General features: G+C 35.3%; 1 protein-coding gene and 1 long non-coding RNA gene across 8 annotated transcripts; one reads left to right on the top strand and one right to left on the bottom strand.

Annotated features, from left to right (window-relative positions):
• Positions 1–22,384: 22,384 nt before the first annotated feature.
• LOC121012871 (uncharacterized) lies at positions 22,385–27,315 on the bottom strand. The gene is made up of 2 exons (XR_005782369.1): positions 26,847–27,315; positions 22,385–23,422 (listed from the first exon to the last, which is right to left on the bottom strand). It is a non-coding gene; the product is annotated as an uncharacterized LOC121012871 (long non-coding RNA).
• POSTN (periostin) lies at positions 25,845–61,614 on the top strand. Of its 7 annotated transcripts, XM_040448264.1 has the most exons (23): positions 25,845–26,015; positions 27,322–27,420; positions 32,512–32,576; positions 34,337–34,494; positions 36,881–37,045; positions 37,946–38,092; positions 38,589–38,730; positions 39,860–40,072; positions 40,653–40,787; positions 41,966–42,114; positions 43,218–43,354; positions 44,532–44,662; positions 45,202–45,332; positions 45,439–45,541; positions 45,648–45,715; positions 46,435–46,480; positions 49,936–50,016; positions 53,229–53,318; positions 53,959–54,048; positions 54,778–54,855; positions 55,247–55,330; positions 59,623–59,664; positions 60,828–61,614. In XM_040448264.1, the coding sequence occupies exons 1-23, from the start codon at positions 25,897–25,899 to the stop codon at positions 60,863–60,865; spliced, it is 2,511 nt and encodes an 836-aa protein (XP_040304198.1). In that variant the 5' UTR covers positions 25,845–25,896; the 3' UTR covers positions 60,866–61,614. The 7 variants fall into 7 exon arrangements, with proteins under 7 accessions (XP_040304198.1, XP_040304199.1, XP_040304202.1 ...); XM_040448265.1 differs by lacking the exon at positions 49,936–50,016; XM_040448268.1 differs by lacking the exon at positions 53,229–53,318.
• Positions 61,615–72,089: the final 10,475 nt, after the last annotated feature.

Below are 72,089 nucleotides of genomic sequence, written 5' to 3'. Positions count from 1 at the left end.
GTGCAAGGGATGAGCAGAATCAAAGGAAATGACCAAACAACCTAAACAGTCATCACTAGAAAGATGGTGGAAATTCAGGAAATGTAAGAAAGGGAAGAATTTTCAGGAGAAAGTGGTTTACATTGTCAAGAGCTTCAAGAAGTCAAATCATAAAGATGGAATTTCTCTGGGAATAAGAATGGAGAACAGAGTGGGTTACAGCAAGTTCCCATGAGATTCCCTTGGTAGAGGAGCAATATTCTGAATGATGCATTAAAAATTGAAACAGATTTGGACTTCCAACTTCCTGCTCTCAAATTATATGGGAGCGAAGAATGAATTACATCCATAGGACGGGCTACCTGGGGAGGTGGTTTCCTTGGGTGAGCATCAAGGATTCAGGAAGGGAAAATTGATGAAAATTATTTTCAAAGTAGTGGGAGATTATTTAAAACTCATTTATTCAACACAAAATAAGTAAAAAGAATAATTGCCCCTGAATTTAAAATAAACGGGTTTCGAAAAGAAATCATGGGAGAGAATCAATGACTAGGGAGAATAACATTAAGGGTAGTTAACCATATAACAAAGATATAAAACAGGGTGGCTGTGCTGTGTTGCAAGATTTCCTAAAATAATTGATTTCCCAAGTTCCTGGTGGATCTGGAAAGGACGTGAAAGCATTACTTACTTTATTAACCTTTCTAGGATAAATCAGCCTCATCTTTGATTAATTGTGTTTCTAAGAGAAACTTAGCCCAGGTTAGCAGGTGTGTAATAGGTTCAGTTAGACATTAAGAGTCTAACCAGAAGTCCTAAATAGCAGTAGGTTTATTTATTTGTTGAATGAAGGCTTTCACTGAAATCAACATTTTTGAAAATTGAGAATTGTTGCTGAAAACCAGGAAAGAAAAAAGAGATTGGTTAAAATAATGATATAAAGTTCTTCGAAAGAGGTTAATAAATCCATTGCAATTTTTATAGGAGGTTAAATCAGTTACTTTCTAGCTTTCTATTTTTATGATGGTTTTCAAAAATCACTAGACTACCTAAATTGGTTCTTAGCCAGAAACTTGTTTATTCATTACATCTCTTTTGTTTTGTTTTTCTGCCTCTTCCTCTCTAAAATGCTATTCCATAAAGAAGGGGCTTTGTCCATGTTGTTCATGCTTATGTTTCTAGTTTTTGAGAACAGTGCTTGGGTATTAGGGCATACCTAATAAGTATTTTTGAATAGAGTTTTTAAATATTCCTTTACATTCCCAAGGTCATGTACCATCCCAAATTTCTCTCTCAATAAGTCAAAGAAGTAGGAATAGTAAAATGTATATAAACTCAATGGTTTTCTAAAATCACAAAGTTTACAGAAAATTTAACAAATGAAGGAAAGAAAGCTATTTTTTGAATATTTACTTACACGAGGGGACTTTCACATGTATTTTATTTGATGTAACTGATAAAGTGTGTAAATAAAAGCTTTATAGGTGAAGGAAAAAGAGAGAAAAGTTTAGTACGTTTCCGTGTGTCAACTGACAGGCTTGTGGAATAAGATGGATTTTACATGTACACCTCACTTCAAAGAGGGGAAAAAAGGCAGAGGGAAAAAAGGAAGATGGGGAGAGGGAAGGAAGGAAGAGAAAGAAGACAGAAGAAAAATTAGCATTTCTTGGGATAGACATTTTAGGTCAGACTTTCACAAGAATTAGATGTGATAAACTCCATTCCCATATCACTTAATATTGATGATCATAGAGTTTTCGCGATTTTTTTTCAAGTGATTCCTAGCTAACAGGTAGAAGAGTCAGGATTTGAACTAGGGTATTTTAAAGGCTCTTCTGATTATGTCACCATCTTTGACATCAAGAGAAAATAAAGGCAGAGTATATTCAGTTTATTTTGGAACTCAAACTGATTTTCAGAAAACTGTATTTGGGCTGGTTCTTACAGTCATGGTAAATGAGAGATACGGTATTCCTTCTTTTTCACAAATCCCCGTGCTTTGGTTAGCTGGGGCTACATTGTTTACATTTACATATTAATATTATACTAAAAACTAAAATGTGAAGGAATAATGATTAATAAGCTACTCCCCCTTACACATATAATCACTCACACAGGTCACTGTTTTCTCTGACATCAGAAAATCTGTCAGAGAACCACTGTACAAACACAAGAAGACCTTTTTCCCTTTGATTTCTGCTTCTATAACATATGCAGCTGGAGTCCCCATGGGAGTCTCGAACACAATCTGAAATTAGCCCCTCAAGCCCAGGAGTGAGCTACGCGATGAAAAATAGAGTGTGGTGTGACATAAGGTGCATTTTTCGCTTAAGATGCATTTGAATTGCTGCATTTTCAGTTAATAAAGGCAGAGCGATTTTAATGGGCTGTGCAGACTCTAACTTCTCACATCTGTTCCCTTTTCTGATGTTTCGTGCCATTTTGTGGATTGATGTCATCACCAACATAGTCATTGTAGACTCTGGTAAAAGCTTCTCTGATCTGATTATTGAGTAAGTGATGGCATATAATAGTAGGAGATGAAAAGTCACAAGCTATAGAAGTCAAAATCAGTTTTATGTGCAGACAAAAAGAGATACAGAAACAATCACATCAACATACACTCCAGACAGGTTCTATTGTCATAACATGATGTTTTCCAAAATTTACTGAATACACTTGTTATGAGACCAAAGGTAACAAATGCTGCTTTTGTTTGTAGTATTTTACCATATTTTTAAGATTTCTATGAAATTTTTTATACCCAGTCTTTGCCTGACTCTAAAATAAAATAAATATCACATTCTTCCTTCACCCTGTGTGGGATAACTTTAGCTGTTGAACAGAGTTGGCTATTGACCGGTCGGGAGAGAACAAATGAGGACACAAAGGTTCTGTGTCTATTCCTCTCTGTGCTTGTCCTATATCCTGTCATCTGCTGGATGATCAGTTCTCAAGATCAGTGAGATTTTGCTCATATTAGAATACTCTCTTGACCTGACTCAGCAGAGAAATAATAACAATTGTTTCAGTTTTAATTCTTTTTTTTTTTTTTAACTTTTCTTAATGTTTGTTTATTTTTGAGAGAGAAAAAGAGAGCATGAGCGGTGGAGGGGCAGAGAGAGAGGGGGCAGGAGATCCAAAGCAGGCTCTGTGCTGACAGCAGAGAACCCAATGCAGGGCTCAAACTCATAAACCATGAGGTCATGACCTGAGCCGCTAAAGTCAGACGCTTAACCCACTGAGCCACCCAGGCACCCCTTAATTCTAATTCTTCTAACATAGGTTATGGTAATAGCAATCTCTTTATTTTCAACCTTTCACTCACTGTCAAGAAGCAGGTGACATGTCTGAGGGAATCGTTTTGCAGAAGACACACAATGGGATGTGCCCAGGTCCCCAACGGTTTGCTTGTGAGTATGGCAGGGAGAATTGTGAACTGCAGTCAGAGAGAGTGGTACAAGGTGACTTCAAGCTGGGTCGGACCTTTGGACATATGTTTGGTGTGAGTTTGCACACTGACGCATGTATGTCTGTGTCAAAGGCAAGGAGTAACCACGGCCTGGCCCCCAGTTCACAGGAAACTGTTAAAGGTAGTTCTTCCCAGCAGAGAAAAGTTAGGCAGTGGCAACAAACTCAAGTGTTGGATAAGCTTACCGTTGTGAACTTAAGAGAATTTTCCATTCTCTCTGTTAATTAGTACCATGAAACTCCCTATGAGATATTAATACTAAGTATAATTAGAAAAACCACAAAATGTGATGCAGGCACTACAGATCTCTTAAAAATATTTACTCTAAATCTTTCCAAATAATATGTGCTATCATTTCCATTGTAGAGATGTGAAACTGAGGGTCATAAAGCTTAAAAAGCTGCCGACACCTCCCACAACCAGTAGAACTGTGCCAGAATTCAAATTCTTTCTGTTTCGTGTACTAGCTGCTTGAGTGTTACAGAAAAAAGTCACCTACTCTATACTATTAGAAAGAAACCGTCTACCACTTTTCTTTTCCATACTGCATGCTTTAAGCCTCTCAGTCTTGCTCTCCTCTGTCTGGGCTTGCTAATGGGAATCCAGGGTCTAACACTCAGAATGTCGCTAGTGAAAGGAATCCCAGAAATGTGTGAAGCAGCGGATTATCTTTGTTCCTGTGCGGCTGCAGTACAGACACACTGGTCCGAGTCATCACAGGACTTCAAAGAATCTTACCTAATAAGTGGTGAATCAATACCGCTCGTTTTTTTCTTTCATTTCCAGGATGGAGACTTTTGTGATTGTGTACCTATTAACTTTCTGTTTGTTTTCTGTTATGATAAAACTATCCTTGAGTGTGTAGTTTGTATACCATTCTCTGAATATCAGAAATTGTTGCTTTCACCCATATAGAAGTAACATATTGTTTCTAAAACTTTTGTCATCCTTTTTAAAAAAAATTTTTTAAGTTTATTTATTTATTTTGAGACACAGAGAGAGAGAGAGAGGGAGCAAGCGAGCACATGGGAGGGGCAGAGAGAAAGGGAGAGAGAGAGAATCCCAAGCAGGCCCCACACAATCAGCACTGAGCCTGATGCGGGGCTTGATTCCCACCAACCACGAGATCATGACCTAAGCCAAAACCAAGACTCGGGCATCTAACCAACTGAGCCACCTGGGCGCCCCTAAAAATTGACTATCTTACCTAGCACATTGTTGTATAGTAGTATTCTAATTTATATACTCTTAAAATGTGTAAATTTTATAAAAATTATCTGTCAAAACAGTAGAGAATCATTGAACCTTATATCTTGTACCAAAATGCATGAAGCTATAGATTTTTTTTAAATTCATTATTCAGAGGAATATTTAAGAGTTGTTATCTTATTTAAATTAACAATATACTGTAGCTACAGAATTTCAACTTGGAGGAACGCTTTAAAATCATTTACTCTAACACTCTAATTTTAACTGCGGTCTGATGAAGTGAAATTATACTCACAAGTTTACACAGCAAGTTAGAGATGGAAGCAACACTGAAATCCATATTCCCGAATTCCTAAGCCAGCATCTTAAATCTTATACTGAGTGGCATATAACACTGACTAAATGCTGTATTTTAGAGCTTCCTATATAAATCTCTCACACTGTATGAGATACAATTGGGGTCGCTCAGAACCTTTGTGAACTTACAGCAGGCTAATACCTCATAGCTAGAATTAAACTATGCTTAGAGACTAGGTTGTAGTATGATAGGCAAGTCCAATTCAGGAAGTTTATGAATGAGTTCTTATCCTGTAATAATTTGTAATATTTCATCTCCTTGTAAGAATTTTTTCTTCTGGGCAATACTAAGCACCAGCACTAAAAAGTTTACCACAATCTGGGGTCCATTTATCATAATTTGGTTGGTAGTAGCTCATTCTGACTAACCTAAATCAGTGTAAAAAAATCAAAAGACTTAGAATTACTCGAAATCCATCATTTAGGTCTTATTGCAACTTGTCTTCACCAAAAGCTAGTTGCCTTAGCAATAAGATGGAGTTAATCATAGCATTTGACTTACTAATAATAAGAATCAAATGAAGTCAAGTGTTGGAAAGTTCTTTGAGGTACAAAAGTGTAGTAAACAAGCATAGGCTGATGGCTGGCTACCTTGCCTGAACTCCATTTATAGATGCCACAAAAGCGAGAGAGAGGTTGAAAGATGCCAGAATCCTTGTCTGTCTCTCTCTCTCTCTCTCTCTCTCTCTCTCTCTCTCTCTCTCTCACACACACACACACACACACACACACACACACACACCCTGAGAAGAAAACATGTTTTTATGTTACTGAGGAGAGAATGTTAGCTTAGGGCATTATAAAAAGAGCATAGGTTAATGAAGAGATTTCTAGAGGTCTATACTAAGGGAATGGATATCTACAATGTTCCATAAGCATAATAGTAAATATTACACAGCAGTCAGAAGTAACAAACTAAATCTACATAAAACCACATGGAATGATTTTTAAAACACAGTACTCAGTAAAAACTATGCATCTCTGTAGCAAAATATGATGGTATAAATTTATAGTATGCACATAAAAAATAAAACATTGTACACTTTTTCCTACCACACACATATATTAACAATCATTGAGTTTCTATGGGAATAAGAGGAATGCCATGTGGGGAGAGTTTGGGGGAAAAAAAATAAAACAGAACAAGGAAGGAGGCTTAAACTTCCCTGCTCCGGTAATGTTTCATGAAAATCATGATCTTCAATCCACCAATTCCATGACGAAAAACAAAGGAGGAGTTAGAAAAGTAGGGACCACCATTTAACATTAGGCTCATTAGGCTGTGCCTCACCTGTCTTCACTGTTGGTACAGAAAAGTGTCCCTATGATAGTTCCAGAGCATCCATCCCAGAAACACATGTAATCTTTAAGAAGCGCAAACTGCCATTTTCTTTTATTGATAATCATATTCACACACAATTTCCACTCATGTCTTTACTGTCTGCTTAGATAATAAAGATACACTGAAGAGACTGTAAATGACTTCATTTTTGGTGTTTGCTCACTAACAGCTTTCAAGCCTCACCCCTCCCTTTTCTCCTCTTGACTCCCATCCAGACAAGCCAATAAGAGAGCCCACAACACTCTCTCCCTTGGTGCTGGTAGGAAATTCAAGCCAAGCAAACCCAGGATCTGGTATGAAACCACTCATTCTGGCCCCACAGCCTAACTCCAATAAAATCAAAGGCAGGTCTTCCTTCCAACTCTCCCAAACTACTTTTGAACCTTCTCCAGAGTCTACCCTGCTTCCCAGAGAAAGCCTTATTACATAAGTAATGCATTTCTTTATACCTTCCTGGTGGGTGTGTGGTATCACTAGTCTTGACATCCAGACCAAATTTGAGTAGTGCCTCAGGGCAGTCACAAATCCAAAGGAAAAATAAAATATACACAGGTACTAACTCATTCGCATAGTCATTCATATGATGATGTTGGTCTGAGGAACCAGCACAAAGTAAGTAAAAGAAAGTTGCTAAACAGAGATATACATTGGGGTGCCTGGGTGGCTCAGTCAGTTGAGCGACCAACTTCAGTTCAGGTCATGATCTCACAGTTTGTGACTTAGAGCCTCGCATCGGGCTCTGTTCTGACAGTTCAGAGCCTGGAGCCTGCTTCTGATTCTGTGTCTCCCTCTCTCTCTGCCCCCCATTCATGCTCTGTCTCTCTCTGTCCCAGAAATAAATAAACATTAAAAAAAAAGAGAGAGATGCATTGATTACCTTTGTTCTTCTACGTGAAATTACTATTAAGGCTGAAGGCAAAAACGAAAAGAAAAAAATTATAATTTTATCTCTATTTCATTTTGAATAAAATAAAAGTAGCACTTAATCAAAATAAGTCTTTTATAAGCCACAGGGAAGATATTACTATGGTAACGTGATCCCCAACAGAAATAGCAGCACTGATCTTGACATGCTCATAGGATTAGTCTTCTCTTGACATACCACATGGCATACAGGTAAGACCTGCAAAGACCTCAAGCTCAACACCTAAGCTACAATTTAATGCAATCTCATGAGGAGGTTATATAAAGCTTTACCCTCAATGTCACCATGCAAAATAATCAGAAACTCCTTTTTAGATTGTGTATTTCACATGTTGATAAGGGACACAAAGCATAGTTGCTTTTTCACACACACCAGGCAGGTGTCAGATACTCCTTACTTTCAAAGCACTGGCAACCATCCCTGTCTGCTGGCAGACAAAAATCAAAAAAATCAAAAACCAAACAGTGCAACAACAAAATTCCTTAAACCTGTCTAGACAAAATGCTCAAAAGGGATTTTTAAAAATCAATTTACATTTATTTACAGACAGATGTGGAGAGTTATTTCATATCATCCTGATACATTTGAATAATATTCCTATGTGTGTATATATATATATATATATATTTTCTCTTTAATTTGGATATGCTCTATTTTGAAGTCTTGTCAGTTTAGCATCTCAGTGTCACTGTGACCTAACCATACAACCCTCACAGTAAAAATTATTCAGCAAGTACTTTGCCTTTGCTCACTCAGCATGCCTTTTGTCTCTTCCTAGAAGAGAGCTGGGTTCTCTCTGTATCTCCCCAGAGTTGATTTCCTGAACAGACTGAGAAGCTACCTCTACATATGTTCCTTCCCCAGAGGTGTCTTAATCCTAAAACTCCAAATCTTCTTTCACCCACTTCACATTTTAAAAAGCACTTTTACACCCAGTTCACTCTGTCTTCAACAAAAAATTTACTCTGGGTATTTTCACTGCTGTTTCTGGTGCTATTGTTTCTTGAGGTTCATCACCATGCCTGTCAAGGCTGAACAGTAGGCATCCTGAGTGTGTTTGAGGGCCGCTCCTGACATAAATAATAGTGTTGGCAATTTTGAGTGATTCACACTTCTCAAATTTGAAGCGGCACAGAACTTACTCTATTTGGACATTTACTTAAAATCTTCCTCCTTCTTTAAAAATAACTAGTAAAGCATCACTGAGAGGTTCAAAGAACAGATATTAGCTGATTACTCAGCTAAGGAGATCGAGGAATAGGGATGTAAGAGACTTTCCCAATGTTCTCAGCTGATGACTGAGTGATCAAGGGTTCAATCCAGGCCATCTGACCTCCCAAAATATACAGCATGGTCTCTCTCTTTGCCTCAAGTCATTAAGTTTTAATTTCTTTACCCTAAGCCTTTTTATTTCTATTAATATTCAAATCTCCCTTTAAATGTTAACACTAATACAGAAGTTTCTGTGAAAGAATGATCCAATACAAAGGTTATAGAGAGGAAGGAAAGAAGAGAAATAAAGAGAAAATAACTTCTGTTAAGTGACAGATATGTACCAGCTTCATAAATTTACTTAGAATTTTTCCAAACTTTTCTTCTCAGAATCTGAGTTCAAACAGAAATATCATAGACTCATTTTTACCTTAAAAAATAAGTAACTGATGGGGGTAGGAGCCAAGATGGCGGAACAACATGGAAGTTTTTTGTGCGTCTCGCGTCCATGAAATACAGCCAGACCAACACTAAACCATCCTACACACCTAGAAAACTGATCGGAGGATTAACACAACAATCTGCACAACCTGAACCACAGAATTCAGCAGGTATGTGGCGCAGAGAGCTAAACTTAGGGAGCGAGAAGCCGCAAAAAGTAGGGAACCACTTTTGTGGGTGGAGGAAGGACGGAGACTGGGGAGGCGGAGAGAATATGGGAAAAGCACCCTTCCCCAAAAGCAGCTGGAGAGAAAGTGGAAAATTGGAAACAGCCGCAGGGACTAAACTAAAAAGGGAGAAAGGAGAAAGGAGAGGGTTTAAATTCCATTAAGACTGTAAACCAGGGGAGCGCAAAGGCTGCAACTCCGCAGCTCATACCTGGCGGTGCTCTGGGGGGAAGGGCGAATCCCCAGGAACAGAGTGGGGTCCAGGAGGTTCTCGGGCCACACAGGGAAAAGCAGTTCCACTGCTGGAAGGACATTTGGTAGAGACTGTCGAAGCCACCTGGTTGCAGCAGACCCCAGAAGTCAGCCACATTCACTGGTGCTGAGGCAAGGTCGTTGAGGGTGAAGCCTGGTGCCCATAATCCCTGAAACGCTGCTGCTACACTGTCTCGCGAACTTTTTCTGGGCGGGCTGGCACCTGGCCGCAGTCTCAGGGCACCGGCAGCAGCAGGGTCCAGTGGGCCTTCCTGGGTGCAGCCGACATTCGGTTATTGCTTGGTGAGACCCTCCCGCAGAGGGGCGGAACGGGTCAAAGCCGCAGTCCTTCAGAAGTAAGGGGCCAGAGAAAACAGCCACATCTGAGACAAAAGTTGGGAGAGAGGTATTGCCTGGGGCCTGGTCACGGAGCGTGAAAAAGCAGGGAGTGGACAAGAGTTGAAGACGGAGGACAGGTGCGCGATCGCTAATCCAGAAGAACACACTGGGTAGGTGGGAGCCGCCATTTTCATCTCGCCCGCGCATGCGCATATGAACCTAGGAGCACCCCAACACTCCACCCCAGTAGGCTAGCAGCGCCATCTAGTGGAGAGCACAGCTGTTACACTGAGCCCCACCCAACTGGGCCAACTTCACTCTCAAGAACACAAGTCTCACCACTGGCTTAATTTATGGACTAGAAAGAGCTACATAGACTGACTTCTAGGGGAAAACGAAGCAATTTCATTCCTACTTCAATCTGTTAGCAGGTTCATCTATTCAATTTTCTTTCTTTTTTTTCGTTTTTCTTTTTCTCTTTTACAATTCTTTTTCTTGAACACAGAAAGAGAGAAAATTCATTTTTATTTTTAATTTTTATTAAAAATATCTTTCTTTAATTTTTATTACTGTATTTTTTACTTTTGTGTAATTTTTTTCAAATTCTAATTTACTTCCATCATTTTATTTTAGTCTACTTCAGTGTATTCACATTTTCAAATTTTCAAACAATTTCCTTTTGTCTTCCTTTTTATTTTTTTCTCTTTTTCGTTTCTTTTCTTTTTCTTGAATGCAGAAAGAGAAAACACTTCATTTTTACTTTCAGTTTATTTTAAAAATATTTTTATTTAATTTTTACTACTATATTTTTTGCTTTTATGTAAATCTTTTTAAATTTTATTTTATTTCCATTATTTTATTTTAGTCTACTACAGTGTATTCACTTTTTCAAATTTTCAAACGATTTCTTTTTTTTTTCTCTTTTTTGTTTCTTTTCTTTTTTCTTAAATACATAAAATGAAAACTTCATATTTATATTTAATTTTTATTAAAAATAATTTTCTTTAATTTTTTCTACTATATTCTTTACTTTTGTGTATATTTTTTCAAATTCTATTTTACCCCCATCATCTCATTTTAGTCTACTTCAGTGTATTCATTTTGTCAAATTCTCAAACGATTTCCTCCCCCCCCTTTTTTTCTAATATGTCAAACCACTTTCAACACACAGACCAAAACACACCTAGGATCTAGCATCATCTATTTGTGTGTGTGTGTGTGTGTTTAATTTTTAATTTTAATATTTTTTTAATTTTAATTTTTTAATTTCAATTTTTCTACCTCATTAATTCCTTCTCTCCCTTCAAAATGACAAAATGGAGGAATTCACCCCAAAAGAAAGAACACGAAGAAATGACAGCCAGGGATTTAACCAACACAGATACAACAAGATGTCTGAAACAGAGTTTAGAATCATGATAATAAGAATAAAAGCTGGAGTCGAAAATAGATTAGAATCCTTTTCTGCACAGATAGAAGAAGTAAAAAATAGCCAGAATGAAATTAAAAATGCTATAACTGAGCTGCAATCACGGATGGATGCAGCGGCGACAAGGATGGACAAGGCAGAACAGAGAATCAGCGATATAGAGGACAAACTTATCGAGAATAATGAAGCAGAAAAAAAGAGGGAGATTAAGGCAAAAGAGCACAATTTAAGAATTAGAGAAATCAGTGACTCATGAAAGACGAACAAAATCAGAATCATAGGGATACCAAAAGAGGAAGAGAGAGAAAGAGGGGTAGAAAGGTTATGTGAGCAAATCATAGTGGAAAACTTTCCTAACCTGGGGAAAGACACAGACATCAAAATCCAGGAAGCACAAAGGACCCCCATTAGATTCAACAAAACCCGACCATCAACAAGGCATATCATAGTCAAATTCACAAAATACTCAGGCAAGGAGAGAATCATGAAAGCAGCAAGGGAAAAAAAAGTCCCTAACCTACAAGGGAAGACAGATCAGGTTTGCAGCAGACCTATCCACAGAAACTTGGCAGGCCACAAAGGAGTGGTAGGATATATTCAGTGTGCTGAATCAGGAAAATATGCACCCAAGAATTCTTTATCCAACAAGGCTGTCATTCAAAATAGAAGGAGAGATAAAAAGTCTTCCAGACAAACAAAAATTAAAGGAGTTTGTGACCACTAAACCACCCTGCAAGAAATTTTAAGGGGAAATTTCTGAGGGGAGAAAAGATGAAAATATAAATAAATAAATAAATAAATAAATAAATACATACATACATACATACATACATACATAAATAAATACCAAAAGCAACAAAGGATTAGAAAGGACCAGAGAATACCACCAGAAACTCCAACTCTACAAACATCATAATGGCAATAAATTCATCTTTCAGTACTCACTCTAAACGTCAATGGACTCAATGCTCCAATCAAAAGACATAGGGTAACAGAATGGATAAGAAAACAAGATCCATCTATATTCTGTTTACAAGAGACCCACTTTAGACCTCAAGACACCTTCAGATTGAAAGTAAGGGGATGGAGAACCACCTATCATGCTAATGGTCAACAAAAGAAAGCCAGAGTAGCCATACTTATATCAGACAATCTAGACTCTAAAATAAAGACTGTATCAAGAAATGTAGAAGGGCATTATATCATAATCAAGGGGTCTATCCACCAAGAAGACCTAACAATTGTAAACATTTATGCGCCAAATGTGGAAGCACCCAAATATATACATCAATTAATCACAAACATAAACTCATCGATAGTAATACCATAATAGTAGGAGACTTCAAAACCCCACCCACAGCAATGGACAGATCATCTAATCAAAAAATCAACAAGGAAACAATGGCTTTGAATGACACACTGGACCGGCTGGACTTAACAGATATATTCAGAACATTTCATCCTAAAGCAGCAGAATATACATTCTTCTCCAGTGCACATGGAACGTTCTCCAGAATAGACCAAATACCGGGACACAAATCAGCCCTAAGTAAGTACAAAAAGATCGAGATCATACCGTGCATATTTTCAGACCACAACGCTATGAAACTCGAAATCAACCACAAGAAAAAATTTGGAAAGGTAATAAATACTTGGAGACTAAAGAGAACATCCTACTAAAGAATGAATGGGCTAACCAAGCAGTTAAAGAGGAAATTAAAAAGTATATGGAAGTCATTTAAAATGATAACACCACAAACCCAAAACCTCTGGGACGCAGCAAAGGAGGTCATAAGAGGAAAGTATATAGCAATCCAGGCCTTCCTAAAGAAGGAAGAAAGATCTCAGATACACAAGCTAACCTTATGCCTTAAGGAGCTGGAAAAAGAAGAGTAAATAAAACCCCAGAACCAGCAGAAGACAGGAAATAACAAAGATTAGAGCAGAAATTAATGCTATCGAAACAAACAAACAAACAAACAAAAAAAAAACAGTAGAACACATCAATGAAACCAGAAGCTGGTTCTTTGAAAGAATTAACAAAATTGATAAACCACTAGCTAGTTTGATCAAAAAGAAAAAGGAAAGGACCCAAATAAATAAAATCAAGAAAGAAAGAGGAGAGATCACAACCAACACAACAGAAATAAAAACAATAAGAGAATATTATGAGCAATTGTATGCCAATAAAATGGGTAATCTGGAAGAAATGGACAAATTCCTGGAAACATATACACTGCCAAAACTGAAACAGGAAGAAATAGAAAATTTGAACAGACCCATAACCAGTAAAGAAATTGAATTAGTAATCAAAAATCTGCCAAAAAAACAAGAGTCCAGGGCCAGATGGCTTTCCAGAGGAATTCTACCAAACATTTAAGGAAGAGTTAACACATTTAAGGTGTTCCAAAAAATAGAAATGGAAGGAAAACTTCCAAACTCTTTCTATGAAGCCAGCATTACCTTGATTCCAAAACCAGACAGACCCCACTAAAAAGGAGAACTATAGGGGCGCCTAGGTGGCTCAGTCGGTTAAGCATCCGACTTCAGCTCAGGTCACGATCTCGCGGTCAGTGAGTTCGAGCCCCGCGTCGGGCTCTGGGCTGATGGCTCAGAGCCTGGAGCCTGATTCCGATTCTGTGTCTCCCTCTCTCTCTGCCCCTCCCCTGTTCATGCTCTGTCTCTCTCTGTCTCAAAAATAAATAAACTTTAAAAAAAAAAAGCTGCTGAGGATTCAACTCAGTTTAAAAAAAAAAAAAAAAGGAGAACTATAGACCAATTTCCCTGATGAACATGGATGCAAAAATCCTCAACAAGATATTGGCCAACTGTATCCAACAATACATTAAAGAAATTATTTACCACAACCAAGTGGGATTTATATCTGGGATGCATGGCAGGTTCAATATCCACAAAACAATTAATGTGATTCATCACATCAATAAAAGAAAGGACAAGAACCATATGATCCTCTCAATAGATGCAGAGAAAGCGTTTGACAAAATATACCATCCTTTCTTGATAAAAACCCTCAAGAAAGTAGGAATAGAAGGAGCATACCTCGCGATCATAAAAGCCATATATGAACGACCCAATGCTAATATCATCCTCAATGGGGAAAAACTGAGAGCTCTCCTCCTAAGGTCAGGAACAAGATGGGATGTCCACTTTTGCCACTGTTATTCAACATAGTATTGGAAGTCTTCGCCTCTGCAATCAGACAACACAAAGAAATAAAAGGCATTCAAACCAGCCAGGAGGAGGTCGAACTCTCTCTTCGCAGATGACATGATACTCTATATGGAAAACCCAAGAGATTCCACCAAAAAACTGCTAGAATGGATTCATGAATTCAGCAAAGTTGCAGGCTATAAAATCAATGCACAGAAATCAGTTGAATTCCTGTACACCAACAATGAAGCGATGGAAAGAGAAATCAAGGAATCGACCCTATTTACAGTTGCACAAAAAACCATAAAATACCTAGGAATAAATCTAACCAAAGAGGTGAAAAATCTATACACTGAAAACTATAGAAAGCTTATGAAAGAAATTGAAGAAGACACAAAGAAATGGAAAAAGATTCCATGCTCCTGGATAGGAAGAACAAATATTGTTAAAATGTCGATACTACCCAAAGCAATCTACATATTCAATGTAATCCCTATCAAAGTAACACCAGCATTCTTCATAGAGCTAGAACAAATAATTCTAAAATTTGTATGGAACCAGAAAAGACCCTGAATAGCCAAAGCAATCTTGAAAAAGAAAACCAAAGCAGGAGGCATCACAATCCCAGACTTCAAGCTATACTACAAAGTTGTAATCATCAAGACAGTATGGTACTGGCACAAGAACAGACACTCAGATCAATGGAACAGAATACAGAACCCAGAAATGGACCCAGAAACGTATGGCCAACTAATCTTTGACAAAGCAGGAAAGAATATCCAATGGAATAAAGACAGTCTGTCTCTTCAGCAAGTGGTGCTGGGGAAAACTGGACAGCGACATGCAGAAGAACGAACCTGGACCACCTTCTTACACCATACACAAAAATAAACTCAAAATGGATGAAAGACCTCAATGTAAGACAGGAAGCCTTCAAAATCCTCAAGGAGAAAGCAGGCAAAAACTTCTTTGATCTTGGCCGCAGCAACTTTTTACTCAACACGTCTCTGGAGGCAAGGGAAACAAAAGCAAAAATGAACTACTGGGACCTCATCAAAATAAAAAGCTTCTGCACAGCCAAGGAAACAATCAGCAAAACTAAAAGGCAACTGATGGAATGGGAGAAGATATTTGCAAATGACCTATCAGATAAAGGGTTAGTATCCAAAATCTACAAAGAACTTATCAAACTCAACACCCAAAAAACAAATAATCCAGTGAAGAAATGGGCAACAGACATGAATAGACACTTCTCCAAAGAAGACATCCAGATGGCCAACCAACACATGAAAAAATGCTCAACATCACTCATCAGCAGGGAAATACAAATCAAAACCACAATGAGATACCACCTTACACCTGTCAGAATGGCTAACATTAACAACTCAGGCAACAACAGATGTTGGCGAGGATGCGGAGAAAGAGGATCTCTTTTGCACTGTTGGTGGGAATGCAAGCTGGTGCAGCCACTCTGGAAAACAGTATGGAGTTTCCTTTAAAAACTAAAAATAGAACTACCCTACAACCCAGCAATTGCACTACTAGGCATGTATCCAAGGGATACAGATGTGCTGTTTCACAGAGACATATGCACCCCCATGTTTATAGCAGCACTATCACCAATAGCCAAAGTATGGAAAGAGCCCAAATGTCCATCGATGGATGAATGGATAAAGAAGATATATGTATGTATATATATATATATATATATATATATATATATATATATATATATATATATGTATACACACACACACACACACACACACACACACACACACAATGGAGTATTACTTGGCAATCAAAAAAAATGAAATCTTGCCATTTGCAACTACATGGATGGAACTAGAGGGTACTATGCTAAGCAAAATTAGTCAGAGAAAGACAAATATCATATGACTTCACTCATATGAGGACTTTAAGACACAAAACAGATGAACATAAGGGAAGAGAAGCAAAAATAGTGTAAAAACAGGGAGGGAGACAAAACATAAGAGACTCTTAAATATGGAGAACAAACAGAGGGTTACTGGAGGGGTTGTGGGAGGGGCTAAATGGGTAAGGGGCATTGAGGAATTTACTCCTGAAATCATTGTTGCACTATATGCTAACTAACTTGGATGAAAATTTAAAAAATAAATTAAAATAATAACAATAATAATATTAATAAATCGATGCTAATCACCACCCCTCCCCCCCCCAAAAAAAAACCGCTGTCATCTCTGTAAGGGCAAATCTGAACACAATAAGACAAGCATCCAAAATATTCAGACTTATCTTTTGTAAAGCTCAGAATAAAAATCAACAATACCCAAAACCACCTATAGATTTAATGCAATCTCAATCAAGATTCCAAGGGCATTTTTTACAGAAATAGAAAAAACAATCTTAAAATTTCTATGAAACCACAAAAGATCCCGAATACCCAAAGTAATCTTGTGAAAGAACAAAGCTGGAGGCATCATACTTTCTGATTTCAAAGTATATTACAAAACAAACAGTACAGTATTGGCATAAAAACAAACACATAGACTCACATGAATTGAAAGCCCAGAAATAAACCCACATATATATGGTCAACTAATATCTGACAAGGAAACCAAGAATACTAAGTGGGTAAAGGATAGTTTCTTCAATACATGATGTTGGGAAAACTGGATATTCACCTGCAAAATAAAATGAAACTGGATCCCTATGTTACAAAAATTAACTTGAAAAATTAATTCACAAAAATTAACTTGAAATGGATTAAAACACCTAACCATAAAACCGGACAAGTAAAAATCCCAGAAGAAAAAATGGGAAAAAAACACTGACAGTGGACAATTGAAAATTGAAATGGAAAAAAAATCTATCATTTTTAATAGCATCCAACAGCATAAAGTACTTTGTGAGGACTCATCTCAAAAAAAAAGAAAAAAAAAAAAAACAGCTTAATTATTTATGGTTAAAAAAGTTTGTAACCGGGAATAGAGGACTTTCGTTTATTTATTTTTTTTTTTTAATTTTTTTTTTTAACGTTTATTTTTGAGACAGAGAGAGACAGATCATGAACAGGGGAGGGGCAGAGAGAGAGGGAGACACAGAATCGGAAGCAGGCCCCAGGCTCTGAGCCATCAGCACAGAGCCCGACGCGGGGCTCGAACTCAAAGACCGCGAGATCGTGACCTGAGCTGAAGTCGGACGCTTAACAGACTGAGCCACCCAGGCGCCCCTAGAGGTCAGATGTTTAAATTTGCAATATGATGCTCATCCAGTTCAGAACTCTGTACCTGATTTTCAAAATATTTTCTAAATTTTCTCCCATTATTTACACCTCTTTCCTTTCAAAAAGCTCAATGCATTCCCTGCTTGATGGATAGGTGTTTTATATTGTATTTAAGGCAAACTGCAAAATCCCAAGAAGAATGTAATCCAGTAACACAAAAAGATGATGCACTAACAACATTGTGATTCTGTGATGATTTATGAAAAAAAAGTAACTATTAGATATATATTATATCCATATACCTTACCCAATTTAACCCCAAGTTAGAAGACTGTAGGCATTTCTGGGTTTATGAGGAGTCTCAAGAACCTAAATGCCATTCTCTCATGGCTACAAACATTTGGATCCTCCCGCATTTGAGGGGTGGATTCTATATGCTCTCCTTTTATATTTGGGCTCACTTGTAACAGCTTCAACCATTAGCAAACTTGGGAGAAGATCTGTATGTGTGCTTTGAGGCCAGCTCAGAAAAGCCCATGTGGGGGTGCCTGGGTGGCTCAGTCCGTTAAGTGTCTGACTTCAGCTCAGGTCATGATCTCACAGTTCATGAGTTCAAGCCCCACATAGGGCTCTCTGCTCTGCTGACAGCAGAGCCTGCTGACAGCCTGCTTTGGATCCTCTGTCTCCCTCTCTCTGCCCCTGCCCTGCTTGTGTGCATCCCCCCACCTCAAAACTAAACAGACATTTAAATAAAGGCTATGCATCTTCTGCTTTTTAAACGGATAGTTGAGCTGTCATGTACGAAGTCCAAGTACTCTGAGGCCACCATGTTGGTGAGACCACATGGAAATGCTCCCCTGATAGTCCCAGCTGAGCCAGGTCTTCCAGTTACCCTTCATCTTCCAGCTGAAGCCACAGACATCGTGGAGCACAATGGCTTATAAGCAATCCCCAGTGTGCGCTGTTAGAATCCCTGACCCACTGAAACCTAAGTGCAGCAAGTAGATTGCTATTTTATGCCACTAACTCTGGAGTGATGTGTCAGGCAGAAATAGATAACTAGAACACCCAGAGGAATGAACTGAGCTCCCTCCCTTCACCCGGGTTTTGTCAAAGCAGAATTATCCAAATCATGGGTCGACATGGGCAAATGATTTGCTTGCTTTTCTCAACCACCCTCTGGCTATTAATCTTGTTAAGAGTCAGGGCTGGGAGAAAAAAACGAGAGAAAGCTGCTGTATGGTAAAAATACGTGCCGATAGATGTTTAAATACAACTGAAAATTGGGCATAATATGTTCCAAAATTGAAGTTCCCCAAATCCTCTTTCAGACTGAAGAATTATTAATTTTCAAGCTCTCTGGCTTTACACTGTTTGGCTATTAAAATCTCTTGCTGTATTGGGACTACCAGCTTCCACCCTAAATAAGGGTTTTCCTGCCACATTTTCCTTGGTATGAATTCCAAACAGTGCAAATGCATATGACAATATCCATTGTAAACAGCATCTGTCATTGTTATTATGATTTTAACCAATCTCTGCATACTTGAGAGTTTAGCTGTTTAACTGAAAGATTTGCTAATGGCAAAAAATGTACAACTGTCTGTGTTTGTGTCTATGAAACTTAAAGGCAGACTTAAAGAATCAAAGATTTTTTTTCTCCTGTAAAGCCCAAAGCTTTCTTTCACTACTATAGGCTTTTTTTCCCCCCGAATAAGAACCATAGAATTAATCTCTACATCTACTTGAATAATTTTCCTTCCCAGAACTTTTTCTAATAATGTCACCTTCTTTCTTGTTGCTCATTATATACTGGGAAACTAATAATGTTGTTCATTATATACTGGGAAATCAAACCTCTGTGCAGGTCAGGCATATACACATAACTTGAGTCCTGAGATTTGTCTAATTCCATTTTTTCCACAAGTATGGGTATCACTGGGAAAAAGAATAAAAATATAAAGAACGTTGCATATTTGTTACCATAAAACAAATAGAGTTTTTTTCCATTTTTGTTCCCCCACAGCATCCCAGATCAGTTTGCGTATAAGAAAATTATAGTGAATAAAAACCTTCATCAGATCCACGCATTTAGAGAAGAATTGGCATTTTTGAGAAAATTGTATAAGGAAAGCAGGAAACTTCATGATATATGGGGAGAGTTAAGAAGAAAGCATCTCTGGGGCACCTGGGTGGCGTAGTCGGTTAAGCGTCAGACTTCAGCCAGGTCACGATCTCGCGGTCCGTGAGTTCGAGCCCCGCATCGGGCTCTGGGCTGATGGCTCAGAGCCTGGAGCCTGTTTCCGATTCTGTGTCTCCCTCTCTCTCTGCCCCTCCCCCGTTCATGCTCTGTCTCTCTCTGTCCCAAAAATAAATAAAACGTTGAAAAAAAATTTTTTTAAAAAAAAAAGAAGAAAGCATCTCTATCAGTAACAATACTGAGTTGCTGCAATTGGAAATTAATCATGTAAGATTAATATCTGGAAAAGCAGAGAAACAGTTTGCTTTAGAACACAATATATTCAGTGTCTTTGAGGACACCAGACACATTATGGTTAGAAAATGAGAAGTAAAATTTCTGTTCCCCCCGCCCCCCAGAAGAAGTACAAGAAGCTTTCCAGAAGTTGAGAGAGAGAGAATATATACCACGTATTACAAACACTGGAAATAGAAGATGAAGCGAATTTGAGGTCAATGTTGACATGGACAAATAAACAGAGGGGATATCAGCAGATGGCCATCTGAGTATGGGACCTGAAAATATTTCTATTTCAGAGAGAAGAGGCCCAAGAAGGTGATAAATGGGTGATTATTAATTATAAAGTGATCATAATTTGAATCATTCTTTAATCAGACTAAATATGCCAGATGGGCTGATGAAACTCTCCTACTACAAGCTCTGGCCATCTACAGATTTCTCCTGATTGCAGTAATTATGCACCCCTTCATCTTACAGTCTGATATGAAAGAATATTAGAAGTTATTTGTGAGCGGAAGACAGATGTGATGACTAGGGTCTTAGCAGTCTCTGAAACAAACTTGTCCAGATATAAATGAGAGAAAAGACGAAAGGCACAATGTTAACAGTATCAAGGATGCCAGAGATGAGAAAGAAAGGGTTTGTAAATGTGAAGGGAACCAGTGAGTAAAACAGACTATTATTTCCGATCATTTATGTGAAGTTGAAAAATCTGTCACAATTTCTTATTCTTGTCAATAGTCGATGTCAGTGTAGAACAACAATAAAAATCTCAGATAAAAAGTAAAGCAATTCATTGTTCAGTCACATAAAAAAAAAAAAGACTAGATTTTCAACTTAAAAATTTTTTTAACATTTATTTATTTTTGAGAGACAGAGAGAGACAGAGCATGAGTGGGGAAGGGGCAGAGAGAGAGAGAGAGGAAGACACAGAATTCAAAACAGGCTCCAGGCTCTGAGCTGTCAGCACAGAGCACAACATGAGGCCTGAACCCATGAACCGTGAAATCATGACCTGAGCCGAAGTCGGACACTTAACTGACTGAGCCACCCAAGCACCCTAGATTTTTCTTTTTCTTTCTTTCTTTTTTTTTTTTTTTTTTTTTAATTTACATCCAAGTTAGTTAGCATGTAGTGCAAGAATGATTCAGGAGTAAAATCCAGTGATTCATCCCCTACATGTAACACCCAGTGCTCATCCCAGCAAGTGTCTTCCTTAATGCCCCTTGCCTATTTAGCCCATCCCCCCACCCAAAACCCCTCCAGCAACCCTTAGTTTGCTCTCTGTATTTAAGAGTCTCTTATGTTTTGTCCCCCTAGATTTTTCACTTTTTAATCTAGATTTGGCATCATTAATGTGATTAATCTAAATCAGCTCTAAAATCTTTTATTTAAGAGATCATTATTAATCTTCAGTTACTTGGCATTTTGAAATGTACATAAAATGTTTAAGATTTTTTCATATCAATTTCATATAAATTATTCTTTAAATCAAAATGTAATAGTATCTGTGCTTCTAGAAACACATACTGTACTTTCTCCACTAGATGTCTCCAGAGAAATACAAGTAAACACTGTTAATAAGAAATACTGATAACAAGTACCCAGTTTAAAAATTTCAGAAGTGCTCAGTTCAATGAGGGATAACAGTTACATTAATTACTAAATTTTAAAGTGAGATCTGTTAATTGATAAGCTTTTAAAGGAAAACAGCATCTAAATTTAACTAAGAAAGAAGGCATACTACCCACATTTATCACAGAAAACCTTCTGTATGCTTCCAAAAGAATGAACATTAAAGAGACATCATTTACTTTGGGGCCAAATTAGTCATCTTTTTCTCTGAATATGATTTCATTACCTTAAATATGGTAAGCCAGACCATGCCTGGAAGATCTATGGAAGCAGAGGAGATTAATCCATTGGAAATATATTGGGAGTATGGCTTGGGAAGTTCCACTTACAGGCTTTACAGTGTGTCAGCCACAAGTATCTGTGCTTATACATTGCCATTCTGACTTACTTTAAGTCAGGCATTGACATTGAATTTTCTTTTAGCTATATTTTAGCTAATATTTAAAGCTAAGAAAAATTTAATTTTTGCTTAATTTGAATTTGTTTTTACTGTTGACTGTCTCTTACTCAAAGGCAACAAAGATCACTGGGTCTTTGTCAGAACTTCAGTTTATACGGCTGCAAACCCAGGTACCAAAAAAGGCTAAGACCTTCACTAACCAAGCATTTGGACACTGAGTCATGCTGCCCCCAAGAATGTGTGACATTAGCTTTAAGGCCTTATCATGTTTTATAATTATTATGAATAGGCCAGAGAGAAAGCAATGTGGTGCTCCAAGAAATGTTTTTAATATCCCACAGAACATATGTTAAAAAGCAGGAGTTTATACATAATTTGAGGCAAATAACTACTCTGGATGATTCCAAACCAAGGACATGTCTTCTAAAAAATCTACTCTAGGCTTGTTGAATCCATAGGCAATCTCAACCCTACAGTGTGTGGGCCATATTGGTTACATGCTAGCAAGAGTAGGCATACTATCACTATGATTTCACAGTCTCCAGAGGCTACAAGGCTTGCTGCAAAGATCCACTGGATAATTTGAAAACTGCCCATAAATTAGCAACCTGATAGCTAGAAACAAATGGCTCTATCTTTCAGACACATTATTTTTCTTTGGTTGCATAATAAGCCACTTCCTTTTCATTAATGACTTACATTTCCAGGTCAGACTTTACAACCCTGGAAATTAGATTCAATTGCCAAGATTTCAGCCCTCCTACAAACTACTAATAAAATTGCGTAGCCAACCCAGAGGCAGGATCCTTTCATGAAGCAAAAGAATAAGGGCCCTGTGTGGAGAGAAAGAATGAGAGAGACATTGACCCTGCTGAACGCTCAGACAAGAGAGATTTTTCTCTTTTCCACACCTTAGACTATCTTTTCTCCCATTCTCTGAAACTGTTTTCCTTCCCTCAGCCTACCCAGCACTGTCAGATAGGGACTACGGTTCAATTTGTCTACCAGAAGCTAGGATCCTGGCTAACACAGTTGCTTGACTTTCTACTACTCCATAATATCATATAGTGTCACACTCCCAAGCTGAGCTTGGCTTTTTCAGTTGCAGTACTCTCATGTTTTTATATTTACACTAAGGTTTTCCTTCTTTTGGAACCCTCTCCACCCTCTAAATTTACATGTAGTTTATGTGCAGTCTGGCCCTCATTTTCAAGATTGTCCTTGATGGTATTACTTATCCGGAGTGTAAATATTTGCTGAGGGGTAGCATTTGTTGACTTCCATGGGACTTATGCAAGTTCCCGTATGATGCCCAGGATGGATTAAGACTCTGTTACTTGAAACTCTGAAAAGAAAGATTTAAGAAACTTTTTAGTGTATGAGCATATATCACATGTTTTATAAAAAGTAAACCTGTGTCTCCAGTCAGAAAGGTGCAGTCCTTTTTTGAAATATGAATGCAATTCTTTGTCCATTTAGACCACAGAAGGAATCCAGGTGAATGGAAGCCATTTATTCCAATGGATAAAACTAGGAATGAATAAAAAAATGGTAACAAGGAACAAGTAGGTCAAAACTGTTCTTAAAAATTATCAATATTTTTTCAATGTACCACAGGCACTACTAAGAAAGGAGGTAACGTGACAGGAAATTTTTTATTTTGCCTGCACCCCGTACTCATAATCAAGTCTGTCATCATTCTGGACTGTGTTTAAAGAGCTCTTTTACCCCTGATACGTACTATCCAAGTCTATAACCCTTTCTCCCAATACCTCACTCCTTCCTCTCCAATCGAACCCCATTGGATTTAAGCGGATTTCAGCTTCATTACAGAAAAGCTTGTAAATGGTTACAGCTGTCTAAGAGGAAAAGGGTTGCATTGACAGCAGCGAGCATCCCAGTAAAGAATGAATGACTACTTATAATGGTGATGTTGGAGAGATTTGTTTACAAGTTTGACTTACCCTTCTATAATTCCAAAATTCCATTATTATGCCTTAGAAGATGAGTAATCTACATTATAATGTCGAACCAGTCTAGAATTGAAGATTTTTATATAACTGTGTTACCAACAATATTCCAGCAGCTAATTTACTGGCATTAAGAAGACCTTATTTCCATAAAACAGTCTTCCGATCCTACTCAATAAATAATTACTGACCACATACCAATTTACACAACAAGAGAATAATAGAAACCTATTATATAAAGCAAACCAGTAACATAGAGATGAAGTTAAAATAATTTCACTCAGAGAAATATAAATGTTAGATTAATTTTCTTCCCACAAGGGGCCAGGGACAGAATTTAATTTATATTTTGATGCCCTCTTTTCTCCAGGTCTCCTTTTGAATTGCTGTTTCATTTTCTATACCTTCATACCAAGATTTTCAAACAGGTCTCTGCATCGTATTTCAGAATGTATTGTCTAATTGTATGCTTTCTTAGTAAACTAGCAGCCAGTTACAGAATTATTTTAGTGCCTCAAAGCAAAATTCTATAGCAAGCTTAATGTAACTCTCCTGATACCTGGAATCCTCTCAGGCCCAACCAACCTCCCCCAAAAGCCCTTCCAATGGGAAAACATGGTTAGTACAAAATTTCTCCATATTGCCTGTGGGAAACAATACTGATGTGCTATCACAGAGGGAAAATTTTGCAACAAGACGTACTGGAATTACACTTTTACTTTAGGAGAGTGTGAAACTTACTTATTCAAGGAGTCTTATTGTAGGTTATCATTTCAGCTTATTGCTGACATCTGACATTCAGGTTTCTTTTATCCAGGGTTCTGAACATTTGACGTATCATGTGTGGAGGGATGAGAACGCACATTCTCTTGGATAGGAATCGCATCGTGTAACATTAAGAGACTTCAGTTACTCTCGGTAAAATCAGAAGAATAATTCTGGCAATACGTTTGTTTCTTATATGTGTTTAATCTATTACAGCTAGATTAGTAATATTTGTTTCCAACAGGGGTTGCTTTCATCCAGTGGCTATCAGATGCGCGACCTAGACAAGTTCATCATCGTGTGAAGTATGTAACGAAGAAACAATAAAGCACAAATGTTTTTCTTTTCTGCTTCGTTTCAAGAGTTAGGAAAACAAAGCCAGAAGTAGATTTATGTTAACTCGATCTATTCCTTGATCTATTAAAAAATAAGCGAACTGGGAGGTATCTCGCAGTTTAGTAGGATTGCAAGGAAAATGTAGTCTCTTCTCCGTGTTTCGTCAGCAATCAGAATTCTTATTTCATATTTTGTACAAGTTTTAAATCTATCCAACATCTGTTTTTGATCAACAGCCATTACTGCCTTAAAATTATCAAACTTACATCTACATTTGTTCCTGGTGAAAAATAATAACCTTTCAGTTCTGATGTGAACTAAATGTGATAAGATCAAACAATGATCTCATTGAGCACAGGGACATATACTCTGAAAGGGATGAATGGCAGAATATTCCTTAAAACCCAGACAAAAGCATTTTCCATAAACCCCTCCAATTTACAAAAGAATAAAACTGAAATATGAACATGCAAGGAGTCAGCTATTAAGGGGAAATATAAGTTATTTAAAAATAAAAATAGATATCTTCTTCAGAATGAGAAGTAAAAGATGCTTGATGTGTTCAGTAAACATAACAAAAGTGCATTTTAGCTGCCAAATTGAAGTTGCTGATGTTTTTTGGAGAGAGCTCAGATTCCCAGGTTATACAGTGCTCCCTCCCACAACTCTGACATGTATATAAACTCTGAGCTCTCCAAAGCCCACTGCCAGTTCTCTTCGTGGACTAACTGTAACGGAGAGACTAAAGATGATTCCTTTCTTACCCATATTTTCTCTACTCTTGCTGGTTGTTGTTAACTCTGCAAATGCCAATGGCCATTATGACAAGATCTTGGCTCATAGCCGAATCAGGGGCCGGGATCAGGGGTAAGTCAGTAGTTCAGTTTTATAATTTTTTTTTCTTAGCTTGTTTTATGTGTAAGTATACATAAAGTTCCTTATATATGCCTCAGGTTTTTTTTTTTTCTATTTACTAAAAAGAAACAATAAAAATGAGTATTCTGTGATTTATAAATGGGTTTTCAACTTTAAAAATTTCTGTCAAGGTAATTTTTATGTAATTGCTTTTTATGAAGCATTACATAATTTTAATCTAATTGACAACATTTAACGGGACATTTATTTATTATTTTATTTATTTGTATTTTTATTTCCTTCCAAAAACCTGAAATGAGGTTTCCAAAATTAAAAATATATATGGTTAGGGTTCTCATTAAGTAAGTTATCTTTGAAATATCTCACATAATGTTAAGGAAATTTTCATTTAAATTATGTATGAAAATAAAATAATGAGTAATAGAACTAGTTCTTTGAATATTTTAAAGCATTTAAGAATGCTTTTAAATTCTGCATTCTGTAAAATTTGCAAAAGTAACATATTTCTTGGAATCAATCCAACTACAACTTAGCATTTTTAAAGTTACCAGGCATAATTTAGTAACTTAACCAACCATTTATAATTTTTTTTTGAAAAGGATCTTGGCACTCTTCTAATGTCTCAGAGAGATTTTCACAATGCTCAAATGTTCCTTTGCTTTACAGTGCAAATAAAACTTCCATCTCTTTAAGAGAGAAAAACACTTAAAATTCTGGCACAGGATGTTCTGATCTATTTCCACTCAAAGACATAGATTTTCCTTTGTGCAGCCATATTATTCAAGTTAATTTTAATACTTATTTACTTCTGTGATTACTCACCTAGAAAATGACAGAATGCGGTGTTTTTTGACATAGGAAAACTTGTCTCTTTGCTTTCTGATTCCTCACTGTTCCAGAGTCCATTGTTCCAGATTAGAATCCCAAATGAGCACATGTTGGATTTAGGAAGGGTCAGTAGATTATCTTACTACTAGAAATAATAAGACACTCATGACAACAAAACTAAGTTGAACTTAATGCTGCTTGAATATTCCTACTAAATTAACTTTTGAAATGCTGGTGTTCTCCTCTCAAGGATGTATAATTTCCTCTCTCTTTTTTCTCTCCCATAGAATTTAGTTTTTCTAATGATTCAGTATGATTGAATCAAGAAGTAGATTTTTGCAAGACTAGAATCACATCTTTGAAAATTGAGTCCACATGTTAACTTTTTTTCTGAATCATCTGACCTGAAGGTATGAAACACTGGTTGTCATTAAGACACTAACTCTCGTTCCTTCCCTCTGTCTTCCAGCCCAAATGTCTGTGCCCTTCAACAGATTTTAGGCACCAAAAAGAAATACTTCAGCACTTGTAGGAACTGGTACCAAGGTGCCATCTGTGGAAAGAAAACGTAAGTCTCATCTTTTCCTTAATGTCCCAGTCCCCAAAGCAACACTACGCCTTTCCTTGGACACATGCACCATTTTTCTTGAAAATATTCTCCCAAATTGAAAGCTTTAAAAACAAATATATATATATCATAAAGGTGAATAAAGGAATTCTCCCTGGATTTCTCCCTCTGCTAGTGCACCTCTCATGAGCCTTGAATCTATGTGTCACAGAGGTCCAAAAGAGGTCGATGGCAACCACATTGCCATGTAATTTGGTATGGAATCAGTGGGAGACTATGGCATTTCTACCCTGGTTTGGCCCTCTTTTTTAGGCAAGACACTTAACCTCTATGCCTCACTTTATAAAAACGGTTTCCTCAGTTTCCTCATTTTATATATAAAAAAAAAAAGTGGGCCAGAAAAACAAACTGATCTAAAATATCAGGATTTTTGAAGCACTAATTAATGTTTCCCTACAATCACTTGGAAATTATCTGAATTACTCCAGTTTACCTAAAAGTTTTCATCAACACTTGAAGTTGGAAAGAACTTAAGTTTCGTCTCTTCATTTAATCCAATTATTCCATCCCAAACTGCCAGATCCCCAGAGGTCCACAAAGGTGATAAAGCCCATCATTGTATTTACTATTTCCATAGCCAAAAAGACAATCAGACAATCACTCTTTGCTTAGAAGAAAATATTTTTGATTACTTGATAAACATGCATAGTGGTTTAATCTATCAATAAAGCTTGGTAGGAAAATACAATCCTGAGCATATATACAAGTTGAGAGTCACTCGAGTGGTCTGATTCTTCATTTTAAAAGGAAGGAGCTGAGTCATAGAAAGAGCAAGTTGCTGTATCACAAAGATTAGTGATACCATTCCCGATCAAGAGAAGAGTGCTTCCTATTAACTTGGACTCCACTCTTGATGAAGGATGCCTTGAGAATTAAATATCTGAATGAGAACCTGCTTAGTAGATCATCATTAAACTTTAGGTGGAATGTTGGGGGATTGTTAAAAACTTCTTCCTAACTTAATAGTATTGGTACAAATACTAAATATGGCATCACTTAACTTCTTGGAGCCTTTGTTTCTTTAATTGTGAATGTCGATTTTATACTTACAGAGTTTCTGGGGGTGGGGGGGTGGGTAGAATGATTTGATGATTGTGAAATCACTAAGTAACTCACAATATCGATTGTCCTTAAGTGTAAAGTACTTTAACAAATGGATATATGTGGGTGGGAAAAGGGGTTGTAACCAGATCCCTACCTAAAATACATAAGATTATCTTTATTTCCAGATAAAAATCACATATTCAATGTATATAACCTTAGCTGGACTCTACTTCCCCATGGTAACTAAGTCTAGGACACCACAGGAGTTTGCTGCCTCTTCCTATTCATTTGCTTAATAGAGTTCCTTACTGATTTGATAGAGTTACTTTTTGGCCCGGATCTAATTCCTACTTGTTTGCAGACATCTGCTAGATTTGTGAGTCATTCACACAATTACAATGCAAGTCAGTGATTGCAATGATCTTGGCCATAATGCAGGCTGGGCCCCAGCTGGGAACTCCAAAACTCTGGATTCTCCTTCCTTTGTTCACATTCTTGGTTACCATGAGGCATATTTGGAATGCACACCAACTACATAAGAAAGGACCTGCTGTCTGAAATATTCAGGGGATATCTTTACTGCATTCTTCCTGAAAGTTAGGAAAGTATGATGTAATCTCACTTTAACCATCTAAACATGGTTAGAGATGCCAAGGCTTGTGCAAAGGTCATGACAACATTCTTTCTTGCTCTCCATTAAAAAAAAAAAAAAGAAAATCCTGTTTCGAAGCCTGGCTTTTTATCAGAAACGTAACAGTGTCTCCTTTGTTATACTATATTAGCTTTTTTCCCCCAAGTAGCTTCATTTTCACAACCACATTTACATTTGTGCTCTGAAATAAATATAAATGCTAGCTGCTAGTTTCAAATAATCAAATAAATCAATAACATTGACAAGAGGAATGCCTGTTTTGCCATCTGCTTGCAGCTGCTAAAATTTTCAGAGGCATCTTTAGGACTCTTTGTATCAGTTGACAGAAATGCTTGTCTTCTCATTGAACAGTTGCTTTGCAGATTTGACGGAAATAATTGGGCAGGTCTAATGATAAACATGAATTTCCTAAGTTTAAGATATTTTCCAAAATATATATTGGCTGAATAATATAGTGTTTTGTAGTCTTCCTTTCAGCTTCCATTTTCATGAGATTTTTAGATACTATTCAGAAAATGAGGATAGATTTTCCACTTTCAGAGATGTGCACAGTTATGATTCTTTTTTACTCTTGTTTCATTCTACCAACCATGTGAGAGATTTAAGTTTTGTATAGAATAAATGATCTCCTGAAAAAACCCACTTTTTTGTTTTTAAAATATCAACTCACATAACCATATTGTTCAACTATCAGTTTAAATTGCAACTGATTATTTTGGAATTTTGTTCCATCTGGTGAACTGTCTATGGTAAGGCTAATCTTTGGTTCATATTAGCAAGTGTTATAGAAATTTTTGTTACTTTAACAATTTCCTCTTCTATTCACTATTTTACGTCAAGTCCTGTACTATCAATATTGGACCAATAAATATGTGTCTCAGTTTTTAAATCATGTATAATATATGCTAAAGCTAACGTGGAAACATTCTGAATCAGTCCTTTGGCATCCAAGTATTCAAATTTATTTATATGGGGATGTTAGTGAATAAATTCTTTCAGAGGCCATGCTAGGAATTGCCTAAGGTTCCCATACAGTTTCCATATGTTTCTAATACCAACTATTCTTGAAATTATTTTGAAATTGAAGAACAATTTGAAATTGGCATTCCCCACTTAAATTTGTCCATGTCTTATCTGTCAACTATCTTTAAGTTAGTATTCCATGCCAGAAACATTTCTTTCATTCGTGTTTCATATTTTACTGCATATATGGGTATGAATAAATAATGTTACATTGTACTATTTATTTATTTATTTATTTTAATTTTTTTCAACGTTTATTTATTTTTGGGACAGAGAGAGACAGAGCATGAACGGGGGAGGGGCAGAGAGAGTGGGAGACACAGAATCAGAAACAGGCTCCAGGCTCTGAGCCATCAGCCCAGAGCCCGACGCGGGGCTCGAACTCACGGACCGCGAGATCGTGACCTGGCTGAAGTCTGACGCTTAACCTACTGAGCCACCCAGGCGCCCCTGTACTTTTTAAATTGACATCAAGAAAATAGAGAAATAGGATTCTTTTTTTTTTATTATTATTATTTTTAACATTTATTTATTTTTGGGACAGAGAGAGACAGAGCATGAACGGGGGAGGGGCCGAGAGAGAGGGAGACACAGAATCTGAAACAGGCTCCAGGCTCTGAGCCATCAGCCCAGAGCCCGATGCGGGGCTCGAACTCACTGACCGCGAGATCGTGACCTGAGCTGAAGTCTGACGCTTAACCTACTGAGCCACCCAGGCACCCCTGAGAAATAGGATTCTAAGATGACAAACAGGGCCGCAAATCATGGATAATCACTTAATGGACCTGGCTTCAATTTGAAAAGCTTATTTACTTTTTAAGCTATATAAGATAATTTCTTATATCATTAATATTCTCCTTTTTTCTTTTATTGTAATTTCTATCATTCTAAGAAAATATGACCTTTCTCTTAAATATATTCTTTCATTTACTCATACTTCTTGAGTACAATTATCACAACTAGAAAAAAGCCAAAATAAAATATCTGAACTAGTTAATGCATGCTTAATTACTAAATTGCAAGATAACCAGCTTATAAGTAATTATTTTAAATTGCATGACATGGAATTTATCAATTAAAAATTACAAAATGGTCTATATCTCCTCTTCAGTGATAATATTCCCCCATTTCCAATTTTTGTTTTGTGCATTCACCTTCATATTTCTATTGAGAGGAAACAGAGAATTATGTAAAATTTTAATTAAAAATATTACTGGGTGCCTGGGTGGCTCAGTCAGTTGAGTGTCTGACTTTGGCTCAGTTCATAATCTCACGGTTCGTGAGTTCGAGCCCCATGTTCGCTCGGTGCTCACAGCTCACAGCTCACAGAGCCTGGAGCCTGCTTCCGATTCTCTCTCTCTCTCTCTGCTCCTCCCCCACTCGTGCTCTGTTTCTCACTCTCTCTCAAAAATAATAATAAATAAAAATATTTTTAAAAATATATTACTTATGCTAGAATCTGAAGAACACCAGAAAATGTCAAATGGAATTTGATAAAATGAAGATCAGGATAATATTTTTAATAAAGTAAAAAAATAAAAGAAATTAGATAGATGATTTCAGGTTACTATTTTCCCACAAAATATAGTAATTTATACAAAATTGATTTGGATACATCTTTGCTGAATTTTCTGGTTTGTTGCCTTAATTATGCCTTATATAATTTAATAGACTTTGTTAACTATGAACAGAATAGCATTTTCTTGAATATTGTATTGTCTTTGAAAACAATACAATACATTGGACTAAATAAATTAAGGACTGTATTTAGTACGATCAAACTAATTACTGGCAATTCAAATGTAAAATAGCATTATTTTAGTTAGCAGTAGAATAGCTTTCATTGATTGAAAGGGGTTAATATATTTCCTGATGTTTCTAGTTTCTAATAACCTTATGCTAATAAACATTTCTGACCATTTATAGTTTACGAAATGATTCCCAACGCATCATTTTATTCGAGACTCACAACTAGCTTGTGAGTAGGTGTCAGGGATACTATATCCATGTTAAATAGTTGGAGAAACTGACACTTGAATTTGTTAAATTACTTGCTCAAAGTCACACATCCACCAAGTATAGAACTGGGAACCATAAACCCCATTTTTCTGCCTCAAGATCCTGGAACTTTTCTATAATGCCATGACGTTGTATAGAGAAATCAAAGTAATGTAAACAACTTGATATCAGGAAATAAACAATTCTACAGTCTCAAAAATCATCACAGTAAGTGGTATGTTTCTGCTAAGATTATAACAAAATGAATTCTATGTAGTTCCCCATTTTAATATTAATTTTCTTCTGACCTACAGGACAGTGTTATATGAATGTTGCCCTGGTTATATGAGAATGGAAGGAATGAAAGGCTGCCCAGCAGGTAAAATTTCAATTACTGAAATAAATGAGGAGCTTGTCTTGTGTGAAGAACGAGATTTGAGGTAGCTTAGCCTGTAGAGAACCCAATTTTGTGTATGAGTGCATGTGCGTGTGTGTGTATGTGTGTGCATTTAGCACCATAATAAATCCAAGATAAACCACCAATATCTTTGTGTTAATCATGAATTTGTCATGGTGATAAAGTATTAAAACCTACTGCTCATGCATTGAATGTTAGACCAAACAATAGGAGCTTGGTCGTAACTTCAAATTAGTTCAATTTTCCTTCAAGAATGAAAATCCTCTCTACAAAATCCTTGTCTTTAAATTTGTTTACTAACATGGAGTGGACTAGTTGGAAAGGCATAATCTCTAATTGAACAGCTCTGATCTTATAACATCCCTCATATTGAAAGCTGGTTTCCTATAACTGCCAACTGGAGAAAAAAGTTCATCTATTTTCTCTTTGAAACAACTTTGAAAAAACGTTCATATATTTAATACCAATCATCACATACTTCCTCCACTATCCTCCTTTCCCCAACAGACTCTTCTCTTCTCTGGGCTAAGCATCCCCAGTTCTTCTAATATAACATAAACTTTGGAGCTGTCACCATCATGGACACCAACACATAAAAAGCCTCTAGTCCAGTCATCTTTTTTCTGAATCTGATCCCAGACTGGTGTCTGCAATCTATGTGGGTCCCAGCATCTGAGAGAATATCATCAAGACAAATTCTTCACTTTTGGGGGCCCCTGAACTTTGGTTACTCTCATTGGTAACCACATGCTATCATCAGCTCCTAATGAATTTATGATCAGTTAAAGATTGATTACAGTTCTTTCTATCGAGTTGGGTATTTCTCTAGGATTTGTTTTTCAACTTCAAGTCTGGCCTGACTATGAATACTATCAAGTCAGCTCTTTTTCTAGGATTTATATTTTCAGCTTGTGCGTAAAGATATACATGGAACTCTGTTACATTTAACTTGTTAATCTTGACTCATTTTCCTCATCCTTTTGGGGTCTTTTAAATTCTGATTTTATAATTTGATTATTAATTGTGTCACCCAGTCTTGATATATTCACAAATGTAATAACCACTTCTCCTATGGTATTATTCAAATAAGATAGGGTCAAAAAATGAATAAATAGGCTGTACCAACTTTCAGGTTGATATTCATATATTAATATTTCTTCTGAAGTTCAGGAAAAATACTCTGGAAGTGTTAGATACTTCCATCTATTTCCTTCCTGAAATTATGCTGAAAAGAAACAGGTCTACGTATTTCTTTTAGAAATCCAAATCTGTAAAAGTTAATAACCCAATACCTAACAATATTATACCATTTAAGAGCCTTAAGCCAACATAAAAGAAAATATTACCTTTGGCCATTCTTTTAGTGAGAAGTGAAGAGCATATTCTTCTGTTCAGTGAATCAGAAATATTTATTGATACTTATAATTGAACTATTATTGACATAAGAGGAGTCAAACCTACATAGAGTGTTATACCAAGATGATAATTTAAAATTCATTTTCCCTCAACATGAAAGATATATGAAATAATAGTTTTCAGTGGTGTTTTATCATCTAGCATTCCAGTGACAATCTTTGTATAAAACTGATCATTCATGCAGAGAATTTTATTGCTAAAATTTTCAGTTAAATGTATTGAGGAACTTAGTATAAAGTTCAAATGATTGTGAAATAATATTCTTGAAATATTATTCTAAGACCTTGATTTCTTGATTATTTCAGTTATGCCTATTGACCATGTTTACGGCACTCTGGGCATCGTGGGAGCCACCACAACACAACGCTATTCTGATGTCTCAAGACTGAGGGAAGAGATTGAAGGAAAGGGATCATTTACTTATTTTGCACCGAGTAATGAGGCTTGGGACAACTTGGATTCTGTAATTCACTATTTTTATTAATATAATTATTTTTATTGTAGTTATTGCATTTGAATGGATTTATTAACTTGGAAATTAATAGAAATTTTATATCTTTTTATAATGGATACATGAGGATACATAATAGGATGAGTTACTAAATGTAAGGAGTAAAGTATTTTAATACATCCATAAGTGGAATAACTTACCCAGTAGGTTCATAGACGAATTAAGAAAGGGAAAACCAAGAGTGGACTGAACTGGTGTTTGTCATTATTCTATTTTACTCCTATCCTCTTTCTTTTTTGATGGGAAGAGATTTATTGAGTTTTAGATGACATATCGAATAGAACAGTAAGTTAAGAAGCCTAGTGGAATTTAAAATTTATTATAAAGGCATATTCTAGAGATGCAATTAATTACTTTTAATTATATGTAAATATATATGGCTGCTCAGACATTGACATATGTATATATGTGTAGGAATATTTAAATGAAATATTGTAAATAATGCATTTGATTTTCACATTTTTTGTGCATAATCTGCTTTATAATACACTAAATTTCTAATCTGTAAAATTAGTATGGAAATATATTTCTACTTTCTATTTGATATGAAGTTGAATTGATAATTACCACTAGAGTCAAATATTTAGTAAAACTTAGGCAGATTCCTCTAGATATTATCTTGCTACATTAACTGTATGTTTAATTGCTTGCGATATGGAACTCTCTCTTCTGGTTGTCTTTGACCTCATCTCTTAACCACCTTTCTGGTTCTTTTTGCTGACTCCTCTTCTTCCTTCCTTAAGAATGGGTCTTATTAAAGTCTCTACTAGGAATTAGACTCTGTTCTTTATATATACTTCTGATGACTTCAACTATGACTTTAGCCTCTATAACCATGAAATCTGTTTCTGTAGTTGCTCTCCTTGGAAACCCAGGAGAGTATTTCTAATGTCCATTTTAATATCTCCCCTTAGATACACTGCTGCATCTTTAAACACAAAGGTATCTAAGAGAATGCTATTTTCTTTCTTCACATAAACATTTGCTTTTCTTCTGGCTTCCCCCAGTCTCCCCCCCCCCCCCATAATTGGGAGTATCAATCTTAGTATTCAGGCTTGAAAATTGTTAGTCATCTTATTTCTGTTCTAATTCTTACAAACTATTATTAGTTACCTATATCTCAAGTTTCATCCTCCTAATTGATACCTCCTTTATGCTATGCATTATCACTATATTAACCTTCCTAAAGCCCAGTTTAAACATTATATTCCAATGCCACAAAATCTTCGGTGGCCCTTTGTTGCCAGTTTAGTTTATACTTTAGTCAGGCATTAAAGTCTTCCACATTATTGTCCCACATACTTTTCTAAAATTCTTTCTTAATATTATCTAAGAAAGATAAAAGTATGTGCTAACCAAACTGGACAACATCTGCTCTCCCAACTTTTACCCTGTGTCAGCAACTGGACTTAGAATGATCACCACCATTCTTACCCTGTCTACCCTTCAAGATCTATTACCAAGCCTTGAATAGCTGCTCTTCCTCATTTGACCCCTAGCAGCATTTTTTTCTCCTTCTATTCTTTATATTACTATGTTTATTTTTTTTTTAACATTTATTTATTTTCAAGAGACAGAGGGAGACAGAGTGTGAGTGGGGGAGGGGCAGAGAGAGAGGGAGACACAGAATCGTAAGCGGGCTCCAGGCTCTGAGCTGTCAGCGCAGAGCCCAATGTGGGGCTCGAACCCACTAACCATGAGATCATGACCTGAGCTGAAGTCAGACGCTTAACCAACTGAGGCAGGCGCCCCTTACTGTGTTTATTTTTAACTGCCCCTATATCATAAGTACCTTAAAGATAGAGACTTTCCCATAGAGCCATATACAGTATCATGTAATATAGGATATACATATGTTACACATATATAGGATATATATTGGATTAAAAAAAAAGGTACAGTATGGTTGAATTCTTGAATTTGATATGAAATAAACATAACATCCTCATTAAAATTTAAATGTTGTACAAAAATATAACGCCATTTTTGTTTTGTTTTGTTTACCATTTAAAATATTTCAAATGTCTGATAATTTCATATTGCCCTAAGCCTTTAATTTACATCAAGTTTGTCTCCCCATCAATATCTTTATTTAAAAAAATTTTTTGTCACTACAAATGTCCAAGCACTCTATCAGATTCAGGAGCCTTAACTCAGTACCTGAATTTACAAAATTACTTAATCAATTGAAATAATATAATTTTAATTATGTTGATTTGATTTGATCATCTGGGAAATGCAATAAGAAAGTAACAAGAGAGTAAGAAATAGTGTGATTATAAGTATTTTAATGATGAACCTCAATAAAATAAACTTCTACTATTTCAATTTTTCCTAGGATATCCGTAGAGGTTTGGAGAGCAATGTAAATGTTGAATTATTGAATGCTTTACATAGCCACATGGTTAATAACAGAATGTTGACCAAGGACTTAAAAAATGGCATGATTATTCCCTCAATGTATAACAATTTGGGACTTTTCATTAACCATTATCCTAATGGGGTAAGTTTCCTTAATAAAAAGTACATTTCTGAGTAATAGCACCCTTAATTTTTTCTATACCTTTTTATAATGTTCACAGAAACAGTAAAATGTTAGTGACTGTAAGTACTATATTATGCCTTTTCCCCACATTTATAGCATGTAAATTTCTAATTCAGTGGCTGATTTCTACTAGAGAGTGATTGTGAGGAAGAAATTAAATTCACAGTTGACTGATAGCAGACTTAGATGTTCTTAATAAAGGAGATTTTACTAGTTGATGTGTTTTAAAAATAACAACCTAAGAAAAAATAGTAAATAAGAGTTTACAAAGAATAATCACAGAATAAGTATTCCTTTATTCATCCTCTACCTACTGTACTGATTTATGTTCTTGTGTATTTAGAGAAGAGTCTTTGTGGGAAACTTCCAGCAGAGTCATAGGGCTCTTTCAACAAATTTCCAGGGATGAAAAGGGTCAACAGTGAGGCAATAATTAGGAAATTGCTGCAATAGAACTGATTATATTTGTTCAGTAATTATTTCTTTCTCTCAGAACTTATTTTAGGACCGATAGACTTTTTTTAATGTAACTCATTGATCTGCATTTGAAATAGTTTATGACTCTGCCTATAAAGGGAAGAGAAGGAAAAAAAGCAATAACTCAAATGAAAAAAAATGCTTTTTTTGCCTTAGTTTCTAGATTTGTTGAGTGTAACTGGATAGGGTTTTCAACTGGTCCTATTTCCTGTTAGTTTCTTTTTTAGAACAATATATGTCTTCATCCTCAACATTTACATTTAGAATGTTGGTTCCTTCATGTTACATTTACTAGCAGAAATGAAAAATAATGGCCTTGCAGTCTCAGTGGTCAATGGATGGCTCTGATTTCTGCACTTGGATTTTCCCAAATAATTATAGGTTGTCACTGTTAACTGCGCTCGAATCATCCATGGGAACCAGATTGCAACAAATGGTGTTGTACATGTCATTGATCGTGTCCTTACGCAAATTGGTACCTCAATTCAAGACTTCATTGAAGCAGAAGATGAACTCTCATCTTTTAGAGTAAGTATAAGAAATAACAGCAGATTGCCTTGGACCATTGAAACATCTTTCTCTCTCAGCGTCTAACCATAAAGTGCTATTTTAAAACTCTGGCAGAAATATAACAAATGTATTTCTTGAAATGAAAAGACTTTTATTTTACACGGAAGAAATCATCTCCTATGACATCATCATATTTATTTGGACACGACAGATAAAGAATGGTTAGTTATGTGCCCATAGTGTATTTGGTGTATTTAGTATGTGTCCATCTCAGTTACATGTACTGCTGGATATTGCTACAGTCAAACAAGCATGGGCAGAATTCCCATTATTACAAAAAAAGTTGGAAGGGACATAGTTGGTTGTGTCAAAAAATGTTTTAAAAATCTAGCAAGAACAAACTTCTATAGTTTTCTATAGAATCAGCTCCCTGCATCAGCCTAGGTGAAGTGTGTTGTCATTTGCCTTTGGATTTGCAGTGTGCAAGCCTCTAAAAAGCATGTTTGTGTTTCAGGCAGCTGCTATCACATCTGATATTCTGGAGGCCCTTGGAAGAGATGGTCACTTCACTCTCTTTGCTCCCACCAATGAGGCTTTTGAGAAGCTTCCACGAGGTGTCCTAGAAAGGATCATGGGAGACAAAGTGGCTTCTGAAGGTACTAAAAATGTCCTCTTTGAGAACCCTCCCAGAATTCCAAGAAGAAAAGAGAAAAAAAAAAAAAAAAAAAAAAAGATTGAGGCATGCCAAGATTATCAGCTTTTATAAGCAAAGGCAAAGAAAAACTTTTGTTCATAAGGTGGACTCTAAAAATCTTAAAAGAAAACAAAGCCCTTGAAAGAGTAGGCAGAGTAATTAAATAATGAATTTAAAAGATAAGAATATCCTAAATATCACATTCCTTTTGTACTGCTTTCAAGTAAATAAATAGCAGGCATTAAAAAGGATTTAGCCATTGTTGAAAATAAATATTAGATCATCAAATTTTAATATCATATATGTATTATGCGATGCTTTTCATTTTAAATTTATGCTAAAAGATATCATTGAGTTGAGAAAACTTCATGGTTCTCTTTGGCCATTACTTATTTGATACACAGAATTTGCCTTCTTTCTAATCTCCCTTTCTATTTTCAAATAGATTTTACATTGTGAGTAGTACATTTAACTTAGCCTCTCCCAAAATATATTTTGACTGATTTAAAATGAAAAACTTGGATGATGCAGGTATGGATAGAATACAGTTGAGGCATTAAAATTCCTTCAGGTATCTTCCAAGAAATCACCTTCATTTTGTCTACTCTCCAGATGTTTTCTTTAGGGAATGATTTGTCTTACCCTACTAATCTCCCGCTACTAATGTCTTTACAAATTATATGTAGACATTCTGTTATGAGTGGCTAAGGCAAGAGGTTGCTTGGGCACTTAGGAACAGTTATCGCAAATAAATACAGGCCTTTTGAAAGGAGCAACTCTTCTTTTTGTCACATCAGAAATTACTTTCTTATGACAGTGAAAAGTTTCTCTAACACATTTTCTAGTGCTACACAAATCATTTCACGCAACTGACCTCTTCTTCCTACTGAGCTGAGCTATTTCTATTGTATAGTTAATGGAAGAAGCTTTCCTAGAACATAAACAGAATTTAAAAATCTTCAGCCAATACTTAGGTCTTATATGTATTTTATTTTTTAGGAATAATTAGTTCCACAGTGAAACACATCTCTTAAGGGTTAAGTGCAGTTTCTCTTGATCTAAAAACTTGCTGTTTTTAATTTATTCTCCAGCCCTCATGAAGTACCACCTTTTGAACACCCTCCAGTGTTCTGAGGCAATTATGGGAGGAGCAGTCTTTGAGACTCTGGAAGGAAACACCATTGAGATAGGATGTGACGGTGACAGTATAACAGTAAATGGAATCAAAATGGTGAACAAAAAAGATATCGTGACAAATAATGGTGTTATCCATTTGATTGATCAGGTCCTAATTCCTGATTCTGGTGAGCAACAGTTTCATATTCTTCTACCTACTACTGTTTACCAATTATGATGCCTCAAGAATAAGTCTATGAAAAATGAATGTGTAGTATAAGGAATGGTATGTGAAGCACAGATACAAAATAGTGAACTGAGTACTAAAATAGGTAGCTTGTTAATCACAGGCATTCCATGCATGGAACATCAGCTTTCCAGAGTTTCTAACACTTAATAATTTATCAAGGGTCTCAAAGTACCATGGTTTTTCCTGAAAACAGAGGGAAAGATATAACCAAATGGTCAGCTTTGGATAAATGAAAGAACTATGGCATTCGCAACAGCAGAGAGAGGAGGAAGATGAGGAATAGAGAATTAAAGACAATGAAGAGTAAGAAGCCAGAAAGATATTTTCTTTTTGAAATTTTCTGTATCAACCCCAAAAAAGGGAATCTGGAACTATTACTAGGGAAGGGCAGACCATCTTATCACATTGTGATTGCAGTAAATAGCTTATAGAAAACAGCCAAGAATTGATTTACTGACTTCAGAATGATGATAATAACAATGATGACGTTGTTGGGATGGTGATGGTTTCCTTTACAGCTAAACAAGTTATTGAGCTGGCTGGAAATCAGCAAACCACTTTCACAGACCTTGTGGCCCAACTAGGCTTGGCATCTGCTTTGCGGCCAGATGGAGAATATACTTTGCTGGCCCCTGTGAATAATGCGTTTTCAGGTATGTACTGGATACTGTCATTCCTACTCTCCCACCACCTCCCACCAACCTTCACGCACCGTTTTCCTTCACCATGATTGTCTGCATTAAGGAATAATAGACATTCTACAAGGTGCTGATTATTACTTTATTGACTACACATCATTAGCACTACGTCGTCTCTGTTAAAATGTCCTTCATTTCAAAACGTTTCATTAGAATAGATAATAGCCTACAGGGAGTGAAAGTTTTTGATAAAGGATGTTCAGTTATTCTATGACTCTAATCATGTTTCCAGCACACATAAGGTATGTATTAATAGACCTTAAGAAAAATAAATCTGATTTGTTTATTTAACACCAACATAATATTTAAGAAAAAAATAAGTATATTTTCCATCTCAAAATATGATGTGAGGTGTCAAATTATAAATAAATAAAAGCAAGAGACTATTTATTATCACTTTCATATTATGATGTAAACTATTATTATAAGTATTTTATCTAAGAGCTGCTAATCAAGGATGGTGTTTAGATTAATGCAACCTGCCACTTTTTCCAGAAAAGTGATTTCATAAAGATGTATTTAAATAATAAGGCAAAATTGAGTAGTTAAAAAACAAGCATTATTTTTAAAATATTTTTTGAAATGCTAAATTGTGGTACATAGTGTTATTAACAAAAAATTCAAATTCCTAGAAATACTATTATTCCTCTTTGTAATAACTATATCCACATGTGTTGACATTAACCCACATTTAAGAGAGTGTATGTATTTTGATTTTCTCTTCAGAGGTAAATATAAATTTATAAATGATTCATCCATAGTCTTTCATGTGATTAATGTATATCAAATTCTCAGAAAAAATCTTGGCCAATATTAGAGCTTACCTTTCGCCAATGACCACACAACACTATGTAGCCCTTACAGAGGTGGAGTCCATCGTTTGGACTCCTCCGAATGATGTTATCAAATCAACGTTATCATCAAATGATATTCATTTGATGGAATATCTCACAGAGTTCCTAACTGGTGCATAGAATTCATAGCCTTGAGCAGTTAGTTGACTCATATACGTTTTAAGCGCAGAATCCACAATATGGATAGTATTAGGGATTTCCCATTTTCATGATTTTCTCTTACTAGGAGGAATTTTAATGCTTTCTAATTAATCCTTGTCCTCGTGAATTTATTTATAGATGATACTCTGAGCATGGATCAGCGGCTTCTTAAATTAATTCTGCAGAATCACATACTGAAAGTAAAAGTTGGGCTTAATGAGCTTTACAATGGACAAAAACTTGAAACCATTGGAGGCAAACAGCTCAGAGTCTTTGTCTATCGAACAGTAAGTAAATCAGGAAAATATAAGACATCCACATTGGCCTAAATGTCAAATGACATGTCCTTGTCTAAGAATGGTGTTATAATGAATGTTTCTAGAACTTTATTAATGTGGTTTTATAATAGTAAATATTCAGAGGAGGATCAGGGAACTGAGTAATGTATGAAAAGACTGTGAAGAAAGGACACAAAAAGTGCAATGTAATAATAAATCAGATAATTTGAGTTTGTTTCATTACAAATAACTTTATGTTCTAAGGCATTTATTATTTCAATTCTAGAAATCACTAAAAGTTCTCTAAAGCAAGCTTTTGATTTATGAAGTCTTGTGCAGTTTACAAGGTAACTTTTTATAGACACATAAAGATCTCTGATGTCTATAAAATGGCTCTGACATATTTTTTCTGAGGGAAAATTTCTAGAAAGTATTACTAATGAAGATTACAATTCAACTAGAAGTGCTGTTCAATTTCTGTCCAGGTAACAAATGCATCTACAGCTCAAAGGTTTCATAGGAAGTCAAGCATTACCTGATAGGGCGCACAGCAGCTGCTCACTATGGCTCCACAATTCCATGACACATATTTTACAGGCTGCAGAAAATGGGCTGCATATACATATATTTGTTCAAAAACACTACAAAATAAATTGATAGGGACTCGCAGTCAGGAAAATATAATAAATATTTGTGAAGATCACAAAAGGCACTGAAGTCAGGAATAAAGAAGGTCCTAAAGAGTTAAAGGGCAAAAGTTTCTTAAAGGGGGTGTGGAAGAATGGTTAGAACCTGGAGAAGAATGATGAAAGATGTAGGCATGGAATTCTATGGAATTTTTTTGACTTCCTGATGAAACTATTTCCTGGTGAATTTTTGTTATTTCCTGATGATGATACACAGAGTAGCCTAGCTAGTAACTGACCGAATAAGAAGTGTGAGATCAGATTGTGCCAGGCCATAAAAACAGAACTGAGATGCTGTTTCTTCCAGTCACAGAGGTCAGAAGACCTCTTAGAAGAGTCATTCCAGAAACTCAACTATGCAACTACTTCCACTTAGGACATCTCGATTAAGGAAATGTACAGCTGTGTCTTTCTTTTTTTTGCTAGGCTGTCTGCATTGAAAATTCATGCATGGTGAGAGGAAGCAAACAAGGAAGAAATGGTGCCATTCACATATTCCGAGAGATCATCAAACCAGCAGAGAAATCCCTCCATGAAAAACTAAAACAAGATAAACGCTTTAGGTAAGCCTATTAATTTCATTTACACACACAAACACACACACACACGAGAGAGAGAGAGAGAGAGCAAGAATTATTAACATAGTTTTGTTTCATAGTATTCCAAAAGGCATTCAGTATTCAATAATACTGAACGTAGAATTTACAGTAAGAAGTCCATGCAAATGTTTTCAAAACTGAAATATGTTAACACTATTTTACTTCCTAGTTCACCATAATATGATTTGGTGAGTGAAACAATTTAATAGATTGACTTATTCCTTGCAAATTTTTTTTGTATTTAAGTTTTTAAATTTTTTTTTAATTTTTTTTAACGTTTATTTATTTTTGAGACAGAGAGACAGAGCATGAACGGGGGAGGGTCAGAGAGAGGGAGACACAGAATCTGAAACAGGCTCCAGGCTCTGAGCTGTCAGCCCAGAGCCCGATGCGGGGCTCGAACTCACAGACCGCAAGATCATGACCTGAGCCAAAGTTGTCCGCTTAACCAACTGAGCCACCCAGGCGCCCCAAGTTTTTAAATGTTAAAATCATTAATAATTATTAATAATTAAAATAATAAATATTTCATTAATAAGTATTTTATTAATAAACATTAAATATTTAATTTTTAAAAATGATATTATATACTAGCCAAGACTAGTTTGTAGAATTTTAAATGAAAACTACATGCTTTTTTGTTATAAAGTGTGACCTTATTAAGTTTCATAGGATAAAAACCACGTTTAGGAAATTAAACAAAAATTTTTTTAATGTTTATTGATTTTTGAGAGAGAGAGAGGGAGAGAGAAAGAGAACATGAATAGGGGAGGGGGAGAGAGAGAGGGAGACACAGAACTCGAAGCAGATTCCAGGCTCTGCACTGTCAGCACAGAGCCTGACATGGGGCTCAAACCCACGAACTGTGAGATCATGACCTGAACCAAAGTTGGACACTTAACTGACTGAGCCACTCAGGCACTCCCCGAGTTTAGGAAATTTTAAAAACCATATGTATATTTAAATAATTTCCCCCTGATTAAACTTTCTTAACAGGTGAACTGCATCTGAACTATGAAAATGTATGAACACTTTCTCATGCTTTCCAGAATATATGGATGCTATTTTATTCCATGCATTGTGGGTGAGCATACCTAAATCTAAATCTAACAGAATAAATATACATATCTTTCCTGCTTAGCATTTTCCTCAGCCTACTTGAAGCCGCAGACCTGAAAGAGCTCCTGACACAACCTGGAGATTGGACCTTATTTGTCCCAACCAATGATGCCTTTAAGGGAATGACAAATGAAGAAAAAGAAATTCTGATTCGTGAGTAAAAGTGGATACCAGATATTTGTCCTTTGTGTTCAGGATCTCATTTCTTCCTCAAGCATTTCTGCACAGAAGTCAGCCTCAAAAATGTCCCCACTTTAATATTCATGCCTAGCATTAGTTTCCTTTAATTCCACATGGAATAGACGGAAAGTCACTCATTAATGTTCTTAATTACATTGGTAATTACATTACATTAGCAGTTGTTTGCCGTCATGTTGTTGACCTAGATGTTCACTTATGCTGTTTCTATTCGAGTCCACACAACTAGGTGACAAGGAGAGAAACAATTACAATTCCAAAAATAATTTGATTTTTTTCCTCCCAGTAAGTTGGCTAATATTTTGATTGAACAGACTGAAGTGACTGTTTTGACATGGCATTCGTTGATAGCAACTTGAAGGAACAATGAAATGATGAGAAATCACAGTGTGGAAAAACTAAAGACAAAGAAATATTTTTATCCTTAGTTTTTCTAGTATCAAATTATCAAAAAATATGACACGTTATAAATAAATATATATTTTTCCCTCCAGGAGACAAAAATGCCCTTCAAAACATCATCCTTTATCACCTGACACCAGGAGTTTTCATTGGAAAGGGATTCGAACCTGGTGTTACTAACATTCTGAAGACCACACAAGGAAGCAAAATCTATCTGAAAGGAGTGAGTTCTCTAGAATGAATTTATGATAGCATTCACTTATTGTTCAATTATCTTCATGTTAATTTTTCATTAAATTTCTCACTGATGTTATCCCCTGTTTTGATAGGTAAATGATACACTTCTGGTGAATGAAGTGAAATCAAAAGAATCTGACATCATGACAACGAATGGTGTCATTCATGTTGTAGATAAACTCCTCTACCCAGCAGGTTGGTAATTACTGAACTCACTAGTGGGCTACATCTTTTTCAATAGAAGCGTATATTTGTATTTCAAATGCTCTTATCAATATTAATTTAATATTCCTCTTCATAGACACACCTGTTGGAAATGATCAGCTACTGGAAATCCTTAATAAACTGATCAAATACATCCAGATTAAGGTACAGAGCATTATTGGATTTGTTCCTAAACAGATATTGCAGGTTTTACATAAAAGACTAGAAATGTATACATGAGTAGCTTAGATGTACCCTGGACTTGGACCGCTCTTTGTTGATTATGTGCCACTGGCTCACCCGTGAGTAAATGAGATAATTTCTTTATGGTTTTATTCTACAAATATCTCTGAAACCTACTTGGGCTCAAGCACTGTATTAACTATAATGGGAAATGTTAAGCTGAATCAGAGATGTCCCTTTATTTAAAAAATACAGTCCAGTTGGAAAGAAAAGAAATGCAGATAAAAAATACTATAATCTTTCTATCACCAAATGCCTTTGCTACAGAATATAAGGGAAAGAGAAAGTATGTACTTGTAAAAAAATTATCACTAATCACAATAAAGGCAAAAAAGTATTTCCCCCTTTATCCTTATAAAGTCAAAGTATCAGAAAACATATGAAATATTATTTAATAAACATTTAACTTTGGATTAACTATTCCATAATTTTTAAGACTCTTGAGTAACACCTTCAATAATTTTTACGCCATCTGACCCAATAGCAGGAAATTGTAAAATGGTTTATATGAAGACTTCATTTCTATTAAATGTAATGATACCTTCACTATTTTCACTTTAGTAAGAATTAAAGTGGTGCCATAATTTTGTTAATAAAACTACTAATTTCATGTTACTAAATACAAGTGTATTTATTTTCAGTTTGTTCGTGGTAGCACCTTCAAAGAAATCCCCATGACTGTCTACAGTAAGTACATAATGAATATTTGTCATATACAAGTGACAAGATGTAAAAAAAGAAAACACAATATTTACTTTGTACTTGGAAATTATTGATAATCTGGTATTTAGAATTCCAAACAATGGCAAATTTCATCCCACTTGACACAGGCTTAAGGTCTGGATGAGACCTCTCAGCCAGAGCCATTACCATTCAGCCTCTATGGACCACTTTCCCATTCATCTGAAAAACAAGAATGATAGGATATGGGAATAGCAGTAAAATATAATTGCTAGCATGGAAAAAAAAAAAAGACATACAAACATACGAAGAGGAGAGACAGCCAAAAGGCATTCCAGAGCTATCTGAAAATTCAGATGTATGGACACAGAAGTAACACTGCTGAAGGATTTGTAGTTCATTCCACCCTCAAGCCATCAGCTTTCTAAGGGCACGGTGGGAGGGGTGTGCCAAAGAATCCTAATGTTTATGAATTGGCAGTTCAAAAACTCTCCCCATCCAAAAGTGGATGGGGAGAAATCCAAATCCAAAAATTGGTCTTTGCCAGGCAATAAACCTAAGTTCCTAGATTCCAAGGTTCTTTTATCCCTGACTTTACCAGATTATCAAAATTAAACCTCTACTACTTAACAATGGTAAAGGGCATTTCATTCTCATAACTGTGACGTGTAGTATTCTTTTTCCAATGTGCTTTTTTCGTCATTTGTCTTTTTTCTTTCCTTTGTTGTAGCTTTCAGAGCAGAAATTCTTTTCATTTTGTTTTGACTCTACAATTAAACACTCAAAATGCACCAGTAGTTAAAGGATTACTTCAATTCCCACATTTACCCTGGCTAGAAAATAACTCCATTTTATACTGTGATCATTCTGTTATTTAATAAAAAAAATTCCTTAAGATTTACACTAGATATGGAAAAGAATAAAGAAAATGTAAGGAGCAAAACAAAATGTCTGCTGATTTCAATGATGTAATAATAACACATGCAAATCCAGTATCAGGCCAGCTCAGCACTGTTTGAAAGATGGAGCTGGAATAGCTATGATTCAACCTGGTATAAATTCCAGTATGGAAGTATACAATCTTGTATATATTTTATAACAAATTACAGAATCATTATGGGCTCTATTCATCAGAAATGTTATGTCATCTTTCTCACTAAAGATGTATAACTATACTACATTTCTTTACCTTTCCTACTTTATCCATTAAAGGTCCACTACTTTCTACATGTGCCAATGCAATATTTTGCTTAGAGTGAGCCACAATCTTACAATTCCTTTATTTTCCTCTCTTAAAATTGGATCCTCACTCACAGAAAATACGTTACGATTTATGAAAATATGTAAGTCAAATACACCTTGTCTACCTACTCAAAGCTCTTGAAACTGCTCAGAGATTTGCATTCTGATGCCAGATGTTTCTTTAACTCCTCCCCACATGGGAATGCTGCTATTTAGAAGTGTCCCTCAAATAGAGGTGGAGAATAATTAAAACTAAGATTCCATTTTTATGTTCCTTTATTGACTTGTCTCTAAAATTTCTTTAATTTCCTTGCTATATATTATTCTTATCCCCAAAATATCATAGTTTTCAATTGTATGGGGAAAAAATTCTCTTTAGTATATGTTGCCAAATACATAACATTTGAGGTACAGCAGAATAAAATCAGTATTTGATCCTCAGCCCAGGACTTGTCAAAACTATTTAAGTCTTCAGTCAAGCAAGATTGAAACAAAGCTACCAACCTATAGCAACATCCCATACTTTGAGTCCCACTTGAAAATTTATGCTAAAAGTAATTAACCCATTTTGATAGTAGCAGCAGAGACCTCTGTGGATTTAGTTTTCATGGAAAGGTTTCCTGTGGCAAGACCACTTGTGGGATCAGTAATTAGATGCATAGATTTGATATATTTTAGAGCTTCATAATTTAAGATTTCAAGATATAAAATTTGATATGACTGAAACATAGTCACAATTAAGGTCTGGAACTCATAGGAATTTTTAAAAGCTGACACAGCTAAACATTTCAGAAACCAAAGGTGAGAATGTGACAGAAACCCAAATTGTGCTAACATCTCATCTCTAATGTGTCAACACAATCTGTTATAATTGCAGTTACCTTTAGTGTGGCCCACTATCTAATGGAGCCGTCATTAAAAAAAAAAAAAAAAAAAAAAAAAAAATTTAATGTTTATTTATTTTTAAAATTTATTTTTAATGTTTATGTATTTTTGAGAGACAGAGAATGAGCAGGGGAGGAACAGAGAGAGAGGGAGACACAGAATCCAAAGCAGGCTCCAGGCTCTGAGCTGTCAGCACAGAGCCGGACACGGGGCTCAAACTCACCAGCTGTGAGATCATGACCTGAGCCGAAGTCAGCTGTTCAACTGACTGAGCCACCCAGGTGCCCCTAATGTTTATTTATTTTTGAGAGAAAGAGAGAGACAGACAGAGAGTGAGTTGGGGTGGAGGGGGGTAGAGAGAGAGGGAGACACAGAATCTGAAGTAGGTTCCAGGCTCTGAGCTGTCAGCACAGAGCCCGACACAGGACTTGAACCCACAAGCTGTGAGATCATGACCTGAGCTGAAGTCAGAAGCTTAACTGACTGAGTCACCCAGGCACCCCTAATGGAGCCATCTTTTAAGGTTTCCAAGTAGAAATGACAAAAGCCAGTAGCTCTGGTTGTATGGCTCCAGAGGCACATTTCCAGTTAATCTGTACCAAAAAAAAAAAAAAGGCAACCAAATAGTTTGCTGCTATTTTAAATATATTTTGCATATTATTTTCTGAGTTGGATGGATGGCACATTTCAAATACATACTTCTAAGTTTTAAAAAAATGATGATGATATTAAGGCTGAAAACTAAACATTTTAGCCTATAATTTAAATACTGATCATATCATATTTGTTGCATAGAGCTCATATTTGGCTGGTTGAAATTTATTTTTACTTTTAATTATTTTGAACTATTTTTTCATATTTTCCTCTCTATATCACTGTTATCAAATGCATGAAAAATATTTTGTCTTTGTCTTTCATTTTTTCTTATGAGAAAAAAAAACCAACAATGCAATTGAAGATATTATGAATCGCATGAAATTAATCATGTTTATTTGTCTTCTGTTGCTATGCAGCCAATATTTTCAAGAAGTACTAAAGAAGGTAAAGAGCTTTAGTGTTGCAGTTCAAAATTACAGGTCTCTAGATAGAATTCCTCACTTAGTGTGTATATATTTCACTGGAACAAATCCATGTGTCTGGACTTCAGAGTACACCATCTGGACATGAGAAGACGATAGATAATGTACCGTGAATATTTACTGGACCTGACTGCCTGAACACATTACCACCCCTTATACCTCAGTACCCAGCAAAGATTAAAAGAGAGGGAGGACAATTTTATTCAGGTTGTTTTTATGTAAACATCATTTCTGTTCCACTTTCTATACTTGCAGCAACTAAAATTATAACCAAAGTTGTGGAACCAAAAATTAAAGTGATTGAAGGCAGTCTTCAGCCTATTATCAAAACTGAAGGTAAAATCAACTGTTATACATGGTTCCTTCTTTGTGGAAAAAAATCCAAGTAATAGACTGATTTCTATGAATGTATCTACATTCTTTTTGAAACTAACATGCTAAATATTTCTATATCAGTGGCATGCTCATGTGATTGCAGAATGCGGAATGCAAATTATTTAGCAGAGTAGATGGTGCATTCCTAATACTTTCAGTACATTTGCTTGTACTTGATTTCATTTCAACCTAATTGGCCATCGCATTAGCACTAGAACCCAGATAAATACATAAGTATACAAATAAACAAATAAATCCGAGCTTTATTTTATACCACAATTAGACTCCTTCAGTGTACTATTTTGTAGCTTTATCTCCAATCTCCCCACACGGATATCTTGTTATAAGAAGCTCTTCCAAAAATACAGGCATTTTTCATTCAACCATCTAAGAGAGCACTGAAGCTGTACATTGATGAAAGCTTTTAAAATAATAACCGCATATGATATATTTTTAAATCAGACCACCAGAAACAGATGAAGGAATAAGCAGCTGGTGCATTAAGTCAAAAAGAAATAAGTATTCTTAATTGCAGTCCTGAACTTACATATTGAGAATACACATATTCTTATATACACATATATAATATACATCAATTGGTATATTTATTTTCCTTCTGGTATTTCAGACTACAATATTAAATAGTTTTCTTTCTACCGTCACTGTCTGTTAGTCAACTCCAACATTTTTGATGCCACCTTTATTTCATGCATTTTAATTATTACCAAGGGTCAGACCGTAAGAACATTTTATTTTTATGTCTAAGCATCTTAATGTGGTGACTTACCACAGTGAAAAGACCAGGATTTCTCCTTTATTCTTAAGAAGGATAGAAACAATCTTCAAAAAAAAGAATAAATCATGTTCTCAATTGAATGTCAAAAAAACTATTACTTTAATTATTTTTGATTATTTGATATAACTTTGATTATTTTTGATATTTCTTCTCATTCTGTAAATTGAGATGGCAATTTCTTGAATATTTTTTTCTGTTCCTTTAAAGGCAGGCCATGATTTACATTTAAATATTGGAAACATACATAGAAAAGTTTATTAATTAATTAATAAACTAGCTAATTAATTATCTATATTTATAATTTATAATTATAATTTATAATTATAATTTATAATTTATAATTAATTAATTATCTATATTTTTATTCTTGAGACCTAAATTTGATAATTGATGTAGGCTTTGAAATCTATGCTTACTAAAAAAATACTACACCTATGGTCATTTGATTTCTTTTATATTTTGATGAGAATTTGGTGTCTTAAGAAATTAAATCACTTAAATTTTTGTTGAGAAATTTTTCTTGATCATCTTAATGAAAATTATCAAATAATGCTTGGTAATACATTTGATTTTAACATTCTTATACTCTTTTTAAAATTAGATTCCCTAAAAATTTATATAATCACTTGTACACAGCTTCTATAATCAAAATCATTCACATGTGTTTTTCTTATTTCCAAAGATTCCTATCTTTTCTTTCAAGCTTCTTCAACCCATTTATCTTCCCGATTTTTGCCAGTGGGATTCTATTGTATTAATCTTTCTTGAATTAGGCACCCAGTGGAGCATCAACTCTACCTGGGTTCTTCCTAGAAAGGGAACAAGGATGACAAATGGGGTCATGTCACCGACGTATTAAAAATTTTTAAGTTCAAAGATTCAGAAGTTTTATGTCTGTGTAACATACTGAAGGAAACACGTAATTATCTTGACAGCCATTCACAATTGTCCAGCTCTAACATTGCTACTGGCATTTCCCTATCACTGAACTTTTGCAGGTTCATTAATGACTCCTGAATTCTTACTGAGTATATACTAGACTCCAAAATACAATTTAAAGTATTTCTTATAAAGGGTACTTAACCAATTATAGAATTAAGAATAAATCAACTGAAATTCATTTCAACAAACACTTACTGAGAATCTTATTATAGTGCTAGGCATTCTCCTAAGTGCTGGCAGTAAATGTGAAAAAAAAAAAAAGATTTGATAAAAATCCCTACCTTCATAGAGCATCATGATAGAGGGTGTTTCTGAAATTTCAGTTTAGGCTTTTCCAAAAGAAATGTTGATTTGGATGTTTTATTAACTCATTTCTGTTCTTAAATTCCTTAGGTGTATTTTCCTTTTGAAATTTCTACACCTTAAAAACCTGGACTTACACTTGATACTCAATATCCCTTGGTCCCACAGATCAAATATTATGATATCATTCATTTATTATTTGAATGAACAATTACCTTCATTATTTTAGATTGTTTTAGACTAACTCTGGGTAATGGTGTAACATTGAAAATTTCTGGACAAATAAAGCCTCTCAAGGATAAGCAAATATAGTGACATTCAACTGCTGAAGGGTGTTACAGTATGAGTTAAATGTACTGAACTTTACTTTTCTTCTCTATAAAATAGTCTTGGTCAACTAATGTAGTAATCAGCTTTCTAACATTCAAAATGATTTTCTCTGGGAGCAAAATCATTTTGTAAGTCAAATGCAACATTTGTTTAACTTCTGCATTTGAAGGACTGTTTTATTATTAATTAGTATATTAATTATTAAAATAATTAGTAATTATTAATCAATAAATAATTTTCATATATAAGGTAAGTACTCAAATTCATTTTCCCAGAAAATCTGAAATTTGGTGTCTTAAATATATGTACCAAAGGTTGAGGTTTTTTTAAATGTTCAGTCTTATGCACATTTGATAAAAAGTGTACAGTATTGAGTAATTAAAAATTAAATTTAAAAATTTAATGAAAGTTATAGATGATATCAGCATAGTAAAGTAAGATCTAAATTACTTATCATTAGAGCAACTTAAATTTGTACATACTGTATAATTCACAAAGTACAGCGACATATGATACCTTCTGTGATTCTACTTCACAACTGCAAATGAATGGATGAACTTATGCTAAATGCTAAAACATGAATCATGAAAGTAATTGTAGTAGCACACCAATAGACTGAGTCATTTGGTCTCATAAATACTGCTTAATTTGAAGACAATGGGAAATGTTTAAAATTGATTTCATGGAACCTGAAACCACTTTGATGTTTGAATAACACCAAGTGTTAAAACAAATTTCCTGTTCTGTCAGAGTTAAAGAACTTCCTTAACATGATAATTTGTCTCCTAAAACAATACCTCAGGACCCACAATAACAAAGGTCAAAATTGAAGGTGAACCTGAGCTCAGACTGATTAAAGAAGGTGAAACAGTAACTGAAGTGATCCATGGAGGTGCGTTATGTGTATTTCCTAAAGCCTAGTTAGGATCACTGTGATCATTTTGAAATAGTGTTGGTTAAATATATTGAACATCTGATGTTTTCTCTTGGCTTTCTTTTTATATAAATTGTGGGAATATTTTTCTCACTTACAAATAAAATACAATTTACCTTTAATGAAATTAAGCCAATGTAACAAATTGGAGTTAATTTAACCATTAAGCCACCAGGTCCAACATATGCATATCATGCATATGCAAGTGATGATTATGAAATATAATGATAATAATAATGTCAATACAAAGTGATCTATTGGATTTAGAAGAAAAAATGACCATTGTATAAGGTTGACTAATCAGTCACTGCTGGGAGTCTCCAGCAGGGTTCCCACTCTAATGATGTATAATTCCCTGGATTCTTACTAAACACTCACTCCATTGTCAGAAAATAAGTATGGCATGGAGAGTTAGCTCTCTCCCTCACCCAAGATTCAGGACATAACTACTACGCTTTTTATGTCCCCCAAATGATTATGTTTGAATTCTAAATGGTATGGCTTTGAGAAATATATTTAATAATGAAAATGTCTACATTTGGCAGTTTAGGCATCATAAGGGGATATACCATATGCATTTTTCTTCCCCTACTTTTAGAGCCAATTATTAAAAAATACACTAAAATCATTGATGGAGTGCCTGTGGAAATAACTGAAAAAGAGACAAGAGAAGAACGAATCATTACAGGTAATCTTTGATTCCATACATGGAACTATGCTTGAATTATAAAGATAAAACCATAGTAAATCTTAAAAAAAGCTCTGTCTCTATAAGAATCACTAGAGAAATTGACTAAGTCATTTTCATGGTGGTTACTGAAGATACATCATTTTTCAACAGCAATAATATTATCCTAACTATTTAATCTGTGTTTTTCTCTGAATTGGAATTTGTGGACTAATCTGTAAGCATGTGTTTTTATCATACATATTCATACATGTGACATAACATTTTCCCCTTGCTATTTGTAATGAGTTAGTAAATCCTAGAAGAAAAACCATTCCCTCCTTTGATTTTCCATTTAGCTTAAGGTTTATTACACATCTACATACTGAAATATACACAAGTTTGTATAAGGCAACTGATCAGTTTAGCAAACGTGTGTCAGTCTCCCACCAATGAATTAGCCTAAAATTCTGAATTCAGCCATGTTTTAAGTATTTGTTTAAATGTGCAGTCAGCAACTATGGCTTGCGCCACCTACTTATGTAAAGTTCTGTTTGGAACCCAGTGTGATCAGTCCTTCATATAACGTGTGTAACTATTTTCACACTACAATGGCAATGTGAATAGCTGCACCACGAGCCGTATGGCCTACAAAGTCTAAAATACTTCCTATCTGGCCCTTTTGGTAGGAAGTTTGCCCATCGCTGTTTTAGACCTTTTTAAAAAAAAAAAAAATTTTCTTTCTTTCAGGTCCTGAAATAAAATACACTAGGATTTCCACTGGTGGTGGAGAAACAGAAGAAACACTGAAGAAATTATTGCAGGAAGGTCAGCAATAAATATTGCAAGAAGGTGTAGAAAAATTAAAATGTGACTTGACCTGAGCTACCTGTTTCAGTCTAAGATAATCTTTGAGCCCTTTTACAGGTTTTCTACTCTATCTCATTCTTTCATTCAAGTTCCATGCCAGCATGTGATATAAAGCCCAAAGATAGAGAATGAAATCCAAATGACATTGGGTTGTATTGATTGTTTTGTGATATATTGTTCAATAGCCTTATAAGAAAACTGACTTATCAAAAACCAACACTAAAGATAGAAAAAGAACCAAGTGTTGGTCTGGAATTCATTGTTTGCCAGATGCCATTATGTATCACATCAAGTCTCCTGTGTTTCTATTACATAAACCAATTTCTGCTATAAACATGTATCCTCTCAGAGGTCACCAAGGTCACCAAATTCATTGAAGGAGGTGATGGTCATTTATTTGAAGATGAAGAAATTAAAAGACTGCTTCAGGGAGGTTAGTAAAAGGAAAACCACTAACCCGCCTAACAGGTTCTGGTGACTGAATTCTTCAACTTTTTAAAGACTGAACATTCAGGTTTTTCTTTTCATAAGGTTGAAAAAGACAACATCATACGTTGTCTTAAGAGACTGATCAGTTCAATAGAAGTTTAAATAATAATAATGAAGAAATGATTACTAGATGAAACGGTCTTTAAAAAGTTGTATGGTATAAACTTGGGGAGCAATGAATATTTTTTTTCTTTGATACAGATAATTGTAAGGATATTTTAAGTATCTGAAAGAAGAATACTTTTTAAATTGGTAGTTGTTTAAAGAAGTCTAAATTGACATACTTTTTATATTTAAAAAAACGTATTCACTGCCCCCACAACAATAATAAAAAGCATGTTTATAGATTTTTTAAGTGCATAGATCTAGAAATAAAAACAAAACAGTGCATTTAGCAATTTTCTTTTCCAAACTACATTCTTGAGAATGAATATCTGTTTCTTCTAACAGTTTGAGTGATAATCTATACCTGGAGATGTAAATTATTTTGCATATGAAATTAATCTTTAAAGTATGAATGTTCTCTGTCTATGGCATTAAAAGGACCTACTTTTAAAAGCAAAGGAGAAAAAAAGAATTCAAAATCTTATGCAAACTCTAAATGGTAATTATTCAAAGAAATAGTAAATACTAATGAAATATTATTTGGGTAATTGGCATTTGAATAAATGAATTTCTAGTTCATTTTATTCAAAACGGAAGTATTTAGATGACATATTGTTTTAAAGAAGCATATAAATTATTCACAAAAATCAAAAATACTTCTTGAAATATCTGAGAAACACAACTGAAACTTGGTATTTCTCCAAAGTATTGTCCAAGATGGTTTTTCTGCTTAATTTGTTATCACTATGTCCAAGAAGATGTAAATTCTTTTGGGACCACACATATTTTAAGCAATTGTTTCTTTATTCTTTATTTTATATAGGTAAAATCTCTTATGTATAGTGTTGAGACCCTTCAGCGATAGTAAAAATAAATAATTTTTATTTAACCAATGATTAAATTTCCCCTCAATAGAAAAATATGTGTCTGAAAAATACAAGATTTCCGTTCAGACTGTAGGGAGAGTGTGACACAGCCAAAGCCGTAATAGAATCAAGGTTTTCTGTATGATCTAATACAGAATTTACTCATCTACCCACAAATGTTTAACTGTCAGCTAGGAAAACAAGGATTTGAGGGAAGTGGTGAAGATATTATGAAGGTTAAATTGAATTCTTTTTTTTTTTTTGGTTAAGTCCTTGCCATAGTAAGCAGCTTTGTAGAATGGCAGTGCTTTGTAGAGAATGAATCAATTAGTAGCTGCACCTATATATACATTGCTTTGCTTTATTTAGTCTTAAACTTCAGGTAAGTATGTTTTCTTCACCTTTAATAACCCCCAGTTAACAAGTCGATTATAGACAGCGAACTAAGTACATAACAATAACTTCAGGCAAAAGAAAATATACCTGCTACAAGAATATGATATTCTAATTTTAGTTAAGGAAATCTTTCTTTAACTCCTGTTTCTTTTATCCCAGAGGTTGATTCCTTTAGTTCTCAATATTTGGTTTCTCTACATATCTATAAAGCATTAATTTCCACAATGCCACATCACAAATTTTAAAAAACATTTCTAAGGCTTTTCTTCTCATAAGAAAGACAACATAGGAAGCATAGTTACTAGTATCTGGAAACTAACTAGACATGCTAGTATTTTTTTTTCCTAGCCCTGTAAAACCAATGCATCATCACTGAGTTATAAGTGTCCAGATCCTGAGATACCTATTTCCAAAGAAGCTGCTGTGAATAAAGAGTACATCACGCAAGGCTTGCTTTTGTTCTTTCATAGTATAGATAATTGATCTCTATCCAAACTGTAGTCTTCATATGAAAGCTTGGAGTTTTCTATCTAGACTGCTTATAGTGATACATGTAGTTCATTTTGATGAATTGAGTATATTCCTCAATTATTCTAGTCATGACTAGTAACATGGCTCAGTGGCCCTTTTGGTTTCAATATTGTGATTTATCATTGAAGTACATCCAAGCCCCCAACTAAAAAATGTTCTCATGAAATGCATAGAAGTTTCACACTTATCTTAGATAAAATTACATTTACTAAAACTACCAAAGTAATTAAGGGAGAATATCAAGCTATAGAGGAAGGAACAAAAAACAAGTCATTTTGGATGGTTTTGACAAATCTGCCAATATAACATGTAAAGCCTGTGTAGAGAATAGGGATCAGCTTGCAGGTCTGGCTTTTGATCTAGGCTCCAACTCAAACTAACTTAAGTTGATTCTTCATCTGAAAATGAGGATAGTAATGTCACTTACATATAAATGAGTTAATGTATGAAAAGCACTTGGAATAATGCTCAGTAAACACAAGCTCCCAGTAACGCTAGCTACTGTAAATATCATGGCCAACTATATTAACATAATACACTTATATAGTATAAATGTAATGAAGTAATATTTTACACCTAATTTAAATTTCTGAGAGCCATACCCGTGGTAAATATGCAAAAATCCTATAAATAATTGGACTGAAGCACTTTGCGTGTTTCATAAAACATGGTAGGGAGGGGCCTTCATGTGGGATCATTCATATGATTGGTTTATTCTCCCACATTTTGCTTCTCTAAGCATATGACTTGATCCCACTTTCATTCATATTGAGATAGCAGAAAGCCACTGGGAATAAATCTGGTTTTCTACACTTTATTAGACTTTCTCCTAAAGATTTTTTTTTTGCAAACAATTAATACTTATATTTTAATATTATCATAGCAAACTAGTAACAAATTAATTACTTAATTGGATGCTGCCAGGTATATGAAAGAAAATCTGAGTGTAAGTACTTGTTTTGAAACGTAATGCTGCGAATACTTCTGTGAGCTTGCTTTAAATTATACAGTAACTGTTATTTGGAGTTTAACAAGTCCATTACAAACAATGGTCTTATTCACTAATTAAAGACTGGATCCATCTCTTCTTGACTATATTTTATAAGCCCTTATTTTGTTACCAAATAAACCTGAAGTTAATGGAAATATATCAATTGGACCATAGTCCATAATTCAGACTTTTCTATCTCAAAAAAACTTAGACTCAATATCGAATCTAATGAGGTTTTCTACAGTTCTGTATTCTATTTTACTCTATTAACAACGTATCATAAGTGATTACACATCTTATATTCCGTGGGAAATAAACCATGTTGGAAATGTGCCATGTAGAAACAAAATTATTCAAACAGTTTTAAAATGTTTCTTTCTTACTTAACTGTTGGTGACAGTTTCTTGCTTTACTTTTTAATGGAATTTCAGAGAATTGAAAAAAAATATATATATATATAAAATAGAAAGATTTTGACCTGATTATTGGGTATAAATAATATATAAAAGCAAGAAATGTATAGAAAAAAATTTTACAAGGTAAGCAGAAAAATGAAGTCACTGTAGAAACCACATTTAACCTTGATCTTAAGCATCCAATAGCAGAGTGAAAATGTGAATTTGGGCCTACCAGGGGGTCTTGTTGAGGAGTTAAAGAAAAACAAGGAATTGGGAAGTATTATGCAACTATAACAACAAAAAAAACTGTATAGTTACGAAACACTTTAAAATCTTAAATATGAAAGCTTTTATTATTTTTAACTAGTTAATTTTATAAATGGTCTTACAGGATTGGAATTAAACTTGGGAGTATGTTGGCACACATTTCTTAAGTTGGTTAATATTATATTTCTAGAGTTATTAGGCCAATGCTATCTTGTTGTCCTGGTGTTCTATAAGGTAATTGTGAATTAATTTACAATGAGAATTTCAGAGGCAGAAGTCTGATACATCACAAATAGGAATGACTGGAAAAATGACTCAATATCTCTGGGAAGACACTTCTGTTACACTGTATATAATATTAAATATTCCTTCATCATAAAGCAATGCTTTTTATAAAAAAGGTGAAAAAGTCATGTAAGTCACTTACTCTATGGAAAAATGACACATTGTATGGGGCTCCAAATGCCATAATGAAACAATGTTTTGCAAACAGTGAACATTCGTTCTCATCAGTGGACAACAAATGCCTGTCTGTAGCCAATGAAAAAGTCTCATGATTCCAAAAAAAACTACACGTTTAAGTGATGCTTATTTTAAACTTTATACTTTTCTTTAATTATGGTCTCCTGTCTATGTTAGCCATAACTTGAAAGTATTTCTAACTACAACTATTTAATTTTAGACACACCTGTGAGGAAGATACAAGCCAACAAAAGAGTTCAAGGTAAATGTATTGATAGTACTGTGCATAGAAGATACATCCAAAGGGTAATGTTTTAATATATTTTATTGGATCTTGGTGTCTTTCAGGGAGACAAGTTAGCAAATTTTGAGGCAAAGTATTTTGCTGATAAAAATCAGAAAATAACTTATTCAAGTTCTACACTATCAGTAAGATGTAAGGATAACAAATGTTAAAGGAAAGGCAATCATACTCAAGTAAAGTGCTAGATTTTTGAAACCACTAAAGTAGATTCAAGTAGAGTTAAGTTGAAAAGAAATCCTTGAATATGAGCCAAGCAAAAGTTGGTTGCTGGTGAACCTGAACTCTCTAAAAATGTTAGAGATCAGGCTACAGTTTGAAACATTAGTAAAATTAAACGTTAGTAAACATTAGTGGGTTCCCGCCCCACATCAGGCTCTGTGCTGACAGCTCTGAGCCTGGAGCCTGCTTCAGATTCTGTGTCTCCCTCTCTCTCTGCCCCTCCCCCACTCACGCTCTATCTCTCTCTCAAAAATAAACATTAAAAAAATAAAACTATACACATATAGAAAGTTATTAATATAACTTTCTACAAAATTTTGATATAATGTGTAGATTATACACATGCATATATTACCCATGCACTACAGTTTTCTTCATAACTATATTTATATGCATTTTCTAATCTTTCACTCAGGTTCTCTTGCATTCTAATAGATTAAACAATGACAGATTTTCTATGTGGAACTTCAAACAAATTCCAAGATTGGACTTTCTAAAATAATTACATATTAATAGTCAAAAGAAATTGCAAGGATTGTAAATGCATTATAGGTATATCTGATTTTAAACCAACCCAACATAGACAATTGAAATTAAAGAACCAATTATACAAATACTTTTTAATTGAAGGTTTTATCAGGGATTTCTTCTAAACATCCTATTCATCCAAGTTTTCTAAAGAACTAAAATCAAACTTCAAATTATTATTCTCATACACTTTTAATCAAAAGATAACCTTGATTTCATCACCATAAACAGGATATTAAGAAAACAGAATCTAATGTTTAATACAGTAAGAAATGATGGTCTTTATAGATATAGTCATGCATAGGATATCATATTGTTAAATTCTAAAGTTTCATCACATTTACAATCTATGTGTTCTTCTTTCTTCCTATCAGGATCTAGAAGACGATCCAGAGAAGGTCGTTCTCAGTGAAAATCCAGCAACCAGACAGCAAAATTTATACCACCCTAAATCAATAACCTGATGCTAAGCAAAAATTATGAGAGCCACACTGACTTCAGGAAAAGAAACACCAGCACAAAAAAAGCAAACACAGAAAAATTCTGAATACAAATTTCATCTTTTTTTTCTCTGAATGAGAAACATGAAGGAAATTGTGGGGGTTAGTCTGCTGTGGGATAGGAACTGAAGGAAATAGAACACCTTACATACAGGCTATTACATACTGACATTAAAAATTCTAGCTAACTTTGGAATCCATCAAAGAAGATTCTTGTCACCTGAGTTATCAAAATTCAAGTCTCCCATTCCATTGAGAAGATTAAGCCTTGAATCTAAGAGATAGATAAAATGTATGCGAGCAGGTACCTCTTCATGGGAAGCTAAGCTATAAAACTGGGTGCTCAATACTAAAAAAACAAGCAATCAAAACTTTTATGTCAAAAAACTTCACACATTTCTAATACAATGTGGGATTACCAGTAAATTATGTTATTTCTACAACTAATTTTGTACTCTTGAAATGTTTGCCATATGCTTTTTTCAATACATATTTTTATCTCAAATTTTCAATAAAACAATTTTTTCAGTTATAAAAAGAATGACTTCAAATTGGGTAATCAGAAAACTCAAGGTTTAAATTAATAAGTGGTTTGGACTTGGGAACAAGACTTTATACCTCTTTTTTTATTACAAATACTCAATAAAGGAAATTGAATGAATTTAGTGTTTCTTGAATTTTTTAAACTATTATGTTATATAAAGAATCATTACTCAATGAAGCAATCATTAAGCATCAACTGAATACCTAATAGAACCCCAGAACCATGCCAGGTTGTGAACCAGACAGTTAATGTCTCAAAAGAGTAAAGAAACAAATCACCAATAATTCATAACTCACTATGAGCTATAGTAGAAGAATAAACAGTTCTACACATTAATGTTTCCTAGGATTTTGCTAGATATAGGAAAAGTCACAGAGATTCCCTTAACTAAGACTGAAGTAACACTGGAATCCATTGCATAGTAAAAGAAAAATATTTGTTTGCAGAGAATGATAAAGATATCAGTTGATCTACTTAGATCTCAACAAGTGTCATCTTGTGAATGAGAGCAATCAGGGAACAGAATCCATACTCATGAGAAACTGGTGAGTATGTAATAAAATTGTATTATACACATAAAACTGAGGAAGGTCAAACTCAAGATACCAGTCTTGATCACAGATGTCCAGCTTGGATGAGAGCCTCACTACTAACATACAATTAAAGGATCTAAATTTTGGCGGGGGCGGGGGGGGGGGGGCGGGGAGGTGAAAGCATTGGTTTTTTGGGGAAGCAATTGGGATGAGGAAGTAAAATATAAAGATATGGCAGTGACATGGAGGAAGTACTCAAGAGCCTTGGTTTTCCAGAATGCTTTCTAGTCCAGGATAATGGTGAGATTTATGTATAGCATTTAGAACCTCTGCCAGGAAGCAAAATGCCCTACTAACTCTGTATTCATGCAGAGAATCTTGGGACTACAATCTCAACTGGACTGAGCGTGGCCATGGTGGTCCCAAAATGATTCAGAGGGATGGTTATATAAGGTAGTACTGGTAGAATATACTGAACCATCATCAACAAAGACGACTATTCCAAACAGACAGCATGTTTTTCATGATCCTCTAGAAGATCACAAGTTATTGCATACAGTAAATAGAAGGTTGGCTCATTCATTTAGCTGCCTTTGGGGTTTTCATTTGATGATGAGACAAGTGTTCCCAAGTTGTACTTTGAACATGGTAATCCACAACAATAGGAATGACGTTAAAGTCTTTTTAAAGACTGCTAACTTTAAAGCCCTGCCCTTTTTTCCATTATTATTATTGAACCAAAGAAGAGAAAAGAAATCAGTTTTGGTTAGTACACATACAAAAATCTAGCATATCTCGACAGAAGGGGGAAGATGGCGGCATAGGAGGACGCTGGGCTCACCGCGCGTCCTGCTGATCACTTAGATTCCACCTACACCTGCCTAAATAACCCAGAAAACCACCAGAAGACTAGCAGAACGGAGTCTCCGGAGCCAAGTGCAGATGAGAGGCACACGGAGGAGGGTAGGAAGGGCGGCGAGGCGGTGCGCGCTCCACGGACTGGCAGGAGGGAGCCAGGGCGGAGGGGCGGCCCGCCGGCCAAGCAGAGCCCCCGAGTCTGGCTTGCAAAAGCGGAGGGACCAGACGGAGTGTGTTCCCACAGCAAGCGGGACTTAGCATCTGGGAGGTCATAAGTTAACAACTCTGCTCGGAAAGCGGGAAGGCTGGAGGACAAAGGGAGGGAGAGTTGCTGAGCCCCGGGACGACAGAGCTCAGTTTGTTGGGGAACCAAGGCGCTCACCAGCGCCATCTCCCTCGCCCATCCCCCAGCCAAAATCCCAAAGGGAACCAGTTCCTGCCAGGGAACTTGCTCCCTTGGCGCAAACACCCAACTCTGTGCTTCTACAGAGCCAAACCTCCGGCAGCGGATCTGACTCCCTCCCGCTGCTACAGGGCCCCTCCTGAGTGGATCACCTAAGGAGAAGCGAGCTAAGCCTGCCCCTCCTGCCCCCGTGCACCTTGCCTACCCACCCCAGCTAATACGACAGATCCCCAGCACCACAAGCCTGGCAGTGTGCAAGTAGCCCAGACGGGCCACGCCATCCCACAGTGAATCCCGCCCCTAGGAGAGGGGAAGAGAAGGCACACACCAGTCGGACTGTGGCCCCAGCGGTGGGCTGGGGGCAGACATCAGGTCTGACTGTGGCTCCGCCCACCAGCTCCAGTTATACACCACAGCACAGGGGAAGTGCCCTGCAGGTCCTCACCACCCCAGGGACTATCCAAAATGACCAAACGGAAGAATTCCCCTCAGAAGAATCTCCAGGAAATAACAACAGCTAATGAACTGATCAAAAAGGATTTAAATAATATAACAGAAAGTGAATTTAGAATAATAGTCATAAAATTAATCGCTGGGCTTGAAAACAGTATAGAGGACAGCAGAGAATCTCTTGCTACAGAGATCAAGGGACTAAAGAACACTCACGAGGAGCTGAAAAACGCTTTCAACGAAATGCATAACAAAATGGAAACCACCACGGCTCGGATTGAAGAGGCAGAGGAGAGAATAGGTGAACTAGAAGATAAAGTTATGGAAAAAGAGGAAGCTGAGAAAAAGAGAGATAAAAAAATCCAGGAGTATGAGGGGAAAATTAGAGAACTAAGTGATACACTAAAAAGAAATAATATACGCATAATTGGTATCCCAGAGGAGGAAGAGAGAGGGAAAGGTGCTGAAGGGATACTTGAAGAAATAATAGCTGAGAACTTCCCTGAAGTGGGGAAGGAAGAAGGCATTGAAATCCAAGAGCACAGAGAACTCCCTTCAGACGTAACTTGAATCGATCTTCTGCATGACATATCATAGTGAAACTGGCAAAATACAAGGATAAAGAGAAAATTCTGAAAGCAGCAAGGGGTAAACGTGCCCTCACATATAAAGGGAGACCTATAAGACTCATGACTGATCTCTCTTTTGAAACTTGGCAGGCCAGAAAGGATTGGCATGAGATCTTTAATTTGCTGAACAGGAAAAATATGCAGCCGAGAATCCTTTATCCAGCAAGTCTGTCACTTAGAATAGAAGGAAAGATAAAGGTCTTCCCAAACAAACAAAAACTGAAGGAATTTGTCACCACTAAACCAGCCTTACAAGAGATCCTAAGGGGGATCCTGTGAGACAAAGTACCAGAGACATCACTACAAGCATAAATCATACAGACATCACAATGACTCTAAACCCGTATCTTTCTATACTAACACTGAATGTAAATGGATTAAATGCACCAACCAAAAGACATAGGGTATCAGAATGGATAAAAAAACAAGACCCATCTATTTGCTGTCTACAAGAGACTCATTTTAGATCTGAGGACACCTTTAGATTGAGAGTGAGGGGATGGAGAACTATTTATCATGCTACTGGAAGCCAAAAGAAAGCTGGAGTAGCCATACTTATATCAGACAAACTAGACTTTCAATTAAAGGCTGTAACAAGAGATGAAGAAGGACATTATATAATAATTACAGGGTCTATCCCCCAGGAAGAGCTAACAATTATAAATGTCTATGCGCTGAATACCAGAGCCCCCAAATATATAAAACAATTACTCATAAACATAAGCAACCTTATTGATAAGAATGTGGTAATTGCAGGGGACTTTAACACCCCACTTACAGAAATGGATAGATCATCTAGACACATGGTCAATAAAGAAACAAGGGCCCTGAATGAGACATTGGATCAGATGGACTTGACAGATATATTTAGAACTCTGCATCCCAAAGCAACAGAATATACTTTCTTCTCGAGTGCACATGGAACATTCTCCAAAATAGATCATATACTGGGTCACAAAACAGTCTTTCATAAGTATACAAGAATTGAAATTATACCATGCATACTTTCAGACCACAATGCTATGAAGCTTGAAATCAACCACAGGAAAAAGTCTGGAAAACCTCCAAAAGCATGGAGGTTAAAGAACACCCTACTAACGAATGAGTGGGTCAACCAGGCAATTAGAGAAGAAATTAAAAAATATATGGAAACAAACGAAAATGAAAATACAACAATCCAAACGCTTTGGGATGCAGCGAAGGCAGTCCTGAGAGGAAAATACATCGCAATCCAGGCCTATCTCAAGAAACAAGAAAAATCCCAAATACAAAATCTAACAGCACACCTAAAGGAAATAGAGCAGAACAGCAAAGACAGCCTAAACCCAGCAGAAGAAGAGAAATAATAAATATCAGAACAGAAATAAACAATATAGAATCTAAAAAAACTGTAGAGCAGATCAACGAAACCAAGAGTTGGTTTTTTGAAAAAATAAACAAAATTGACAAACCTCTAGCCAGGCTTCTCAAAAAGAAAAGGGAGAGGACCCAAATAGATAAAATCATGAATGAAAATGGAATTATTACAACCAATCCCTCAGAGATACAAACAATTATCAGGGAATACTATGAAAAATTATATGCCAACAAATTGGACAACCTGGAAGAAATGGACAAATTCCTGAACACCCACACTCTTCCAAAACTCAATCAGGAGGAAATAGAAAGCTTGAACAGACCCATAACCAGCGAAGAAATTGAATCGGTTATCAAAAATCTCCCAACAAATAAGAGTCCAGGACCAGATGGCTTCTGGTCCTGGGAGTTCTACCAGACGTTTAAAGCAGAGATAATACCTATCCTTCTCAAGCTATTCCAAGAAATAGAAAGGGAAGGAAAACTTCCAGACTCATTCTATGAAGCCAGTATTACTTTGATTCCTAAACCAGACAGAGACCCAGTAAAAAAAGAGAACTACAGGCCAATATCCCTGATGAATATGGATGCAAAAATTCTCAATAAGATACTAGCAAATCGAATTCAATGGCATATAAAAAGAATTATTCACCATGATCAAGTGGGATTCATTCCTGGGATGCAGGGCTGGTTCAACATTCGCAAATCAATCAACGTGATACATCACATTAACAAAAAAAAAGAGAAGAACCATATGATCCTGTCAATCGATGCAGAAAAGGCCTTTGACAAAATCCAGCACCCTTTCTTAATAAAAACCCTTGTGAAAGTCGGGATAGAAGGAACATACTTAAAGATCATAAAAGCCATTTATGAAAAGCCCACAGCTAACATCATCCTCAATGGGGAAAACTGAGAGCTTTTTCCCTGAGATCAGGAACACGACAGGGATGCCCACTCTCACCGCTGTTGTTTAACATAGTGCTGGAAGTTCTAGCATCAGCAATCAGACAACAAAAGGAAATCAAAGGCATCAAAATTGGCAAAGATGAAGTCAAGCTTTCGCTTTTTGCAGATGACATGATATTATACATGGAAAATCCGATAGACTCCACCAAAAGTCTGCTAGAACTGATACATGAATTCAGCAAAGTGGCAGGATACAAAATCAATGTACAGAAATCAGTTGCATTCTTATACACTAACAATGAAGCAACAGAAAGACAAATAAAGAAACTGATCCCATTCACAATTGCACCAAGAAGCATAAAATACCTAGGAATAAATCTAACCAAAGATGTAAAAGATCTGTATGCTGAAAACTATAGAAAGCTTATGAAGGAAATTGAAGAAGATATAAAGAAATGGAAAGACATTCCCTGCTCATGGATTGGAAGAATAAATATTGTCAAAATGTCAATACTACCCAAAGCTATCTACACATTCAATGCAATCCCAATCAAATTTGCACCAGCATTCTTCGCGAAGCTAGAACAAGCAATCCTAAAATTCATATGGAACCACAAAAGGCCCCAAATAGCCAAAGTAATTTTGAAGAAGAAGACCAAAGCAGGAGGCATCACAATGCCAGACTTTAGCCTCTACTACAAAGCTGTAATCATCAAGACAGCATGGTATTGGCACAAAAATCTAGCATATCTCTTTGGTAAAGGACAGAGTCTTTCAAATGACACATGCAAATATATTTAAAGATAAAATGTAAATAATTATTAATAAACTATAATAATAATACAAATAAAAATAAGATTTAAAATATATGAAAATAATTTTAAACTCCAAAATAAGGATTTAATAATAAATAAATAATATAAATATTAATCCTATCAAACACTTTCTGTAAACTCAAAAGGCAGAATAGTATGTACTTTTACACACAATATTTAATCCTTTAAAAATTCTGAAGTTTGGGGCACCCAGGTGGCTCAGTCGGTAAAGCATCGAACTTCAGCTCAGGTCATGATCTCACGGTTCGTGAGTTCGAGCCCCGCGTGACAGCTCAGAGGCTGGAGCCAGGTTCAGATTCTGTGTTACCCCCCCCACTACCCCTCCCCCACTCACTCTCTGTCTCCCTGTCTCTCAAAAATAAATGTAAAAAAATGTTTTTAATAAATAAAAATTCTGAAGTTTTATCATCTCCAGTTTTATATGAAAAAAATGAGGCTCAACTAATTTATGTAACTATTTTTACCTTGTACTCTTAAATCAGGCCATCAATCAACTTACCACAATTCCATTATTCAACAAGTACAAACTTGCATATAGCAAACACATTTATTTTCCTAATTGTGCTGACTCTATATTACCTGATTTCACCTTTTTCTAACTGTCCTCTGCATAAGTAGCATATAAGTTTGAGCACACTGAATTTAAGACTGCAGCTCCAAATAAGGCTTCCTAATTGATCCTAATGCATAAGGTCCAAAGCCCTAACTTTGAGAAATATTGCTTTATAGAGATTTCTGCTGAGACCACAGTCTCCAAGCAACTACTGATCTACTCTGTGTCACTCTAGATAATGGCATTTTCTAGACTTTGTTTTAGGAAACTGCCAAACAATACTTCAAAGCAGTTCTACTATTTTAAATTCCCACCGGAAGTATATGGAAGTTCCAATTTTTCTTGTCAACACTTGATACAATCTTCTTAATTTTAGCTATTCTAATAGGTGTGTAGTGTAGTCTTATTGTGGTATTAATTTGCATTTCCCTGATGTATGTTTTTCATGTGCTTATTTCACATTGTATATATTCTTTGAAGTGTCTGTTCAAATCTTTTGCCAATTCTTAATTGGGTTGGTGTTTTTAAAAATTATTATTGAGTTTTGAGAATTTCTTATGTATATGTAGAGATAGATAGATAGATAGATAGATAGATTATATAGCTTTATTAGCTACATAAGGTGTAAACATTTTCTCCTGATATGTTACCTATATTTTCATTCTATCGGCAGTGTTTTTGAAGATAACAAAGTTGTATTTATGTTTTTTCTTTTATAGATTATGCTTTGGTTGTCATATCTAAGAAATCTTTCATTGACCAAAGTTCACAAACATTTCTGATCTATATTCTTTTAGAAGTTTTATTAGATTTAGGTTTTACATTGAGGGATATAGTTCATTTTTAATTCATTTTTGTTTAAGGTGCAGGTATGAATCAAAGTTGGTTTTTTCCCTCTATAGATAGCCAATTAAGCCAGCACCATTTTCTGAAAAGACTTTCCTTTGTGTATTGATATGTCTTTACATCTTTGTCAAAACTCCATATATTATGAGTCTATTTCTGTTTTTCTTCTTGTGTTCTGTTCCCTTCATCTGTTTGTCTATTTTAATTGAAACACCAGACTGACTAGATTAGTGTAATTTTTAAATAAGTCATTAAATCAGGTAGGGTTAGTCTTCCAAATCTGCTCATCTTTTTCAAAGTTGAGAGGGTATTTCAAATTATTTGCATTTCCACATGAATTTTTATTATTTTTTTTTTCGTTTTTTTTTTTTATTTTTTATTTTTATTTTTGGGACAGAGAGAGACAGAGCATGAACGGGGGAGGGGCAGAGAGAGAGGGAGACACAGAATCGGAAACAGGCTCCAGGCTCCGAGCCACCAGCCCAGAGCCCGACGCGGGGTCGAACTCCACATGAATTTTTAAATCAGCTTGGCAATTCCTACAAAAAAATTAAGGTATCTGCTGGACTTTGAATTGAGATTGTGTTGAATATATGGATCAACTTGAGTATAATTAAAATCTTTACAATACTGGGTTTTCAAACCATGAACAAAATACATCTCTCAGTTCATATAGCTCTTTATTAAATTACCTTACTAATGTTTTATTATTTTGAGGGTCCAGGTCTTGCACCTCTTTTGTAAATTTTTGTTATGTACTTAATATTTTTTATGGTATTACCAATGACATTGTTTTTATTTCAATTGCTGTTTATTTTCTGTGTATTGCCTAGTATTTAGAAAACTTGTTAAACTCACTTAGTAGTTCCAGTAACTTTTTATAGATTACATCAAATTTTCTACACTGACAATCATGTTTTCTACAGATGAAGACAATTTTACTTCTTTTGCAGTTTGGGTGTTTTTGTTATTTAATCTTGCCTAATTTCATTGGTTGATGTTGAACAGTAGCATAATGTTGCAGAGAAGTGTCAAGAGAGGCCATTCTTTTTCTTCATGATCTTAAAGGGAAAACATTCATCTAGTCATCTAACCTTAAGCATAGTGTTTAATTTCATGTTAGCAACACTGCTTTTTCATAGATAACCGTTACCAGGTTGAAGGAAGCACCTACTATTCTAACTTTGCTGAGAATTTTTATAAGAAATGAATGTTGGATTTTTACCAAATGCTTTCTGCATCTACTAATATGATCATTTTTTTTTTTAGTTTGTTAATATAGTGAATTACATGGATTTATTTTTGAATGTTAAATCCTCATCCCATTTATCTCATTCATTCTGGGATGAATTCTACTTAGCCATAATATGTTCAGTTTGTGAAAGTTTTGTTAAGAATTTTTACACGTGGGGCACCTGGTTGGCTCAGCCAATTCTTGATTTCGGCTCAGGTCATGATCCCAGGGTCATGGGATTGAGCCCCATGTCAGGCTCTGCACTGAGCACAAAGCCCGTGTGATATTGTCTCTCCCTCTGTCCCTTCACCTGTCTTCCCCCTTGTGCTCTCTCTCTTTCTCAAATCAAAAATAATAAAAAAAATAATTTTTACATGTATGTTCATGAAGGACACTCATCTATTGTTATCTTTTATTGTAATTTTTTTTTTGACTGAGTTTGGTATCATGGTAATGCAAATTTCACAAGATGAGCTGGAAAGAATTCTCTTCTCTTCAGTTTTTAGAGAGTGTCTATAGAACTGATAATTTTTTTTTCTCCTTAAATGTTTGGTAGAATTCACCAGTGAGGACATCTATGCTTAGAATTGTTTTTGAAGAATGATTTTTAGGTACAATTCAATAGGGCTATTTGGATTACTATTTCCTCTTGAATGGGATTAGTACTTTGTATCTTTCAAGGAACTTGTCCATCTCAAACAATTTTCAAATTTATTGGTATAGTGTTCAAAATATTCCATTATTGTCACTTAAATATCTTTAGTGATGTCACACCTCTCTCATGTCTGATTTTGGGAATATTTATCTTCTCTTCTTCCTAACCAATCCAGCTAGCCATCAATCAATTTTATTGGTTTTCATTGATTTTCTATACTGTTTCTGTTTTCTAATTCATTGATTTTCACTTCTTATTATTGTCTTTCTTTTGCTTTGTTTAATTTTAATTTTATTTTTATTTTCTAGTTTCTCAAGTAGAAGCTGAAGTCATTGATTTAAGAACTTTCTTTTCTCTACTACCAGAGTGTAGTGGTATAAATTCCTCCACCAAGAATTGTTCAGTATTATCTCAAAGATTTTTTATATATTTTAATTTTCATTCACTTCAAAGTACTTTATAATTTTCTTTCTAAATATGCTTTAAAAATCAGTTATCTTTTGAGGCGTCTGGGTGGCTCAGTCAGTTAAGCAACCGACTCTTGAATTCAGCTCAGGTCATAATCTCATGGTTTGTGAGAAAGACCCCCGTGTCTGGCTCTGTGATGAGTGTGCAGCCTCATGGGATTTTCTCTCTACCCCTCCCCTGCTCTCTCTCTCTCTTTCTCAAAATACATAAACATTTTTTAAAGTGATTTATCTTTTTAATAAATTGGAATAAGAAAAATATTATCTATTTACACATGTAGTGACTATTTCTTGTGATATTTGTTCCTTTGGTAGATCCATATTTCCATCTGGTATCATTTTTCTTTTCTTAACATTTCTTTTGTGCAAATATGCTGGCAATAGTTTAAATTTTTCTGCCTGCGAAAGATCATTATGTCATCTTTGTTTTTGAAAAATATTGCTGGATATGCAATTCTAGGTTGACAGTTTTTATTTACACTATTGTAAAGATGTTATTTCACTGCAATTTTTCTTCTCGTCTTGTTTTTTATTTGCTTTATATATGACCTTTTTTCCTTCTTTATCACTGCTCTAAGATTTTCTTTTTATCACTGGTTTTGAAAAATGTAATTATGATGTGCATTGGTGTGGTTTTTCTCATGTTTCTTGTTCCTTGAAGTGTTGAGTTTCTTGGATCTGTGGGTTTAGAATTTTTATCAAATTTGACTTTTCTCAGTCACCAGGGATTGTTCTGTTTCCTCCCTTCTGGGATTACATATATATTAAACTGCTTTTAAAGTGTCACACAGCTCACTGTTGTTCTTTTGTTTTTTTAATTATTATTTTATTTGTGTGCCTTTCTTTTTAGAAAGTTTCTATTT

Source organism: Herpailurus yagouaroundi, unplaced genomic scaffold (assembly GCF_014898765.1).
Source record: "Herpailurus yagouaroundi ecotype Mexico unplaced genomic scaffold, PumYag 197, whole genome shotgun sequence".
NCBI classification, from domain to species: domain Eukaryota; kingdom Metazoa; phylum Chordata; class Mammalia; order Carnivora; family Felidae; genus Herpailurus; species Herpailurus yagouaroundi.
Note: the sequence above shows the minus strand (reverse complement) of the source record. Positions and strands in the feature narration are given on the sequence as shown.

Coding starts and splice junctions, on each gene's coding strand:
- POSTN (XM_040448264.1), top strand. CDS start 25,897: ATGATTCCTTTCTTACCCATATTTTCTCTACTCTTGCTGGTTGTTGTT. Junction 38,731..39,859: donor AGACAAAGTGGCTTCTGAAG/GTACTAAAAATG, acceptor TTTATTCTCCAG/CCCTCATGAAGTACCACCTT. Junction 50,017..53,228: donor GCCTATTATCAAAACTGAAG/GTAAAATCAACT, acceptor ACAATACCTCAG/GACCCACAATAACAAAGGTC.